The sequence below is a fragment of the Camellia sinensis genome, chromosome 8 (assembly GCF_055761805.1).
Source record: "Camellia sinensis isolate YWXY chromosome 8, ASM5576180v1, whole genome shotgun sequence".
NCBI lineage: Eukaryota > Viridiplantae > Streptophyta > Magnoliopsida > Ericales > Theaceae > Camellia > Camellia sinensis.
In genome coordinates, this window is record NC_138968.1 from 38,281,549 (window position 1) to 38,353,637 (window position 72,089).

The window sequence follows — 72,089 nt, forward strand, 5'->3', positions numbered from 1 at the left end:
CTTTCCAAATCTGTGGTTCTTGTATTTATACTTGCTTTTTGGGCCTCGGGGCCTGAGCCTACTTTTATCCCATTCCCCTTTTATTTATTCGGAGCTACTGATCTTTGGCTATTCGGCCTTCCTAACGTATTCGGCATCCTAGTCACACAATATGGAGCCGAATAATATTTGATTTTTGGGGTACGCACCTTCCGACTCTTCTATTTATTCAGCTCCCACAACACTTTACGTAGAAAGCCGCGCACTCCTTTTCAATCCTTGGTGGTGGCATTTCTAAGATAGCATTGATTTTGGACGAATCCACTTCAATTCCCCTCTTTGTGATTAGGAAACCCAATATCTTCCCTGTCGTCACCCCAAAGGTGCACTTTTGGGAGTTCAACCTCAGTCTATACTCTTTGATTCGTTGAAAGAATTTCTCCAGTGCGGTGTAGTGGCATTCTCGATCTTTGGACTTGACAATCATGTTATCCACATACACCTCAACTTCTTTACGGATCATATTGTGCAAAATGGTGGTTGTAGCTCTCTAATAGGTAGCCCTAGCATTCTTTAACCCAAATGGCATGACTCGGTAGCAGTAAGTGCCCCACGAAGTAGTGAAAGCGGTCTTCTCCCTATCCTCGGGTGCCATCAGAATATGGTTATACCCAGAAAACCCATCTATAAATGATAACAGCGTCTGGCCGGCAGTGAAATCTACCAACTTATATATGTGCGGCAGAGGAAAGTCATCATTCGAGCTCACTTTGTTCAGATCTCGAAAGTCGACACAGACTCTGATTCTACCATCTTTCTTCGGAACTGGAACAACATTTGCCAACCACGTCGGATACTCGGATACAATCAAAAACCCTGCGTCAATTTGTTTAGTAACTTCTTCTTTAATCTTCAAAGCCCAATCTGGGCGGACTCTGCGCAGCTTCTGTTTAACTAGTCGGGCCTTAGGGTCAAGAGGGATCCGGTGCTGTACAATGTCAGGATTAATTCTAGACATGTCTTCGTAGGACCACGCGAAAACATCTTTGAAATCTTTTAATAAAGCGATTAAACGCTCGTGTTCTTTCGAAGACAACGTGGACCGATCTAGACCAAGCGAGGATCCTCCTCAGTACCCACATTAATTGATATATTTTCATCTGTACAGGGCTTAATACGCCTCTCCTCCTCAAAATCAACCAAGTTTTCCAAAGCCCGAGGAATTTCTTCCTCTTAGTTTAAGTTGAAATTTTGAAAGTCCAAATCAGTACAGTAAACCAAAGCACAGAGAAGTAAGCAAAGTCCACAAAATTCTCATTCAAAAAGTCTGGATCTTTGGTTATAGTGGACTCAAAAGAAAAGGTAAAAGACGACCTGGATAGGGCTTTCGTATCCAGGTTACCACTCTTGGAAGTACCAGACTTAGAGGAACTAAAATCTAACTTTGACTCCATAGACTCAGTGGAATCAGATTCGGACTCTCTATCTGATTCAAAGCTGCTGATGACACCTTTCTTAAACTTCCAGACTAGGTGTGAAGCCTCAAATGCATCCACAATGAGACTAGTGAAATCTGCTGCCGGTGTATCCCCGATCATTGAGATAGTAAAACTATCCCCCAAGTTGATGGACTCAGCTCTAGTAGTAGAACTTGCCAGTAGGTCGGCCAGCTCTTTTCCCAACTGCTCTTCTTCTTCAATGTCCAGGCTTGCAGTCCTGCTTTGATTTATATGGGTGCTCAGGTTCGTCTGCTCATCCTTCTCTTCCGATAACTGGTGTTTGAAGAAGATCTCGAACCTCGGGTACCTTGTTTTTGTCTCCCAATCATACTAAGGCTTCTGAAATCCACAGAAGGGGAAGTCTTCCCCTTGGCAGACAAAGCGTCCGTTGAGGGTTCCCTGTATTGGTTTGTGGACTAACTCGTACTGTCTCCCAGACCTCTTTGCTTTCAGCCTTCCTCGCAACTCCTCTCCCTTTCTTTGCCAATCTACATCGGTAAGTTTGTATCCCAGCCTAAAAGCATAGAGGTTATGACTCATCTCCTTGGAAACAATACTTCCCTGCCGACCACTTCTGCCCAGTCTTGATCTAGGAATATGTCCCTATTTCTTCATCATGTAGACGGTCTAAACGCTCAAGTAATTCCCATCATCCTCCGCCATGATGGTTTGGATCAACTGGGCCTCTGCTAGAGAGAAACCAAAAAAGAACAAGTCATCTTCTCCATATATGATTTCCAATAATGGCGCGGTAGTTCCCTGGGGAGGATGGATCGCAGAATTACCGTACACAGTAGCAATTCCATCTTTAAAGGGGTACTTTACCAACTGGTGGACCGTTGATGACACAGCCCTCATCTGATATAGCCAAGGCCTTCCCAATAGTAGATTGAAAGTGGCCGGAACATCCATAACATGGAATTCCACTTCATGCTCAGATGGGCCGATTAAGATGCCATAAGCCCGGATGGCCTGAGTCTTGGGTGTAAAATCAGCCAGCCTCAAATCGATGGTATAGGCAATCCTCATAGGACATACATTGATCGCTGACCCAGTATCTATCAGCACTACTAGAATCCATTTTTTTCAGCTTTTTAGGGTTACATATAAGGGTCGGTAGTGGTTGGCACCCTCAGTTGGTAACTCCTTATCCGTAAAAGATATCATTAGTGTAACTCCCCGGATGTGACCAACGACACCAATTGGTCAGCAATGGTGTTGATAGGTAGTTTGGTCTGGTTCATTACCTCTAGTAGTGCCTGCCTATGCTCCCGAGAAACCATGATTAGCCCCCAGATTGATATGTCAGCCTGAATCTTCTTAAGCTATTTCAAGACTAGGTTTTCTTCAATATTTTTCTCTTTTGTTCTTTCAGCCTCATTCTTAGAGGTCTCTAGCTGATCTAATGTTGCGTGTTTGAAGTACTGACCACTCCAGGTCATGTGGTTATTCTCGTCAGTATACCAGGTGTCATCAGGGGTATCAGCTTTCCACCCTTCGTTTGTATACGCATGACTTAAGTCGCTGTCTTCCCACCACTCTCATATGGCCATGGTCGGGCCATCATGTAGTTCTATCTGAAGCATGTTCACATCACACACCCCCGTCATCAAACCACTCTTCTTCCACCACAGTCTTGGTTTTCGCATTCTGATATTTTCTGAGCTTCTTTAACATCATTTTTCCGTCGTTGGGCTCCCATTCGGTCTTTCTCATATTTTGGACATTTGTCGCTATAGGCTCGATCTTCGCTGTTTCTTTACCTTTTCCCTACTCCAAGGCTATCTTCCTCTGGATCTCTTCTTTTCTTTCTTGTTGGAATTGCTCTAATGCTTGTTGTTTCTTAGTCAAAGGTGCAGCCTTAACCTTGCTGCTAGCACCAATTTTCTCTTCTTTCCCAGTCTCTTCTATATGTTCCTCAACATCTGACTCCTCCTCACTCAACCACCCATTGCTTGTTTCCGGCTGGCTTAGATCCCACCACCCCAGTTATATACTGCTTGTATCCTTTTCTTCAAAGAAATAGAGGTTGTTTAGATCCTCTTCCAACTCAGCCAAGTCTTCTTCTAATTCCGCCAAGTCATTTAGGCCCTCTTCCGGCCAATCATTTTGATTCTACCTTAGCTGGTCCTCCTCAATAGCGTTAATGCTGGAGAAGTCCGGCAATATGACTACTGGCTTTGGCTGATCGATGGCCACGATGTATAAGCTAGGGTTATACTACTCTGTGAGTGAGGTCCCTTTCTCTATGACTTGGGCATCAGGCACGCCCTTCTCTAGTGCACTCTTTTTCTTCTCTGCCTCTGTCGCCACCGATTCGGGTTGGGTTTGCGGTGTTAAGTCCATCATGCACATTTCCGTGCCTTCTGGAATAATCACCTCTGGCTTGGGTAGATAGGATAGGGTAATGTGTGTGCGGGGATTAAAAGAGGGTGGTAATGTATGTATTTGGTTAATGTTTCTGGACGAGGGGACTTTGTTATGTGTAGGAAGTGGGTCGGTAGTTACGTTTGGTTTAGAGGGTGGGGTGATGACTTTGTTGTCAATGAGATCCTGGATCTCATGACGTAGGCGGTAGCACAAGTTTGTGGGATGACCATGTTGTTGGTGGAAGATGCAATACTGAGTAGGTCATGTTTGGATGGTAATGGGTCAGGAAGTGGTGGAGGGGCTAGACATGTCCTTTTTCCATTAACAATTTGAGGGCGTGAGTTGGGCTCATATGGAGGGGAGTAAAATCCATTCGATTTCAGGGTGGGCCGGTATTTTGTGAAGATTGCGAGGTTGTGGCAGCAAAGGGATCGGCCATTTTGGCTGTTGTAACAACAGTACTAACATTTACAGGCCGCGGAATAGTGTTACTACTAGCATTAGTACCCCGAGAGAATGGCCTTCTTGCAGGTTCGCTTGTTCTGTGAATAATGCCCTTCTTGAATGCACTTTCAATCTGAATGCACTTTCAATTTGGACCCCCAACTCATGTAGGGAAGCAAATGTGGATAACAGCGCCACTATCATTCTCTGCAGCATGTCTGGCTCAAGGTTCTAGACCATCAGTTGGACCTGCTCTTTTTCAGAAGGTTTATTTGTCATTCTTTGGGGTACTAGGTGGTAATCTCCAGCTCACTGATAGTTACCTCTATCTGAGTGTTATAAGAGTACTGGTTAACAAACGCCTCAGATAACCCCTTTCAATTCCGCTTTGTGGAGTTCTCCAGTTTAGCGTACCAGATGGCCGCTACATCAGATAATGTTCTCCTGAACAATGATAGTTTTTGTGCCCGAGACAGGCCAATTGGCCTTAGCATATCTAAAAACAAGCAAACGTGTACAATCAGATCCCTACTTCCATCGAATCTGTTGATATGGGATATCTTAAATTTCTCCAGTAATCTAACTGAAGCCTTAGTGTACTTGTTTTCAATATTCGGAATGGAGTTAAAGCCCTGGGACTTTTTTAGTGTTTTCTCTAGGCTAGCAATCTTGATCTGGGCCGGATCAATTTCATTGATATCAAAAGGAAGAATTCCCGCAGGAGGTTGAATAATAAGCCGGAGCCGAGGGAAATATTTCTCGAGGATCTGGGATTTGGAGATTTTCCACTAGTGGAGGTGGATCCAGGTTTGGCTGAGTAGTCAGGATCGGATGCATGGTCAATGCGGATGCCCCAGATGTGCATCATAGATCAGTGATGATTTTATATTGTGCGGCCATCCTTTGGTTTACAATATCCACGATTCTCTGGAATGCTTCCATCATGGCAGCAAATTCTTCCGTGTTCTATGTTGTATTATGTGCCATTGCTAGTCTAGGTGAACTAAATGCTGGTGAATTGCTTGAACGAACAGATGTTTGTTAAGTGCTTTGTACCAGTGCTGCTAACTGTTTATTCCGTCTTCGTCGAACAACTAGCGGAAGCGAGACTAACACTGGTTGACCACCAACAAGGTCTTGAGTTTTGCAAAGCCTGCCAAAGTGAGTCCACACAACTTGGGAAATATCAAGTCTTTCTGAAGCTATGATGGTAAACTATCTAGAAAAAGACAGAAAGAAAAAACCATCGATCAAAATCGGACGGTACTTCAACCCAAATCACAGCTAATAAAAAATCCGCACTGAACTCTACTCTCAAACTAATATTGATATGAACCATCCTGTACAGTCTCCCTGCAAAAGCACATACCAAGTAAAAGAACCAAAACACCCCTATGAGGGGGGTAAGGTTACCCAGTCCTAGATTTTTGACATGAACTAGGATTCACTATTTCAAACAAAGAGTCTCACAACATCCTGAAACGGGTGGCATCCTGACCTAAGTTGGAATGGTCATTATGGCTTATTACATGAAGCTAGGCCAAATGGTCAAAAAGGGTACCTTGGTAAGATTACCTAATATACATCTCACATCTAACACCAAGAAGTGAAAGGAGGATTAAGCGGTATAGCGGTATTTCAGATCCAAGGGTTGTGCTTCTAACATGGCAATGCTCATGACCGGTCAGCCTTTTGGCAAGCTTTTGGGCAAGCCTCCGACAAACCATCTAGGAATAGCAGATGGAAAACACAGTGACTTATAGTAACAATGCAAATGCTATGCGGAGAACATATAGATATAGATAAAATTTCACATCATGAATTTCAAGTCAAGCTCTCTAAATCCCCGGCAGAGTCACCAGAAACTGTAGCTTGCTTTTCATGCTCTTTTCGGATACAACTAGCCCTACAGTTCAGACTCCCATGGTTCTGAATCTGATTTCACAAGTGCAATGTGAAATAGATAAACACAAATGAGTCCAAATCCAACAATTCTTTTAGAAAATCGATGTTTGAATTAAATGCCAAAAATGGACTACTTTGCCAGATTTTAGAGTCGTCACCTACATATTTTGAAAAATTTGGGAAACCTGAGACTCATGCTAAAGGCCACTTATCCGTCATCACCAAAGTGTCTCGGCTCAGGAACTTAGGTACGAGAGGGGAAGGTCATGAATTGAGCACCCCACTCGCCCGATCAAAGATTGGCCTTTACTAATCATAATGTGATTTTTATTTACATTATATGCTCTTGTTCCGATTGTTAGACTAACATTACTATGTATTGCACACAAGTATAGACTAATTTGTAAAAATTTGAAAATTTTGATTTCATGTTTGAAAATTGCTTTGAATATATACCACCTAAAAAAGTGATCTCATATGTATGTTCATCAAATATCCCAATTTAAGCAATTAGCCTTCATCCACGGGCATTCAAAACATGTATATCACTTAAGCACTTAGCCTTATGGAAAGCATGCTCGATATGGCAACAATGACACACAATGCAATATGCTAAAACACAAAATGCTCACCTAGTACTCTGAGGTAAGCCAAACAAAGCAAAATAATTAGAAAATATGCATGTTCCTAAACAATACAATGTGACTAATGCAACGCACACATTTATGCAATTTTATAGGCTCGTCTATGAGCATGGTATGTAATCCAATCCAAGACATGTGATAAATCACGTATTCAAGAAATGAAATTGAATTTTGACATTGGTTAGTATGATGAACCCAAATACATGTGAGACGAGTGTATGCAAACATGAGAATGCTAAATAAACATAATGCTCTATACTACCATCATAAGCGGAGAAATAAAAGGGAGAAGGAAATGAGGGTTGGAAGACACACACACTTATTACATAGTGGCCCTCGTGCAAGAGGGTCCGAATTGATGTCCGAATGTCCGAAATAAACTAACCACTACAAATTCGACTGAATGAATTACATAACTAACTAACTAAGTTGTTACAACAAGGATCTCTAGAATGAGCGACAAGCTAGTAATCTAAGTTAACTAGCTATGTAACTACAACAATAATGAGAGCATTAATTTACAATTTACAAAGGAAGCACAAGGATGACATGCACACGACGGTTTCAGAAGTAGCTATGCCTGCCTTTCTTGGAATCTGCCCTATTTCACCTTCAGCCATTGCCCTCTGTTTCTGTAAAAACACACAGTGTACCAAACATTGAAGGCTGGTCGGCTCCCAATGAGGCCCGGTTGGGTTCAAATAAGGCCGGACGTGTCCTAATTTTGTGCAAAACCCTGTTTTTGTGCTCTGAGGTGAAAACAGTGTAAGCAGAATTATTTTTGAGCTCTGTTTGTCCCTCTTACACTTCTCTGTCATGGAAAGCCTCAAGAGAAGGACGAAGTCGTTTCCAAAACCATAAAGCGAGAGGTACTCCTAATATGAAAGAGAGACCATGCCTTTGACGATGAACCTTCATAGAGATTAAGCCATTGAGCATAGGTCTCTAGCTCATATTTTGAATAACCATCAATCAGTTGAAATAACTCTCAAACAAGAGAAGAAAAGAAGAAAGGGGAGAGGTTGCAGACATGAATTTGAGATTGATTATTAAAATGAAACTCTTGACATGAAAACCAAGCAAAGAAGAGCCATGGACAATACAACACAACAAGTAAGATATGAAGACTTACAATATAACAAGCAAATATTCAAAGCATAAACTAATTTACCAAATTAGGAAGGCCCTAAACAGCCCCAAATCATTAGAAAAAATAAAAAAATAAAAAACAGTGGCTAAAGTGTGTTAAAAGTACACAAAAAGATAGACAAAAGCAAGGAGACACAAACTAGTAAACAAAGACAAGGAGAGGTGGCCAACCCCTCCACTTTTTGAAAGCTTAAAACATGTTTTCTAGTCCTTTTTAACCTCTGAAAATCAGTTTGAGAACTAAAGAAAAGAGTGTAAAAGCAAGGGCTTGAGCTATGAAATAAGGTGCAAGAGAAGGTGTTAACCTCCTCTACCCTTTGGTAGCTATCCAAACCCAAGTTTAAACACTTGAAATAGACTCAAGACAACACAAAGATACAGGAAATAAATAGCAAGAGATAGAAAAAGAAGTAAGAGAGAAGGTGGTAAGCTTATACCTCTAAAAAAAAGCAAGCTCTTGTTTGGTAACACAAACTTAGTTCAAGCACACTCTCAAGCTTGAATTGTGACGTACAAGCCTCAACCAAGGCTCTAAGGTTATGGTCTAAGGTGGTATATGGTGTATGGATATTAGTTAAGGGAGATAGATTTGCTCAAAGGTGACTTGTATAGGAAGAAAGAGCTCTCTCTTGTGTGTATAGTCTCTTTAGAAATTGTTCAGCCCTCAAAACAGAGATGTAACCTTATTTTTATAAAATTTGAGCAAAATAGGTTAAAAATATCTTCAAAAATGGACAGCCAACCCATTCTCGCCCAGAACAGTGTTTATCGTCAACAAGGCACGGCCGGGCCGGGCCCATATAGCCACAGTCGGCTCTCATTGGGGTACGGTCGGGCCCTAATGTGTTGCCCTATTTCCCTGTTTCAAACTCAGTGTAAGGTGGCACAATGTTCAAAAATGAACCTCTGAGGTAAGAATAAGGCAATTAGGAAGGTTTTGGGATTATTTCGAGACTCGACCTTGGATTCTTTCACCGAGAACTCGGATCACACAATGCAGGTTTCATCATCGAGTGTGCTGGACCAAGCGCCTAAGTCTTACAAGTGGTCAAAAATGGGGTGTCTACAACATCCCAAACGAAAGCTTAATAGTTATACTATCAAATCATATGCTATTAATATTTGTGACAAATCAATCTTAACTAATTAACTTCATAATACTATTTAGTATAGTGTCAAAAATTTTCACCAAGATAGTTTTTAAATAAGAAAAAGGATAAAATAGATTTTTTTGGTAAGAGGATATGAATACCATGTAAATGGCGAATTCACCCATCATTCAACCAAGAATATCGTTATTGCCATCGCCCTCTTGTCTCTCTCTAATCACGCCACATCTCTATCATGCTCATCAACAAACCCTAATTCCTTTCAAGTAGGGATAGACATTCGTCGGGCCGGATCAGCACTACATAATAAGAGATTTTGTGTCTATCCGAGTTCAGTCCGACTCAGCCCTAATATCGAGCCTCTACATTTATCCAAGCCCAACCCAAAAAATAATCAAAGGCCACCCATCAAGCTATATATTAATTTTTTTTTAATAATTTCATAATTAAATTCAATCACATATTATATTTCTTAAATAAATATATTGACATCATCGTAAATTGAAGAATTTTGTGTATAAATTGAAAATTTTCTTAAATAAATTCAATCACACATCACCACAAATGTGAGTTTCAATAAAATCAATATAGATAAAGTCTATATCCTAACAAAAAATATATTTTTTAATATATTATAATTAATTAATTTAATAGTGGGCTGGCCAAGCATAGCTAGGTTGAAAGTATAAATTCCAAACCCAACCCATTAATATATAAAGCTGAAAATATTTGCCTAGTTCGACCCTAAAAACTAAAACAACATTCCCAAACCCAAAAAAAATAAGGTCAGGTCAGTTGGGTTAGGCGGGCTAACGGGCCGATGCCCACTCCTACTCCTAACAATCCCAATGGACACTCTTGAATCCCCTACTCACTATCTCTTATGTTTGTTTGGACAAAATGTATAATTTAATGTTTGGCTAAGAAAATTTTGATCTGGATTAATAGTTCACGAAAACATAATATCTCATATGTAGAGGGACTATTGAATCTCAAAAGAATATTAAGGTACCGTTTGGTAACACTTACGTTTTCAGTTTTTTGTTTATATTTATAAAAATTTTAAAAACTCAAATAAAAACTTGTTTGGTAAATTTTTTATTTATAAATCAGTGGTCTCAGTTTATAAATTTAGCTAAAAAATGTAAACTCAAAAAATGTGTTTCCATTTTGAGTTTTCAGTTTTTTTTTTTTACCACCCAACACTAGCCATCACCCGTCACCATTTTCCACCACCGTCTTCCGCCACCACCACCCATCCCCCACCACCACCACTCACCACCCACCCACCACCACCACCCACCTGTCACCCACTCGCCACCACCATCCACCCCTTGCCACCACCACCACCACCCACCTGCCATCCACCCGCCACCACCCGCCACTACCATCCACCGCCCGCCACCACCACCCACCACCTACTTGCCACCATCACCACCCACCTGCCACCCACCCACCCGCCACCACCACCCACCACCCGTCACCACCCACCCATCACCCACCTACCGCCACCACCACCCACCCGCCACCCACCTGTCACCACTACCCACCACCCGCCATCGTCACCCACCCATCCACCCACTACCACCCGCCACTTACCCGCCACCACCCACCTGCCACCACCACCCGCCACTATCACCCACCCATCCACCCACCATCACCACCTGCCACATACCCGCCACCACCACCCACCCACAACCACCCGCCATCCGCCATCCGCCACCCACCATCCGCCACCACCCACCACCCACCACCGCCACCACCCACTCGCTACCACCCACCACCCGCCACCTACCCGCCATCCACCACCCACCTGCCACCAACACCCACCACCCGCCACCACCACTACCACCACCACCCGCCACCGTTACCCACCACCACCACCACCACCCACCCGCCACCACCCGCTACCCACCACCCACCGTCACCACTTTCCACCACTGTCTTCCGCCACCACTTGCCACCACTTGTCATTTCTCACTCTTTTTTATATTTTTAAAAATTTTTAAACATTTTGTCAATTATCAAACGCGTTTGTAGTTTATGTTTTTCTAAAAATAAACAAAAATCAGTTTATAAAATTTTTATAAATATAAATTGAAAATGTAAACGTTACCAAACGGACCCTTACCAAACAAGTTTTTATTTGAGTTTTTAAAATTTTTGTAAATATAAATAGAAAACTGAAAACGTAAGCGATGTTTTTATGTTTTTTTTTTTTTTTTTGAACAATTGGTGCTCGTCAAACTTCTATTATTATGAAAATTCTATAAATTTGTGGAACGCTGCATATGCCATTGACTATTGTAATCACACATGAAAATAATTTGGTCTTTGTGCAATTGTGATTATTGCTTAGCTTTTAGGTTAGAACATGTTGGACTTCTATTTTTCTTTCTTTCTTTGCTGTCTTTGTTGCTAAGTGTTGATGATTTGAAATTTGCAAGTAAGATATAAAGATTTTGCATTTGATTGGTCATACCTAGTAAGGGTGGAAAAGTAGGATTATCTAATGCTTACATCAAGTTTTGGTTAGGAGTTTTGGTTAGGTGACATCTTTCACAGGGCACAAACTCCTAATTGTGATAATCCTACTTTTCAAAACTCCTAGTAGGATTATCTTGACATCTTTCACAGGACACTTGACATCTTTCACAGGGCACAAACTCCTAATTTGATATTACTTGTCCACAAGATGTAATTGTATTATGTATACATATAAGAAAAACTTTTATTTAATGAATACAATTTCCATTTGTTCTGCTTGTAGGACAAGCTTGAAATTTGAGACGATTTCTGTTGGAACAATCTTCTGTGTAAATAAAATAAATTGAAACTAATTCAAACAAAATAAATAAATAACATACTAAATTTACTTATCAAATCGAATTAAAAATAAAAGACCAAGTCGAGTGTGTGACACTCTGTCCTCAAGACAGATTCGCCCCGCTACGGTGCTTACGGTTGAGTGGCGTCTATCTCCCAAGATACAATGATCTTAACCAATTTGTAGTAGCATTCCAAAACAAATTGTTCGGCGAACCAAACCTGCATTCTAACTCTCTGATTATTTCTAAAACTAATATATGAAGAATAAATGCACTAGAGCAAAAGCTGGACAGCAAAGGCATAAAAGCAGACTAATTTTCGGATGATCCTGACTGCTGGAACCTTGGCTGTATATATAGCCAAATATTTGACCCGAACAGGTGCTGAGGAATCCGAATAGGTACTGTTTGAAATCTGACCGTTGCTTGGAACAGTTTTTCAAACTTTTTTTAAAAATGTATCCGTTGCACTTTGAACACACTTATTCAAACAATTGGAAATATTCTTATTAAACTATTTGAATAGTTTAATCATTTTTAGGAAACCACTTTAGGAAACCAAAAAAATAAATTTATATTTAAATAAAATTCCCACGACAATTTTTATTGAAAAAATTCAAATGAACTTTGTCTAAAAAATTAATGTTAAACTCGAAAACAACGTCAACTTCTCATTCACTCATAAATGGTTTTGACGTTCTGTTTTCACCATGTGACTTGCCACGCGGCAAGGAACACGTCACCTCTTCGGACCTACCCCAAAAGACGTTTGGAGCCCACTTAATTTTGGCCTTAAAGTTGGCCCAAAATAAGCCATATAAAACACCATTTTTTTCCAACAATCCCCCACATGAATGGAATTTGACGGAGAGAAAATGCAACAACATGATCTAATTACGGAGAGTACAGAAATTGAAAATATTCTGCAAAGGATAGGTAGCTTTTTGCTTTGAACCTTCCCTTGTGAGACTATCGGATTTATTAGCTATCTAGTGAACATGATGTCTTGAACTGTTCAGCCATTTGTGTAAACCAAGACAATAGAACTCAGACAGTATATTCCCAGACACAGTTTAGTTCTCACTATTGTGTTCATTTTGGCCCTGAACAACCTGGTCTTTCGTGAGTGCTCTAAAGATTTGTAGCCCATCACAAAAATTATAGAACCGGCTCAGTTCACACTCACATAGGTGATTCTTATGAAGAGTATCCTGCCATACTCCACTAGGTTTACCTAGATATAAGAATCATTAAAATCTTACTTAACCTAAAACACTGCAGACATCACTACATCATCATAGAAATGGGTAGGAGTTGGACTCCCCAGTGATCCTTCTGAGTCATACACAACTCGGTTGTCCCTTTGAACCTAGATCTTGGGATCTCCAGTCAACTAGGTTGGGTTGCCATTGTGGTAACTCTTATTTAATAGGCTTTATTCCCATTCCCCTCGATGAATTCTCAACTAGCTCTCTTGCTAACCCTTTGGTTAGTGGACCCCCTATGTTGTCTTTAGACTTAACATATTCTATGGAAATAATTCCATTAGAAAGTAGTTGTCTCACGGTGTTATGTCGACGACGAATGTGTCGTGACTTACCGTTTTACATATGACTCTGTGCACTACTAATTGTTGATTGACTATCACAATGTATACATATAGCAGGCACCGGTTTTGGTCAAATTTGAATATCTTCAAGGAAGTGGCGAAGCCATTCTGCTTCATCCCCAGCTTTGTCTAAGGCTATAAATTCTGATTCCATAGTAGACCTAGCAATGCAAGTCTGTTTGGAAGATTTCCAAGATACAGCCGCCCCACCAAGAGTAAAGACATACCCACTAGTGGACTTCAAGTCTCTAGTATCCGATATCCAATTTGCATCACAATATCCTTAAAGTACTGCTGGATATCTAGTATAATTAAGCCTAATGTTACGAGTAAATTGGAGATGTCTCAGACCCTTATAATTGTTTTCTAGTGTTCTACTCCTGGATTACTCGTATATCTACTTAATTTACTTACTGCATAAGCTATATTTGGGCGAGTGCAGTTCATCAAGTACATTAAGCTTCCAATAATTTGGGCATACTCTAATTGAGAAATACTTTCCTGTACATTCTTAGATAGAAACAAATTAACATCTACAGGTGTTCTAGCAAGATGATCATCATCTTTGCTGAATTTATCAAGTATTTTCTCAATGTAATGAGATTGTGACAAAGCATATCCTTCTGTTGTTTTGGTAATTTTCATACCAAGAATTACATCAACAATGCCCATGTCCTTCATGTCAAATTGTTTATTCAACATCTTCTTGGTAGTTTTAATCATATCATTATTACTACCTATGATGAGCATATCATCTACATAAAGACATACAATGACATAACTTTTGTTTATGTTTTTAATATAAACACATTTGTCACACTCATTAATTTTAAATCCTTTTGACATCATTGTTTTGTCAAATTTCTCATGCCATTGCTTTGGCGCTTGTTTTAAACCATATAATGATTTAACCAATTTACACACTTTCTTTTCTTTTCCTAGAACAGAAAAACCTTCTGGTTGTTCCATATAAATTTCTTCATTTAACTCACCATTTAAGAAAGCGGTTTTCACATCCATTTAATGAATTTCTAGATTGTATAGAGATGCAATGGCAATTAGCATTCTAATGGATGTTATTCTAGTAACCGGTGAGTATGTGTCAAAGTAATCACGACCTTCTTTTTGTCTAAATCCTTTGACCACAAGTCTTGCCTTGTATTTGTCAATTGATTCATTCGCTTTCAATTTTCTTTTGAAAATCCACTTGTACCCAAGAGGTTCACAACCTGGTGGAAAATCCACCAATTTCCAAGTGTGATTTTGCAAGATGGATTCAACTTCACTATTGATAGCTTCTTTCCATAAAGGAGCTTCAGGATTGGACATAGCTTCTTTAAAAGTTAAAGGCTCATTTTCTAACAAAAAAGTTAGGAAATCTGGACCAAAAGATTTTGAGGTTCTAGCACGTTTACTACGCCTAGGTTCCACTTCCTCATTTTGATCTAACTCTTGTTCTTGATCATGTTCTTGATCTTGACTAGTAATAGCATCATGTGATCTTTTATTGTTACTAGTCTCTTGTCCAGTCTTATTTGGAAATACATGTTCAAAGAAAGATGCATTCCGAGATTCAATAATAGTATTTACATGCATTTCGGTATGTTCTGATTTATGAATCAAAAACCGATATGCACTACTATTCTTAGCATAACCAATGAAAATGAAATCAATGGTCTTAGGACCTATCTTAGTCTTTTTAGGACTAAGAATAACCACTTTAACCAAACACCCCCACACTTTTAAGTATTTATAGGATGGTACTCTTCCATGCCACAATTCATAAGGTGTTTGATTCACTTTCTTTCGGGGTACTTTATTAAGTGTATAATTAGCAGAAAGTATTACTTCCCCCCACAAGTTCTGAGGTAATCCAAAACTTATTAACATGGCATTCATCATTTCTTTTAAAGTCCTATTTTTCCTTTCAGCAATTCCATTTTGCTAAGGTAAGTACGGAGCGGTGGTTTGCTGAATTATTCCATGTTCTTTACAAAACTCACCAAAAGGTGATTCATATTCACCACCTGTATCACTTCTTAGTATTTTGATTTTCTTACCAACTTGATTTTCAAATTCATTCTTATATTGAATGAAAGTTTCCAAAGCTTCATCCTTGGTTTGAATTAAATAAACATAACTATATCTAGTATAGTCATCTATAAAAGTGATAAAATACTTTTTCCCACCTCTAGTTTGAATTGATTTAAAATCACAAATGTCACTATGAATTAATTCAAGTGGTTCCGTACTTCTTTCAATTGAATGAAAAGGAGTTTTAGATAATTTTGCCTCAACACAAATTTCACATTTATGATTTGAATCAATGTCAAATTTATGTAAACATTCCATATTAATTAATCTACGCAAAGATCCATAATTAACATGTCCTAGTCTACTATGTCATAAATTTGAAGACTCAAGCAAGTAAGAAGAAGATGTATTATTATTAATAACTGAGGGTACAACGGTCATTACATTTAACTTGAAAAAGCCATCAGACATGTAACATTTTCCTACATACATCTCATTCTTAGTGAGTACAAATTTATCACTCTCAAATACTATCCTAAGCCCATTCTTTCTCAACAAAGATCCGGAAACAAGATTCTTGCGAATGTCTGGTACATGCAGCACATTGTTGAGAGTGAGTTCCTTTCCATATGTCATTTTAAGTACAATCTTTCCTTGTCCTTCAACTTTGGAAGTTGAGGAGTTGCCCATAAAAAGTTGTTCACCATTGTCCACTGTAGAATAAGATGTGAACATCTTTTTGTCGGCACAGATATGGCGAGTAGCACCAGTGTCCACCCACCATTCTTTAGGATTTCCGACAAGATTTGCTTCGGAAACAACTACAAAAAGATTGATGTCATCTACACCATTGAAAATCTTGTCCACTTCGGTCATATGGGCTTGAGCAGGCTTCTTGCTTGTTCTTATTTTGCTTTTGATTTTGCCTTTGCTACGGCAATCTTTGGCCCGATATCCCTCTTTGTCACAGATGTAACATTTGCCATTAAACTTGTACTTTTTATTTTCCCCTCCCCCCCTTTAGAGCCTTGTGATGAACTTTCTCCAGAAGACTTTCGTTTCTTGGTTTTTGAAGCATGTTCCACCACATTTGCCTTAGACACCATAGGATGCTTACCAGCCCATTTTTCAGAATTGCGGTTGTCCTCCTCAATCCTCAAACGCACAATTAATTCTTCCATAGAAATTTCTTTGCGCTTATGTTTGAGGTAGTTCTTGAATTCCTTCCAGCCTTTTGGTAATTTTTCAATTAAGGCTGCAACTTGGAAGGATTCACTGAGAGACATACCTTCTGCGTAAATGTCATGCAGAATGAGTTGGAAATCTTGAACTTGGCTGATCACATTTTTTTAATCAATCATTACAAAATCCAGGAATCTGCCAACCACAAATTTTTTTGAGCCAGCATCTTCTGTTTTGTATTTTTTCTCCAAAGACTCCCAAAGTTCATTTGTTGTCTTGATAGGACTGTAGACGTTATATAATGTGTTGTCAAGTCCGTTCAAGATGTAGTTCCGGCGAAGGAAATCGGCATGTTTCCAGGCATCAACCGCAGCAACCACTTGTCGGTCAGTTTCATCCTTTTTCAGGATTGGAGCATCTTCACGGAGGAAACGAGCCAGGTTCAGAGTTGTAAGATAGAACAACATTTTCTGTTGCCATCTTTTAAAGTCAGTTCCTGAGAACTTCTTCTCTCCATGATTTATTGGTACTGTCACCACATGAGAGGGGGTTGGTGCAATTGCAGCCACCACAGTAGTACTTGTTTGGGCATTAGTTTCAGTAGCCATCAATTCTAATTTATAAAAAAAAATTATAATTAGAATTTACACTACACAGAAAATTAAACCAAATTCACAAAATTAAATTCTGTAAAAAATAAAAGAAACAAGAATGTAACTTTTATTTTCCAATTAATTTGGAAATAAAATAAAATTTTATTCAACCAAATTAATTCCACACAGGAAATTAAATTCCGTAAAATAAAAAAAATAAGAATATAACTTTTATTTTTCAATTAATTTGGAAATAAAATAAAATTTTATTCAACCAAATTAATTTCACACAGGAAATTAAATTCTGTAAAATTAAAGAAATAAGAAAATAACTTTTATTTTTCAATTAATTTGGAAATAAAAAAAAAATTATTCAACCAAATTAATTCCACACAGAAAATTAATTTCTGTAACACTTCAATAATTAAAATACTAAAACAGAATTTTAAGTAATGAAAACTCAGAAAATATTTTCTAAAACCCAAAATTAATTTCTGAAAAAATTTCACAAAAATATATTCTGAATTGTTAATGACACTAGTATTGTACTATTAGTTGTCAAAGAAAATAGACAGTATATTACTACTATCTGTCAAATAGCATATAATTACTATTTGTTTTTCCAACCAGAATATTATTTTGTAAATCTACAGAAAATAATTTTCTTAAAAGAAGAAAGAGAAAAGGAAACAAACAAAAAATTCTGTAAATAGAATAATTCGAATCTGTCTTAAGATTGTTGAAACAATCTTCTGTGCAAATAAAATAAATTGAAACTAATTCAAACAAAATAAATAAATAACATACCGAATTTATTTATCGAACCGAATTAAAAATAAAAGACCAAGTCGAGTGTGTGACACTCTGTCCTTAAGACAGATTCGCCTCGCTACAGTGCTTACGGTTGAGTGGCGTCTATGTCCCAGGATACAATGATCTTAACCAATTTGTAGTAGCATTCCAAAACAAATTGTTCGGCGAACCAAACCTGTGTTCTAACTCTCTGATTATTTAATCTAAAACTAATATATGAAGAATAAATGCACTAGAGCAAAATCTGGACAGCAAAGGCATAAAAGCAGACTAATTTTCGGATGATCTTGACTGTTGGAAACTTGGCTGTATATATAGCCAAATATTTGACCCGAACAGGTGCTGAGGAATCCGAACAGGTACTGTTTGAAATTTGACCGTTGCTTGGAACAGTTTTTCAAACTTTTTTTAAAAATGTATCCGTTGCACTTTGAACACACTTATTCAAACAGTTTTTCAAACTTTTTGAAAAATGTATCCGTTGCACTTTGAACACACTTATTCAAACAATTGGAAATATTCTTATTAAACTATTTGAATAGTTTAATCATTTTTAGGAAACCACTTTAGGAAACCAAAAAAATAAATTTATATTTAAATAAAATTCCCACGATAATTTTTATTGAAAAAATTCAAATGAACTTTGTCTAAAAAATTAATGTTAAACTCGAAAACGACGTCAACTTCTCATTCACTCATAAATGGTTTTGACGTTCTGTTTTCACCGTGTGACTTGCCACGCGGCAAGGAACACGTCACCTCTTCGGACCCACCCCAAAAGACGTTTGGGGGCCACTTAATTTTGGCCTTAAAGTTGGCCCAAAATAAGCCATATAAAACACCATTTTTTTCCAACAATTTCCACAATGACTTACAAGCACAATAGATTGTGAATAAGAAGGCCCATGGGTTGTACAAAAATTGGAGGTACACCTTGAAACAAGAATTCGAATTGTTAGAAGGACTTCCAAGTGATGAGATCTATGCTCATCCGCCCCTAGGGGTGAGTTTAGATGATTGGAAGCATTTGATCGATGTGGCATGGTAAGATGCATCTCGCCAGGTAAAATAATAGACTAGAAAGAGTACATACATCTATGCGAAAATGTGATATGCCTTAATATTTACCAAAAAATTGTTTATCTGCTTGTCTTATTTTTAGATACGGTCAAAAGCTGGCTTGAGTAATATGAGTCAATTACCGTACAATCATACCAATGGGTCTCGCTCATTTCCTATCGCAATGGCTGCTATGGTGAGATTGATTTTTTTAAAACTTAAATCCATTATATGTTGTTTGGATATGAAAATGTTATGTTGTGATTTTTAGGGGGCAATTTGGAGTCTATTAGTACTGTTATTAAAGTATAAAGCAAAAGAAGAAGAGCTATGTTTCCATTTCATGTTTTTTTTTCTCTTTGTAGGTAAGTAGTTGTATTATCACAACAAAAATAGGAATTTTGTGCGCATTAAAATTACTTGCTAAAGACAACATAACCGCTACGTGAAATGTATAAATATATAACATTCTCAGACATTTAAGTAAAATAATTATGTTTTCAACACCACAGGTTGTTGCTGTCTGCAAAAACTCTGTCCGCAAAAACCCTGTCTACAAATCTGGCTGCAAAAACTCTGTTATTAAACATCTACTGTCTACAAAAATCTGTTAATGATACCCTTGCATTCGAAATCTGTTAATGATACTTTGCATTCGAAATCTGTCTAAACTACAAATCTGTTAATGATACTCTGTTTGAATTCAAAAACTGTCTGCAAAAATCTGTTTGAATTATGTGTGAAAAAATCTGCAAAAATCTGTTTGCAAAAATCTGATTGAATTCTGTTTCAATTGCGTTTGAAAAAATCTATTAATGATACTATGTTTGAAAAAATCTGCAAAAAATCTATCTAAAAAAATCTGTTAATGATACTCTGTTTGAATTTGAAATCTGTCTAAACTACAAATCTATCTGCAAAAACTCTTTCAGTATACATAGTGTCTGCAAAAAATTTGTCGGCTAAAATCTGCTTAAAATCTGCATAAAGTGTCATTGTGTTATACGTTGATGTGTTAACAGGTCGCAAAAACTGGAGAGTTAGATTTTTCTAAGTTCTATGAGGACAGCCACACTTCCAAGAAAACAAATGACTGGATCCATCCGAAATGTGGTGAGCTGCATATAAGTATGTAACAATGAAATAATTGTATTCAATATGACTTTACTTAGTATCCAATAATACATATATGTTAGTTACCTTTCTTTGTCTTATTTATTTGCAATGACAGCAAGAGATGGTCAATGTACAAGCGGTTGCCATCGAGTCGAGGACGCCATTGACACACGAGGAGCTTTCAAGGCAAGTGCTTGGACAGAAGAAAAGGTACTTGTTTGGATTTGGGAGTGGCCCACAACCCTCTACCATAGCTGCATCACGAGTACACGATAAGGACATGGAGGCAATGCGCGCTGAGGTGGATGCACTTCGTGAGAAGCGACAAAAAGATCATGACAAGTTAATGAAAAAGTGAGAGGAGCGCGAGAGATGTTACAATGAGATGTTGAAAGAGCGAGAGGAGCGCATTCAATTAGCCAATGAGATGTTGAATGAGCGGAAGGAGGGACAAAAAGCAAGGGAGGAGACAAATACCAAGGTCGAGCATCTTAATAACGTAGTCGCCAAACTGTCACAACTCTTGGGAATCTAAGTTGGGCATCCGACATTTGCTTTTTGGTAAGAACAATGTCATTAATGTCACACTTACTTTGTTTAAATATGTTCGCTTTAAGAGTTGAAAATGTCATCAATTTGGGAGTTAGTCTGCCTCACAAATTCAATGGGAGTTGTTTAATATGTTTACTTTAACTTTTGTTTTTAAGTTTATGACCTGATTCTTTATACTCTTTCCTAGATTTCTATTGGTTAACAACATTCCTAGTTTGTAGAATGTTGCCACCTTAATTGGTGCAAAGTTTAGTCTTGTTAGAGGCCACTGTAAATGAATACGAAACAGACACTATGAGAACTACTTTTAGTTAAGGTAGATTATGACGGAAAAAAATAAGACCTACCATTAGGGCTCACTGAAATATGCACTAAAATGCGAATAGTTCACAGTATATGAAGTTAGCACATATATAAGGCTTTGTACTCATCAACTGTCCCTTAAATCTCTACTTATATTGGGAGCACCCAAATGAATGCCTATTAGCCAAGTCAATGAAATATTATTTTGATACTGTATACATATCTTGGCATCTCATCTTGATTAATCAATACAATAGACTACTGCAAATGAAGATAAGCTAAAGCCTTTATACACCTACTTTACATATAACTCTTCTATGCTTCTCTCTCTCAAATTCTCCACCATATGCTTGTATATGACATAAACCCACCCTTGTGCAACCCACCAACCATCAACAAAAACCTTTGTAATTTCAACTCTGATTTACATTGTATCATTACTACCCAAGACCCTCATTCATTGAACTCTTAACTAGCAAAAAGAATACTTCAAATGAGAAGTTGTAAAGGAAAAGCACTGCTAAGTGACAATTAGGAGACATTTAAGATGCCTTGACAATTCATTGAACACTCTACTAACCAAGTTTAAAGTTTCATTCAACTTTCTATTACCTAGAAGTTTAAACCTTATTTATGAGTTTTTATAAATTAATAAAAACTCAAATCTCCTAAACTACGAAAATGTTATTTCTGCAATTGATTTCTTGTGTAGTTACTAGAGTTTGGTATTGAGTTTTCTTAACAGTGAACTTCTATTTAACACATTTACTTGATTAATATTAACCATAGTAGCAAAATGTTAAAAAACATAGTGAATTTCATGTTTCGTTTAAAGTAGCATGTTGTTTTGAACAGTGGTATTTTGAATATTAACTCAATCATTACATAATGTCAAAATCTGATAATATTACATAGTTCTTTGAAATATATAGATTTTGTGCCTTCAATCATACATAATGTCGAAATCTGATAATATTACATAGTTCTTTGAAATATATAGATTTTGTGCCTTCAATCATACATAATGTCGAAATGTGATAATATTACACAGTGATTTGACATATATAGCTTTTGTGCCTTCAATCATACATAATGTACAAATGTAATAATATTATGCAGTAATTTGAAATATATAGATTTTGTGCCTTCATGTAACATCCAGTAGTGCACTGATCTGATTGCTCACTTATATCTGTCATTATTAGCGAATATGCTATAACATTTGGTAGTTTATGAGATTTGCGTTTTTATTAATTTATACATTTATCAATTGATATCTAATCATGTTCAAAATTTTTACTCAAATGCTCAAAGCTATCCGAAATTAATACATGATGCTTTCAAAATCGTGATTGGCTTTGTCTTATGGTTGGCATGTTTTTTTCATTCCTTCGAGTGTTGGGAAATAGTAGGTGTCTTTGTCTTGGTGTTCTTGGGCTACCAAGGGGCTACAAGCAGTGGCAGGGGTGGATTTTATCTAATTGCTTCATTTGTTCTATTTGTTTAACATTGTCCATTGAATTTGTGAGGTAGACTAACTCCCAAGGATAGGGATCACATCAAAGATTTCTAAAATTAAGTTGAAAAAGTCATAAATTTAGTCGAGAAAAGGGGTTCGGAAGGCAAAAATGGAAAACAGCCCCCAAACCTATGTTTTAACATAACGGGAAGCTTCCTGGTGACAAATGTGACATGTAGGGACAAACGATACGTAAATAGGACACATACGTTGAGAGGTAGAGTTGAAAATGTCATAAATTTAGTCAAGAAAAGGGGTTCGGGGGGCGAAAATGGAAAACAGCCACCAAACCTCTATTTTAATGTAACGGAAAAATTCCCGGTGCCAAATATGACATGTAGGGATAGACGGTACGTAAATAGGACACCTACGTTGGGAGTTAGAGTTGAAAATGTCATTAATTTAGTCAACAAAAAGGGGTTTGAGGGGCGAAAATGTAAAACAGCCCCCGAACCACTGTTTTAACGTACCAGGAAGCTTCTCGGTGAAAAATGTGACATGTAGGCACAGACGGTACGTAAATAAGACACATACGTTGGGAGTTAGAGTTGAAAATGTCATAAATTTAGTCGAGAAAAGTGGTTCGGGGTGCGAAAAATGGAAAATAGCCCCCGAACCTCTGTTTTAACGTAACGAGAAGCTTCCCCGTACCAAATGTGACATGTAGGGACAGACGGTATGTAAATAGGACACCTACGTTGGGAGTTAAAGTTGAAAATGTCATTAATTTAGTTGACAAAAAGGGGTCCGGGGGATGAAAATGAAAAACAGCCCCCGAACCACTATTTTAACGTAACGGGAAGCTTCCCGGTGACAAATGTGACATATAGGGACAGACGGTACGTAAATAGGACACATACGTTGGGAGTTAGAATTGAAAATGTCATAAATTTAGTCGAGAAAAGGGGTTCAGGGGGCGAAAATGGAAAACAGTCCTCAAACCTCTGTTTTAACGTGACGGGAAGCTTCCTGGTGCCAAATGTGACATGTAGGGATAGATGGTACGTAAATAGGACACCTACGTTTGGAGTTAGAGTTGAAAATGTCATTAATTTAGTCGACAAAAAGGGGTTCGAGGGGCGAAAATGCAAAACAGCCCCCGAACCACTATTTTAACGTAACGGGAAGCTTTCCGGTGACAAATGTGACATGTAGGGACAGACGGTACATAAATAGGACACATACGTTGGGATGTAGAGTTGAAAATGTCATAAATTTAGTCGAGAAAAGGGGTTGGGGGTGAAAATAGAAAACAGCCCCCGAACCTCTGTTTTAGCGTAATGGGAAGCTTCCTGGTGCCAAATGTGGCATGTAGGGATAGACGGTACGTAAATAGGACACCTATGTTGGGAGTTAGAGTTGAAAATGTCATTATTTTAGTCGACAAAAAGGGGTTCGGGGGACAAAAATGCAAAACAGCCCCCGAACCACTGTTTTAACGTAATGGGAAGCTTCCCGGTGACAAATGTGACATGTAGGGAAAGACGGTACGTAAATAGGACACATACGTTGGGAGTTAGAGCTGAAAATGTCATAAATTTAGTCGAGAAAAGGGGTTCGGGAGGCGAAAATGCAAAAGAGCCCCCAAACCACTGTTTTTACGTAACGGGAAGCTTCCCGGGTCCAAATGTGACATGTAGGGATAGGCGGTACGTAAATAGGACACCTATGTTGGGAGTTAGAGTTGAAAATGTCATAACAATAGTCGAAAAAAGTGTCGAAAATGTTGACGATGTTGTTTATGTGGTAGAACATGAAATGCCCATGTCGTGGGTAACTATTTTGGTAATACCATCTTAAACTATAGTTTGTTTAACTCTTTCCTTATTAGTTTATGTACGGTTATATTTTTGGTAAATTGTTTACTGCTTTTGTTGACTATGGCCCCTTTAATTGCCATAAACATAACTTTTGGCATTCATTAATAGAATCGATGCTCGTCTACCAGTCCATGTTTGGGTCTCTTTCATTAGTTAATAGCTATTACTCTCCTTGTCTTTTCATGTTTGAAATTAATACAGTTGCTGTAAGTCGTCCAGAAGTGCCTCTATAGGCACCAAACTAATGACAATTTTTTTATTTGCAGATGGTTTTGGACATACAAATGTGGATATGATTTTTTTTGACAAATACGGGAGGGCATTGTTTTTATATCTCTATCCGTATATATAGTGGTTTGTACAAATTACTTTTTTGGTGTGGTAAATATCAGCTAATTTGGCATGGTAGAAATTAGCATAGCACGTGGTACAAAATAGTTTTGGGACAGTACAGATTAAATTTTTGTTGTGGTACATAGTCCTTTTTGTTAAAGCATTTGGTTAGCCTTGTATTATGTATGAAATGAACTTATTGACATTGGATTAGACTTGGTTCGTATGGAATTTGTATTATATATAGAATTGGATGTTCAATATTAATGTTTTGGATGGTTGGAACTGAAATGTGTGCACGTTGTTGAATGCTTGAAAATATATTTAGCGTTGATGGATTATATTGGTTATACAGGGTACAGGTTGTACTAATAATGGATACAAGTCGTTTATAATTATATTTTTATTTTTAAAAAAAAAACAAAAAAGTATTTGGCCACCAAATATTTTGGTAACCAAATACGCAATCAAATGTTTTGGCGACTAATAATTTAGTAGCAAAAACGCATCCAAAAAATTTTTGCTACCAAATAGTTAGTAGCTAAAACAATTGAGAATGAGAGAAAAAAACTATTGGCCACTATATTTTTTAGTCATGGAAAAAAAATGGTATCATTTGGCGACTAAAACATTTGGTGGCAAAAAGTAATGAAGTGAAACTTAAGAGGTTTTTGGCTACGACCAATTGTAGTCGGCAAAAGTCACCACGACAAAATGACATGGTCGCTAAAAATATGTATTCTATTGGTGACCAAAATATTTAGTCTCTAATAGTTGGTCAAAATTTTACAGTAGAATTTTTAGTGACTAAAAATTTAGTCGCCGAAATGTCACATTTGTCGACTAACTAAGGATTCATAGCCAAATGTTCACTTTCGGTGACCAATTCTTTCGTAGCAAAAAGGAACACCTTCCCCGACCACACGAACGTCAATAGTCAAAAGTCACATTCGGCGACTAACGGTTTTAGTGGCGAAAAGCTAACATTTGCGGACTAAAATAAATTTAGTAGGCAAATGTTTCACTTTCAGCCACCAAATAAAGTTTAGTCGCCAATACTATTGCCGACAGGATATAGGCGACGAACTTGGCGACAGAACTTTTTAGTCGCTAAATGGTTTCAGCGATCAAATTTCGAACTTTTGGCGACCAATATCACACCACATGCGTGAAGCAAAGAAGCTACTCACGAGCTCTCCCCTGTATGTTGTCTTCCTTTTGTTCCTTATATATTGTTCCTTTTGTTCTCTCATACTCACAAACATATACACTCACTCACTAATTCAACAAAACACATCCACACACTTACTAATTCATAAAAACAAATTCACAATAATTTAGCAGTGATAAATTTATCATTGAGAAAATGTTATCAGCGATAAATTTCATACTCACATACGTGCACTCACTTACTAATTCACAAAAAAAAAAATTTACAAAAATTCAACAGTGATAAATTTATCACTCGTTTAAACAAATTTATCACTGGTTTATCAATGGTTTAAACAAAATTATCACTGATTTAAATAAATTTATTACTAGTTTAAACAGATTTATCACTGGGATCTTCCCCAATATACAGAAAGAGAGAGAGAAAGAGAAGACTCGGCGGCAAAAAGCCTAGAGCCTAGATCCTAGATCTAGAGGTAGAGGCGACGACGACTATGGAGGTAAAGGCAGTAGTGGTGGGCAACAACGGTGGGAGTGGAGGCGAAGACGTTGGTGGAGGTAAAAGCAATGGTGAAAGTGGAAGAAGATGTCGATAGTGGAGGCGGCAATGGTCGACAGGTTCTCTTTCATATATGTAAGCTTTCTTTCTTCCTCCACTGAAAGAGAGAGACACGTCCAATTTGTTAAAACATTTTATTGATTGTCTGCATTTAAACAAATTTAGAGAGAGAGAGAGAGATGAAGCATTGGAGTCAGGTGGTGTTCTTGGTTTTGTTATTAATCCAAGTAGAAGCACAAGATGGGTTCATCAAAACCAGTGGATTTTTTTTTTTTTTTTTTCATTTTTCATCTTCAGACCTGAGTATAAAATCATAAGGGCAAAAACAAAATAAATAAAAATGTTCAGGACCTATAGGTAAAAGAGTCTCCATTAAGGACCCGGTTAGGTAATAACCCTTGAAAATAGAACTGGCCCGTAAAAAAAAAAAAAAAAATTGTTTTTTTTTTTGTTTTGGGGAGATTAAGGACCTGTTAGGTAATAACTCTTAAAAATAGGACTGACCCGTAAAAATTTCCCTTTTTTTTTGGGGGGTGGGGGGGTTCTATGTATTATATAATTTCCATTCCGTCTTGACTTAATCTTTGATAGCTAAAACTTGAGGAAAAAATAATTTGGAGGAAATGGAAAATGGAATTTAGGTAAATTCTCATTGAAGGCAAGTTTATAAATAAAGTTTTTATCATTTTTCAGTGCACAAAAATAATTATTGTTCAATTGCCAAAAGTTAAAATAATTAGCATTTTTGGCGATAATATTTTCTTTTTTCCTCATAATTATTTGAATTTTTTTCTTATTGTTAACAATCTCTTGCCCAAACACAAAAATCAAAAGTACAACAGTAGATATGATCAACATATAAATTCTTTTTGATTTATCACAGACTGACTTTTTTTATAAATAATTGAATATTGAATCGAGATATACCTCTTGTGCTTTGATTCTTTGGTAGATCTTTGATTTCCGATTTGGTTTTGAAGTTGGTGTGGATGAGATTGAATAAGCTCAGGCTGATTAGGCTGAGTAGATTATGCATAGGCATAAAAAGGATACTGAAAGGCGATAGAGTCAAGGTGTGATCGAATTTGCGTCTAACAAGTTAAAATGTCAAACTTGTAGTCAAGAGGTGGAAAGCTTGATGAATTTACAGCCACACATTTGCATTGAAGTTAGATTGTCAATGTGTCAAACTAGATTTCGAAATTTATAACCGTACATTTGCATTGAAGTTACACTATCAACATGTCAAACTAGATTTAACACCAGGAGTTCGACTAGATTAAGAGCCTATTATGAAGCCGAATCTCTCTCTTGCATATAAGAACTACATCAAAAGGCAACCTACTCAAACTCAACTACAAAATGAACAAAAGTAAGCTCAATCGAGATCATTTGTCAAATAAATGAAAAGGTCATAATTTTATTTAGAAGTTTGTTTAATCTCTCTCAACTCTCCTATTTAGGAAGATTATGTGAAAGTAGGTGTGGCTTTTTTTTGCTGAGGCTATAAAATGAAAAGTTATTAAAGTTAAGCTCTTACTCTATTGACTACAAATTTATTCAAAATTGTCTCATGACAATCTAGGATTACACACATATTTTAAATTAATAATTTTCTTATTGGGCTTAAACTTGGCTTCGTATCTAATAAGCACTATAAGTGGTTGTTTGAAATGTGCTATATAAGTGTACTTTTTATTTTTTTGCTAAAAAAGTATTGAAAAAAATATGTATGTTTGGGATAATTTATGGCGTTTTATGAAATGTGTGTTATAAAATATTACAAAAAGAAATGAAATTACCGTTCTACCCTTGCTTTTTCACCAATGACACATGTTGCAGTAGCTGAAAAAACCGTGTAGATCAATTTATTTATTTTTTTCTTTTTAAATTTCCACATATGCTTCTATGGTTCACATTGTAACACAGAGCTCAGCCAAGGAGATGGGATGTCATATGTCCGAACAATGTTGAATTCAAAGGACAATTGCATGTGATAGCAAAAGTAAGGGCAAAACTATCTTTTCGCAGTGCAAGGCTTCGCCCACACACTTCCTGCCCAAAATCCCAAATAGTATATATTTTTTGACTTTTTTAGTAATTTTTTGACTCTTTGTACTACGGTAGATGATGCCAAACAACCCCTAAAACTTCAAAAAATCAACTACTCAAGCTAATTTAGTTAATATATCTTCTTGAAAAATATAAACAAATTTACCTTAAAGGCATTTTGGTTATAAAATTGTTTTGCATGATTGTTTGGAATGATTTAAATAAATATACTTTTTGACTTTTTACGAAAAAATGTGCAGAAAAGTAGAGAACTGATGTGACTTCAAAAAGATAAAAAGTGTACTTATATAATACACCCCAAACAAGCTGGTGAAAATTTACCCTTTATCTACTTAGGCCTATATTTGAATTTTAAATTTGTATAGGATATTTCATTCACTTTTTTCTAATTTTTATAAATTTAAGATCCAATTAAATCACCCAAAATAAGTTGCTAGAATGTAACTAGGAATGATAATACTACTACATCATGCCACATGACATGACAGACAGGAGATAGTTTGTTAAGCAATCCCATAACTGTTGAGAGTGTTTTGAGTTGGGTGGGTTACAAATAAATTTATGCGGGTTGATTTGTGTGCGGGGTTCAAAATATTCAACCTACCAAAACAAACAACCCAACCCACTAGTTCTTATATGTATAAATCAAATACCCTAGCCATAAACAAATCTCATTTTTTTTTTATGGACACTTACTAATAAGTTTCATATATAAAATTTAAAATTCATCTAATTTTAAAATAAAATATTTGTACTAATTAATCCTACATATTTTTAATTGTTACCAAAAATTCTTTTTTATTTTTTATTTTTATAACTTTAAAAATACTGTTACATCCAATGACTTCCGTCAGACTCACCGAAAACTCACCGGAATATTCAACATCACCGGAAATTCGCCAGAGCATCGCCAGAAGTTCGTCGGAGTGTTCTGAACGTCACTGAAAAATGTCAAGAACATGATCGGAGACTCACCGGAATATTCAAAATATTACCGGGAAAAAAAAATAGAGAAATTATAGTTAAAAAACATAACAACAAACAATAATGAGAAAAAGTATATATTATTTTTCAATTTTTGTAGGAATTAAACAAATAATCTGTAATATTGATCAAACTAAAAAGTAAACTTTGAAACTGTAAACATTACAGTTTTAAAGCATTATTCTATTAAGCTGAAAAACATATTATGAAATTGTAAAATTTTACAATTCTAAATAATGTTATGAAACTGTAAAATTTTACAGTTTTAAAGTATTATTTACTTCAGCACCAAAAAAGTTGAAACTGTAAAATTTTACAATTTTTACTGCCTTTAACTAAAACTTAAAAACAACTTATTCAGAACTTCAAATTTTTCTCCATTAAAATAGAAAATTAGACGTGTAACAGAGAAAAAGTAAAAAAATTGAGAAATCGAAGAAAATAATAGATATAAAAAGAATATTGTGCTCCGATAACTATTTTTGATTTAGATCTAGTTGAATCTTATGTAGATCTACTCAAATCTTATGTAGATCTCATCTTCTTCGCCGTCGGTGCGGATGAAGTCACAAGTTGATGTCGGTGGTTGGTAATTACCGGTAAACCCCAATCAATGGTGATCGTCAGTCACCGATGACTATATATTAGAAAAAGAAAGAAAATAAAAAATATATGATCACCGGTCACCGAACAAAGAGAAAGAAAAGAAAACGCTAAAAAAAAACAAAAAAAAATAAAAAAAATAAAAAAAAAAACCGTAAGGTATGAAACAAAAAAAAGAGAGGAAAACATATAGGACTTTTGAATCTATCCAAAAAATTATTGAATTAAATAATGTACACATTTCAAACAGAACATACGAGTAATTTCCTTTTTTTTTTTTTATTTTGTAGCTTCGCAATTACCTCATAAGGCTTATGATTTTAAAATATGTTTATACAACGTGTAAGAATTTACAACACGCTAACCGCCTAACCAATTGGTTCAAAACCAACAAAATATTAAAACTAACCCACTAGGTTGTGTGGGCTAATAAATTGTCAACCCAACAAGGGCAGTTTGGTTGACATTATTTCTTGATACTTGCGCTTCAAATTTTTGGTTCCTTCTGTTGAGCAGTTCATTTATAACCACCACCAAATGCATGGGAAAAAAGGTATGAAAGTACTTGCAGTTAATCTCCTAAAAAGAAAACACAGACAGAAGCCTTTTTGTTTCCTCTTCTCTATAGGACCAAAGGTTGTTACAAATGAATCTTATACATGATTTTTTTTAAAAAAAATTAACTAAGCACGGTTAGGGTAGCAATATTACAATAAACAAGGGTGAACTTTACTAGCCGGATCAGCAAAAGTTGAACCTCCTGACTAGGGTGACAACAAATTATGCTTACAAATGTAACAATACCCAGATCAGTAAATCAGTGAGGGAGCTCATCTTCTCAAAATCAACGGCCCTTTCTGGCAACAAACAAATATATATATCCAGGCACATTTAGCTTCTCATAGGATCAGCAAGGTTTTGGCATTGTTCAAGTATCATATTACAATTGTTCATTGTCCGTGCATCAAGGAGACCGTGATTCCACAGTTTGATCATAAATAATTTCCAACACCTGCCAAGCGCAAAAGCATAGTGATAATTCAGAAGCACATTCACATCAGCATAAGAATGAACATTTTTTTTTCTTCAAAAAATGCACTAATAGAGGATTTGCAATGGATCTAAACTAGTGAGAAATAACTTGAATGTAAATGCATCAAATGGGACATAATTGCAATGTGTTGACAGTAACATGCAGAAGTGGCACTTAACTCCCCACCCCAAAACACAACAATATGGTTCACTTGAGGGATTGCCCTAGTTTGGCTAAAGACAACCAATATGTTTCATAGAGAATTTAGAAACCTTAAAAACAACAGTCCATAAAGTAATTATAGAACCAAAAAATATATACTAGAAGAGCAATGCTAGGGTGACCACATTTGGGAAAATGTGGTCACCTCACCCTAGTAGCATTATACAAAAATATTATGTCTTAACTGTCTGCATATGAAGAGAGGCAACATTGTTACTTTAAAACAACCATAAGTCAGAAACAAGTATACGACAGAGGGTCAAATTCAAGTGTGTACTGCCACAACATAACAAATGAGGAGGAGAGAAGCTACCAAAGCAGTGGTGGTGCACGAACAAGGTCCTGACCATGAAACTTCGAAAATGCCTCGCATGCCCAAGAAACATGACCATCAGCCAGCACCCTGCCATTATGACCAACAATATACATCTACAATGAAACCCTAAAAATTCACAATCACAAATTCTACATTGGAGACATTTTGCAAATTCTAAAAAATGAAGCTACAAGAATAGAGCCTATCCATATTTTTATTGAGATTCAAGAAGATACAAGTTGGTTGGATGGCTTCTGACAGCAAACACCAACACATGCCATGTACATGTTTTATCTTGTGTAAGACATGGGCAATGATGTCAAGCATAATGGAGAGTGAAGATTACCGTTGCTTCCTCACAAATGAGTTCCAGAGATGCATCATTTGCTTCTCATCTTTGGTGACATCAACAAAATCATCAAGCATCTGCAACATATCAGAGTGCACCAATGTTAACATAAAAATGCTGAGACTAGAAATAAGAAAACATCTGGTTATAGGAGCAATATAAAGCACTGTTGGATCCAAGACGCTTAATCCATTATGTTAAATCATCAGTTTATAAGGTGCCCTCAGCTTATGCCACAATGTAAGGCACAAGGAGAACACTACGATTCTTACGTAACGTGAACCGGGGTGCTTTTAATGGACACTCATTTTCAACCTGAGGTTCTCTACTGTCTAGATTATAAGCCTCAAAGGCTGATATAATATTAATCATCGAAAAACAACAGTTTATCATGGGTTACATAGTGCTGAACCAAAAACCAGTTAAATTTTTGATTTGAGGATTCTTAGACAGGGATGTCATTTCTCCCCTTTTTTTTGTCATAACAATGGAGACTTTTTAGTAAGATCTTATCAAGAGCAGTGGAGGAAGGTAAGTTGAGTGGATTTGAGGTCAATACTAACGGTAGAGAAGATACATCAATTTCCACCTTTTATTTGCTGACAGGGTTATTGAAAAGCAAAACATATTGTGTATTGTTGTATCACTTGTACATGAATTGCCAATCGCACATATAGTACTAAGTTACATTAACCTATATGAACAATAGGTTGGGAAAAAATAAAGAGTGACTTAAGAATAAATTAAGGACATATTGCAAGGTTGAAGTACTAATCCATCTCCAACAAATGACATGACAAGTATATGACTAAAAGAAACTTAATGGGTATGAAATTATTGCTCCAAGAGGTAAACACATGCATTCATTATTAGCCCAAGTATCCAACATCTAAGAAATTAAGAGAGTTAAGTACAAGAAATAGAAGAAAAGAAACCTATACGGATGAAGCTCTCAATTTTCTACAAAATTGAAGATCCTAATTAGAATTTTCTAAGCCTCATAATAACCATCTATGAGAACCCAAGACATGACCCACTGTCAACACCTACAGCAAATGTCCAACAATTTCCAAAATACCAAAATGCCTCAAACGACTGAAGCCTAATTAAAAACTAATAAATCTGTACAATAACACTCCAAGTTATAAAATACATAAAAATAATAATACCCAAATAAAAAAAATCATAACTATATAAATCCCAAAGGGTGATACATGTGAAATTCCAAATTTGTCCTTTTCTACTTTCCATAGCCTGCATCAATAGTACTTAGACTTCATCATGACTTCCAACTTGCAAATCATATTGCAGAAAAATGATTCATCAATTACACATTACTGTCATCCTTTATGATTAACTTCTCAAAAAGTAAACCACAATGGCTAAACAAAAAAAAAAAAGAACACCTACAAGCCTAGCAAAAAATTCTTCTCCAAGGCAACCTTGAAATCATTCATTTTTTGCCTCAGCCACCATCAACCATGAACAAGAAGTTCATAATTCCAATAGAAGTCCCAAAGGACACAAATGAGTGCGAGGCATGAGAATAGATACTCAAGTGCACAATGAAAAGTTCATGAATGCATACAAACAAATACACAAAAAATGAAGATAATAATAATAATAATAAATTGCGAATAAAGGTCATATAATGATCCAACATACCCTTCTATCTTCAAAATCTGCAACATCATCATCAACTTCGTCCTCACTGTCCCGATCTGACAAGGCTTGCTCTAATTCCATTGGCTTGAATCACAAAAGTAGTTCAGATACATTGATGCATAGTTTCCAAGAATCATATAAACCTTAGGTTATTGATTCGCCAAATAAAAAATGAAAAAGTTAAATGATGTTGCATTTTTAGATACGAAAAAAATTAAAAAATTAAAAAAAAACTCAAGGTTTGCCCTCGTAACAAAATAAACTCCAAGTTTTTAATTTTGTCAATTCAAACCCTAATCTTTTGATTTCTTTTCAATCTAAACCATCTACACATTTTCATTAAGTAAAGCGGACGAAAAAAATGGTATTTTAGTCATTAAACTCAACGAAACAAGGTATTTTAGGCATTTTATGTACACTGTCATTAAGTTTAATGACTAAAATACTCTTTTCCCGTTAGTTTTACTTAACGGAAATAGGTTTATGGTCTAGATTGAAAACAAATCATAAGATTAGAGTTTAAATTGACAAAATTAAAAACTCAAGGTTTATTTCATAACAAGGATTTTTTTTTTTTTTTAAATTTTTTTTGTAGTTTCCCCTAAAATAAATGCAACATTAACCACATTATCAGTAGGAGCACAGCAATATCAGGAGTTTGACATCTACATTTTTGCCTGTCAATCCATTCTGCTTGACAGGCAAAATTCTTTCCCACTCAGTATCAGAAACATACTCCACTAAATAAATGATGGCAGCAAGGGGGAAAAAGATGGTCTAAACATTTTGCAGGATACTCAATGCCCATTGAAAAGGCCCTCCATTGTAGTCCACAAACAATTCAACAACAATAACAAAATTTTGTTTAAATCAGAAAAATATTTTCATTGCTTGTTTACATGTAAAGATGAGCCCAGGCTGAACAACTCAAAAAAAAAGAAAAGGAAACACTCTGTTTGTTTTCAGTTTTCAGAATTCACTTTTTAGAAAATTCTACTTTTTTGTTTCCGTATTTTTTTGTTTTCACTGAATTTTTTTAACATTTTAAGCAATATTTTTAATTTTTAAACACAGCTAACATACATAGACTTAGAAAATATAATATTTGCGAAAAAATCTTTAAAAAATTCACTAAATACCAAAAATACAAAATAATACGAAAATTCATTACATTTTTTGAATTTTTATGTATTTATTAATTTTTTAAAATATTTTTTCACAAATAATTTACTATTTAGACACATCTAAGTAAGGTACATCTAAAAAAGTAAAAAAAATTGCTTAAAATTTAAAAAAATTTCACTAAAAACAAAAAAACACGAAAAATAAAAAACTCAATTTTCAGAAAACTGAAACGAAACACACTGTTTTAAGCTGGATGACGAAGCATGAGAATATATCCTTCAATCTCTTAATAAAATTGCACCTCCAAAACCTTATCACAAAATGCTGATTCCGAATTCTGAGTTCACCCAACATAAACTCTTTTAAGTGAAAGAAAATAGGCACTTTACAATGAAAACATGCAGAGATCACGAAGCATACAAGGAAACGAAGTCATAAATCAGAAAGAGCACCCAGTCACCTGTGCTCTATGTGAGTGAAAGAACTGCCGCTTCTGCAGAAGGGCGCGACTGAAAGGAAAAAACAAATACACCTGATCAAATCTAAACTCACAAAATCAAATACATAACCCAATCTAGACATCATATTTCTAATGAAAGAAGGAAGCAGCATAAATGGAAAGATGTAATATCTGACCTCTCGGACAGATTATGAACTGATAATAAAACCAACATTCAGAATGAAATATGTCAAATCAACAACATACATCATATAAAGGCCCCGTTTGGGAAGTTGGGCATTTTAGTAGGTTATTTTTGTTTTTGGCTATTTTAGTAGGCTAAAATATTTGTGTTTTGGAAGAGGGTTGGATTTTTGTAGTTGAATGTGATGTTTGTAAGGAAAAAAAAAAAAAAAAAAAGTGAAATGATTATGGATTTGATGTAACATTTTGTCTTATTGGCTATTTTAGTCTATTTTGTCTTTTAGTGCTATTTTAGCCCAAAAAACTAAAAAAGCTACTTCCCAAACACCCAAATTGTAATCACTTAACCAACCAACTCAACTCAATAATGTGATACCCTCAATGACTCTGGATTTTTCAATACTGCGCACTCTTAAACCTGACTCAACGCACCACATTTAATTAAGTTGATTAAAGAACCGCAGCCTTAAGCCTTAGTCCTTTTCAAAAACAACTAGACGTTTGTGCTGCACATTATCACCTAGGCTTCGCAATCACATAAGCTGCAGAAATTGGACAACAGTATAGTTCTGTAACACTTCTGTTTATTAACAAGGCTTTAGTCCCAAGGTAAGCAATGTAATGCAACACCCATTTAGGTTCCATGTATGACAGCAATTTAAATTAAAGGTGGCACAACATATAAACGCTTTTGCTTCCATGCATGACAGCAACTTAAATTCAAGGCACCACTTGTTGGAAGAATTTTCCAGAATAATGTTGAACAAGCTTTTGAAGTAAGATGACTGAAGTCATCTAATCTAGCTGATTCCAGATTTGGAAAATATGGCTAGTGCTGAACTTGAGCACTGCAGAGGCCCAACACCACTGCCCTAGCACCTATGGCCAAAAAATGACTTCCAATTTCTTGCACAATCGTTTGCGTATCCTTTGGCATGCATGCCAACCATTCAGGAAAAGCTCCTAGAGTCAGATGGCAATATCATCTAATCTAGCAGGGAACAGGTGTGAACAATATGCCTGTTGGTCCACAGGACTCCAACACTGCTTTTGGGGCCTTGCTGATGCATCTACTTTCATGTCCTCCAGATAGCCTGCATGCCTGCCACCTACCATTTAGGTGCTAATGCAGTTGGCCGGCAGTCCATCAATGATTGACTAATTTAACTGTTACAGTATGAATCCTTTCATTGCAAGAAGAGTCAAACTTCTTCAGAATTATGTGCAACAATGCTAAAAAAATAAGACTGGTAAACGTACTTTCTTGGGTCAGAACGTTCAATGGATAACTTTCTTGTCTTTGCAAATTGTAGCATGGTAGGAGGTGCAAGGTGGCTTCCAGATACAGATTGGACACATTCAGGATCTGCAAATGACTGAGCTGAAGCAGTTGAAACCCCAGTGGCATTAGGGCTAGATGTATCACGTTCCGCACACTCCGCAATACCTAAAATGAAAGCATACCAATCATTCCCTCTAGAAATATTAGTCTATAACCCTTGAGGGCACACAATCTGAGACAACAGTTTGGATTTTCAATGATCTAAAAATGAAGCATGAGAAAATATGCTTATATACATCACATTGATTTTTTTTTTTTTTTTCTTCTCCTCTTTGACCAGGCCAAAAGGAAGAGATTAGTTAGTTTCCAGCAGATGTCAGTATAAGGAGATCATTAGCCTCCAGCTTATGATAGCAGTCACATTTGTCAGTCTTTTGAGGATAAGAATAAGGTATCAGGCATATTTCTTCGAGCTCAGTTGCATGTACCTAACAAGAGTATTATAAGCAGACAATCTTGGGCAAGATGAAAGAAAAAAATTAACAAAAGCTGTTCAATGATGCCACACTTACAGCAAACAAACAACTTATGCATCATTTCAGCTACAAAGGCAAGACCATGAAATATAATTACTGAGTAACAACAAATTATATCAACCATACATAAGAATCCATTACCCAATCTCCTAAAGAAAAGCCAGGAGAGGCTTTCCAGTCAACCAAAACTGAAGATATGGCACAAGAAAAGCACACGTACCGTCGAACTGAAGATATGGCACAAGAAAAGCACACGTACCGTCAGCCTTTCCCCGAAGCTCATTGACTGCCACAGGAAAGTCAGAATCCAAGAGAAGTGGATGCACATGCTTTGCAATTTGAAGTAGGCTTCGTAGTTTTTTGCGTCTCAGTGGCTTTGAACTGTACACAAATTGTGTCCACCCATTTTAGGTAATTGGCATTCATACTAATAATGGTAGCAACAGAAGAAACTTTTTAATTCCAAAAGGAAGCAAAATAATATAAATGAGTACACAAATACATATGTTTAACTTACCAAAAGAAAATTGTTTGTTGCTTAGGATCAACACCATCCGCAACAATCTGAGCAGAAAAATATAGGAAAAAAATTCAATAACACGTAGAAAATGCCTTTCTAGCTCATACCAAAACAAGACATTTGTCTAATTTTGGTAGCAATGTACATGTGTCAACAAATCAAGCCATAGCAGTATCCAGTTGGATGAGGTATTAGTTGTGTGATAAAAAGAATTGAAAAAATTTTACATCACCAAACTCAGTCTAAAATCATTTGATCCTATATCTGGAGGATAATGTACAGAAAATTTAACATATACTACACAAACAGAGACTTCACCAGGAAGTGTGTCATGACTGTACGTACTGGTTTTTCTCATCAAGAAAATATGCAACTTTGGCAGGAATGGCAGGAATGTGCATTCAAATAGTATAAATATAAGCAGTGTATATATAGGCATATCTGTATATGTACGCATTTAAAAACATGTATTAGATGCCACCAATTGAAGTACTATTACCAATCCCCATAATGACTTTTCAGAAGGAATAGTTTTCTGACCTCAGGTCTCCATATATCAGTTTTCACAGATACATTTACAGCTTGATACTCATCAGTGACCTACAGAATATGAATGTGGTTAGTAGCTATTGTTTGAAAGAGATAAGTGAACCAATGCCCTTTGCTGATTCTTGAAGTTTACCAACCCAAAACTCAAAATTGAACAGGTCATGTGATGAGGATAAATGATATCTGAGGCCCTATAAAAAAAAGTTGAAGACTTTGTTAGAATGAAGTCTAAATCTAGATTTTGTCCATTCACTATGCATTTTCAAGAGAGAGAGAACCTTAAAGCTTGCACACTTTAACAAGCAGAATGGACAGGAGAAGTCTTCTGTCACTGCACGTGCAGAGTGTATATCAGATCCATAACTCAAACTTCAATCAATGAGTACCAAATTTTGTGAGGAAAGCTGATGTATTCATCATAATAAGGATTCAGGGAAAAAAATCAAAAGAAATTGTACAAGAAATCAGGAAAGGAAAAAAAATGGATCCAGATAACCACAGAACAATTGCCAAAACATCAGGCAGAAAGATCAGAAGTTAACAGATGCGTAAGGGTTGTGGGGGTAATCAGGTGAGAAGTGTTTACAATTGGGCAGACACAGACTGTCTTAGTCTCAAACTTATTCACCTGAAACATATTCAACTCAACACCATGAAGTAACCACAGTGCAATATTAAAAAACTATTTTCCTACTGAAAAACTTCAGCAGAAGACATGACAACATGCAGAGTTGAAAGAAATATGCATGTCACTAAGTGCGAAGTACCAGGAGAAACTTGAGCTTGCTGCTCAACTGGCAACAAACAGTAACACATGTTCCAAAGCAATATAGCAATTTCAACTACCAAGAGGTAATCATGTAAACAACTCTATAGCCATGGCACTGCCCTCCGCGTTTGTTTGTTCTTTCTTATTATACAGATTTAGCTTGATTTTACAAATCTTTCATCTCCAACTTTCCAGGATTGCACCACATCATGTTTGATGTCAGACAAACTCTGTCAGTCAATTAAATTTTGAAACTTACTAGTCCTAATTTATGGAAAACCCAATTCTGCACACTAAGTTTATATTGGATATGTTTTCAGTTAATATCTGCACCAAGAGCATGGACTGAAAGAAATGGACAAACATGAAATTTCACTTGCAGCATGCTTGGACATCATATGATCATACTTATGATTAAGTTGAGTCTTATTTTATGTTTATATAGGTTAATTGGCAGCTAGTATAATTTTATTTCATGTTTTGGCAGATTTTCTAAGTTAGGGCTTGGTAATTTTGTAATTTGCTAGACATGGACTGTAGGGGTAGCCACGGGTATTATTGAAATTTATGTGCAGTCTTTCAATTATAACTGATCAAAATCTATTAGTTTCCTCATTACGAGTCCTAATCCTAGCAGAATAAGGAGCACCATGCAGCCTATAAATACTTATGTAACCTTTCTATCCATTAAAGTTGGGTTTTGAGAATAGTATGAACCTTTTAAATCTTGCGTTTTGAGAACATTATGAATCTTTTAAATCTATGTAATTCATTATGCAGCCTTTCCTCAAGAAGTAATTCTAAGGAATTCAAAACAGAATTCCTACCGAGAGTCTTCTTCTCCTCTTTCACAAATGCTATTCTCACATTATTATCCACATCTCAAGGACAACCATGATTTCAGCCACACATACACACACACAAATAAAAAAATAAATAAAACTTATACAATCAATCCCCACTCCCCCCCCCCCCCAAAAAAAAAAAATAAATAAATAAAAAAATTCCTTTTTCATAGCCTTAGGCCAATAATTTCACACCTAAAATCAGTAAAACCTTTGCTGTCTAGAGACTTCCAGCATCTATCTCTGAAGCTCCTCCAACCAAACACTATGGAAAACAAACCATCACACTTTTCTAGTTAGAAACCCTGGAAGCTTTCCTTTACCTAATAAAACCCTAACCCTAGATGCTTTCTTCTCAAGATTCATGCTCATATGGATTTGACAAATGAGTCACCCTAGTTGTCAGCTACCTAATGCAACCCCCTTGGAGCTTCTTTTTAATATAACCATTACTTGTCCACACACACACAAAAATAGCAAATATGTTTGAAGCTTTCTACGTTTTTTTTTTTTTGGGTGATGTTTTATGCAACCTTGCCTAAGGAGGATAGTTCCTAAAGGGTTCTAGGCAGGATTTCTTGACTTTTTCTTTGATGTTTCTTTTCTTTTTACAAAACATTATTCTTGACAACTATTCACCACTACCATTTTCCGCCCCAAAACCCTAGTCAATTAAGTTCAAATCACCCCAACCTTTTCCACTACCTTTTGGCCATTAAATCCACATCATAATACCAGAAATGTTTTTCAAAGAATTTCTGCTGCCAATTACAAAAATTGTACTGCCTACAACTTCTGAAAATCAAACCACAACCCATCTTTTTCCATCTAGAAACTTCTTTTACATTTTAGAACCATAACCCCAGAAGTCATTCCTACACCAAACCAACCACAAATCCAATCATAGGCAGCATTACAGCAAGTTTCCTAAAGTTGTCCTACAATAGTAAAAGGCTTCACCCACCATATTAGATCATAGGGCAGCATTTATTAGGCATTATCCTGCATCACATAGTGGGGCAGACCCGAGGCTCCAAACACTTAAGCTGCCGGATCAGTATAGCTTTCCACCAAACTAACCAATTACACAAGGTTGAAGGAAAGGGCACACAGGAAATGCACTCTTTCACAATGTAATGAATTGTTCAAAGTCAATAGTAGTCCAACAGGACTCAATGTTCTTTGTCATGCCAATTTCCAAGGTTTTTCATTCAACTAAACAAGACAGGTCCCAGTAGTATGTTCCAAATGTACTCCTAAACAAAACTATACAAGACAGTCCCAGTAGTATGTTCCAAATATACTCCTAAACAAAACTATACAAGACAGTCCCAGTAGTATGTTCCAAATATACTCCTAAACAAAACTATACAAGCACTAAACAAGTGTCAATAAAGAATTGGCTCTACATTTTAGGTAGGGTGATATAAGCATTTCTCTCAAGGGGAGTAATTGGGTGCATACCTAAGGCTCACAACTCGTCCAATGGGTGTGGTTGTCCACCAAATGACCCAATTACACAAGGCAAAAAAAAGGGAACAAAGAACATGCACTCCTTCAAAATATAATATCTTACAAGTTTTAAGTTAAGATACTAAGGTCAAAAACTTTCAAAAATAGGGCGACCCAGCGCACGAGGCTCCCATTGAAGTCTAGGGAGGGGAAGATGTATGCAATCTTACCCCATTTCTGGAGGTCAAAAACTTCTAGGTGCATACCTAAGGTCAAAAACTACACTAGAAATTAAGTTTTGCAATTAACTTATCCTTGACAGTGATATTATTACTTCTATTCTATGGTTTTAATAAATATTTAAATGTAGTATAGAACCTATAACTTCACTTGCAAGCAAGAAAGTGATGAGACTCGTATCTTAAAAATTGCCAAATTCACAACTTAAGTTCAATAAAAGTAACTACCCACCAAGTAAAAAATATGAGCACACTTTGTCATCTAGGCACTGTCTAGACAAAAATTCTCTCATGGAGAACCAACCACATTAGCTGTTAGACAAACAGTAAAAATATATTGATGGATATTATTGATTGATGTATTACAAGATAGATAAATTACAATTCCTATACAATCTATATATAGAAGAAAATGTGGTAGTAGGTGTAGTGGAGGTGATAGTTAGGTGAAGTGGAGTGTGTGGTGAAGTGGAGGTAGGTGAAGTGGAGTGTGTAGTGGAGTAGGTGAAGGTAAAGATGGAAAATTCTAACAGCCCCCCGCAAACTCAAGGAGGAGAGAAACTAACCAACTTGAGTTTGGAGAGAGTAACAAAACAAGAAAATACATAAAAATAAAAAAGGATAGGAGACACTGTATGGTCGTGTCAGACCGTTGGTGAAGACACTGAATGGTGGTGTCATAACGTTGTAGAGGACACTGTATGGGGGTGTCATAACGTTGTAGAGGACACGGTATGGTGGTGTCATAATGGTGTAGAGGACACTGGATGGCGGTGTCAGACCGCTGTAGAAGACAGTTTATGGGGTCATGTCGGACCGTTGTAGAAGACAGTGTATGGGGTCATGTCGGACCGTTGTAGAAAAACAGTTTATGGGGTCATGTCGGACCGTTTGTAGAAGACAGTTTATGGGGTCATGTCGGACCGTTGTAGAAGACAGTTTATGGGGTCATGTCGGACCGTTGTAGAAGACAATGTTGTGACAGTTTACGGAGTCTTGCTGGACCCTTGTAGAAACTAACCGGAATCAATGTCGGGACAGTTTACAGAGTCTTGTCGGACCCTTGTAGAAACTAACCGGAATCAATGTCGGGACAGTTTACAGAGTCTTGTCGGACCCATAAAGGAGCTAACCGGAATCAATGTCGGGACAATTTACAGAGTCTTGTCGGACCCCTGAAAAAGTTGCACCCTCAAAAGGTGTGCCCAAAGTTGTCAAAAAGTGTGCCATCAAAAGGCGTGTCCATTTTATCAAAAGATGTGCCATGAAAAGGCGTGCCAGTGTGTCGGGCGGCAAGAGGCGCGCGATGCGCGTGGCTGCCTCGGCTATTTAACCATGACAGAGCCTGAGGCCGAGGCAGAAGCAAAAAAACTGCGAAATCCTCTGTAAAACTCTTCGTTGTGCTGAGAGAGAGAGGCTGTAACACTGTTGTGCTGAAAGAGAAACTCTGTAATACGCTGTAACACTCTGTTGCCCAGAAAAATGGCCTCGTCCTCGTCTTCCCGTGGACTGCTCACCCTCTTTCCCGACCTCAACGAGTCAACGAGAGAGAGAACTGGTGCGGTGGCACTGGAACCTCAACCAAACACCGCTGGGTATACTCCGTTGAACTTTCCGATGCGGTCTGTGGAGCAAAAAATGGCAGTGCAGTCGGATGTGGAAGCCAATCAGTATACATTGAAGTCATGTGTGGAAACCATGACTGCGGTTACAAACCTATCGAACCGGCTACAGAGTAGGGCAAATGAGGTGCAACATTTAAACGCCCAACTGGCTCTGCTCCAACGCATGTATAAGGATGCGCGAGCAGAGATAAGTGTGCTGAAGGCGGAAAATAAGGAGCTGAAGCGGAAGGCCACCGTGATGTGGCGATTTGGAGGTCCGCCATATGCTGCAGTGGATGAGCAGGGGGGAGGCAACTTGCTTGGTAGTCTAGGAAGCACGGAGGCAACACTGTCAAGGGCCGCCCAGGATGGAGGCAAAAAGAAGAGACCGGCGGCAGAGTAGAGAAGGGATACGGAAAAAAATCCTTTGGTTGTTGAGATGGTGGTCTTGGCGTTTTTTTTTTTTTTTTTTGTAAGTGTGATCGGGGTTGAGCCCGGAGATGAATAAAATAAGGTAAAGTTTGGCATGCCATTTTTTTTTTTTTTTTTTTTTTTTTTTTTTTTTTTTTTTTTTTTTTTTTAATACCCATGTTCTGCGGATGGAAGACTAAAAAAAAAAATAATAATAATAATAAATAAATAAATAAAGTATAAAAGAAAAGAAAATTGAAGAGAAGTGTGTGAATGTGAAAGTAATAAAAAAAAATAAAAAAAGAAATGAGAGATTTAAAGTTGTGGGCGGGTGTTGTGGTTGCTTTTCAAAAGATGGAGTAAAAAAAAATTGAGTGGGAAACATGAGTGTGTGAAAAGAATGAAAAAGAAAAAGGATGGGTTGAATTTGTATAAAATAATAATAAAATAAATGAGTGGAGGTGGTGTGTGTAAAACATGAATATATTGGAACCAACCCACGTGGGTGGAGGTGGTGTGTAAAACACTTTATGAAAAGGAAGAGAGAGAATAAATTGTATGTATTATTGATTGATTTATATTGATATCTATTACAATGATTCATGATTCCTATATATAGAAGAGGGTGAGTGTGTAGTAGGTAAGGAGTAGGTGAAGTGGAGGTGGTAGTGGTGTAGTGGGTTAGGTTTAGTGGAGTAGGTGAGGTGGTAGTGGTGTAGTGGGTTAGGTTTAGTGGAGTAGGTTTAAGTGGGTGAAGTAGGTGGAGAGTGGATGAAGTAGTGGGTTAGGTTTAGTGGAGTAGGTTTAAGTGGGTGAAGTAGGTGGAGAGTAGGTGGATTTCAAGTAAAAATATATTGATGGATATTATTGATTGATGTATTACAAGATAGATAAATTACAATTCCTATACAATCTATATATAGAAGAAAATGTGGTAGTAGGTGTAGTGGAGGTGATAGTTAGGTGAAGTGGAGTGTGTGGTGAAGTGGAGGTAGGTGAAGTGGAGTGTGTAGTGGAGTAGGTGAGGGTAAAGATGGAAAATTCTAACACAAACAAACTTGGTTGCGCAGTTTGTTTTACTGATGGCATTCACCAGAACTTGAATAGATACTTAGAAACACAATTCCATTATACAAAAACCATCCAGAAGCTATAAAAAAATGCATTTACCACCAAAATAAATGGAAATACCTTCAGTCCTCTGCAACTTATTATTATAGTACCTGTAGTTGAAAATGACATTGCCAGTTCTCAACCTGGAAATATACAAGCAGCAATAATTACTAATTCATATGAAATGCTTAAAAGGACAAAGTTCATGAACAAACAAAGAACAAACAACAACAACAGCAGCAGCACATCAAATGCAAAGAAGATAATTCAACTGCCTTGATTTCAAATTAAGGAAAAAGAAAATTAAAAAATAAAAACCCTACTTTATTTTGTTCTTGCAAAAAAGCTTACATATGGTGAACCCACCCTAACACCTTGATTACTGATTAGAAGAGCACAATAACTACTACAAGAGTCAATGCAGCTTTAACGTGTACCTATTTCCAAATAGTTCGCATAGCTAAAGTGCCCACCAAAATATTATATTCAATGTCATAAATAATTAAATTTCATTTTACCCTGCTGTTTTAGTCAGCCCATAAACAGAAATGTTTAGAAAACATAATGAAAAGGTCCAAGTTAATTTAAACAAGCTCCGAGATTGTTGCCAGTTCGGATTCAAAGATTTGAACTAGTCACCCAATCCGAGCAACAAATGCTTGCCACGTTGGCACTTTTTGTAAATTAATGGTTCAGATTTTGTCCACCTACATACAAACCCAATATAGATCCAAACAAAAAAAATCAGACAAAATTTAATGGGTTAATGGGAATACAAAACCTAAACCTTTGATTTACAAAAATTGCCGAGGTTACACAATCTGGGAGCTCAAATTATTCCCTCCTATCAATACCCAGACTGGAGAGAAGCCATGCTTTTTAAACAATGAAAATGCTCCCAAAAAAATAACAGTAATGACGACCACCAAGGCCTTTCCCACATAGAAGGAAAAAACTTGTGAACACTCCAACATCTGTTTTATTTTTACCATAGAAGTCAGCGTTACATTACATGAGCCATTCCCAATCCTTGTGCCATTCCAAGTAATTCCTTTCTATATATTTAACAGTTCAAATTAATTATTAAAAAAAAAAAAAAAAAAAAAAAATCAATTGATTCTCATGAAAGCAGAACATAGTAGGAAAGTCTCTTGCTGTGGTACTAAAGACCTGGTATTGAGTCCCACCTTCACCTAGGCTTAGCAGAGGTTTACGGGTTGGAGGAGCGCTATGTTCTAGTCAGTGATGCATGGTCAAGTATCAGAAACTATGTTCAAGGGACAGTTACATTAACTAACCCAATTGACCAAAAAATAGCTAGTTTGCAATTTCAGCAATCAAAATAACCTTTTGTCAGGAAAAAAATAATTTTTTTTTAGAAAATCAACCTTTTGACTGCTGGAAAAAGATTTACAAATGTATACAAATAGAAAACAGAAACACACAAATGCACATTACCACACAAAGCACAAAATATCATATAGACTACTTTGATACGTTGTCTACTTTGCAGAACTCAATAGATTAACATTTGGATACCATAACAAGTAATTAATATTAATTCATAATGACTCAATGAGAACGAGAGTTGGATAACTTATTGGTTGATAGTATTGACAATAATAACAACAGGAACAGTTTCCAAGCAATGAGCAAAAAGGTAAACCAAATGCTGAAAACCAAAATAAAGAATATATAAATTCAGAAAGAAATGACATATACCGCATAATATGAGACAGTGAAGTAGGAATGTCATTATTTGAGTATGAATTATACAGAGATTTTTCCTTTGCCCCGACCTCTTCTGCAGAAATGAGGACTTCCACATGCTGTGGCGTATTCTATTGTGACCCAAACAATAGAAAGAAAACATTAACCAACAATATAACAATGATTATCCAGAAGAAAAAAATCAGAGAAATAAAACAAAATTCCCCAGAAGAATGAAGCAAATATTAGGAACAGAACCAACCACAGCTCCAGAAGGCATCTGAAATGCAACAGATTTGTCTTCATCCATACAACTCAACTGCAAAAGGAAAATCAAAAAATTATGTTATGAGAAGTGTGGAGATAAGAAAAAGAAACAGAATGGATCATGCACAACCAACCATTATAGGCTAGGCCAAAAGAAATCTTAGGTCATTCATTCTGGTATAATGTTGATATAGACAACAGAAATCACAATTCAACAAATTATTTTCCCAAGATCATAAACCATGTTAATAAAACCTTTGCAAGGACAGTGACTAGTCACATACAAAGAAGGAACAAGATTACATGCAATCTCAATGATGTCTGATATTTTAAATTTGGCTCCAATGGAGTTACTCATTGGTATTGTTTTCATTTTACTCGACTTCCTTTTCAATTTCCGTATTTTGAGTCTTCAAAAATAAAAATAAAAAGCTAGCAGTTCAATAACACAATCATTTTCATCCTTCTATGAAAATCGTTAAATCCACATCCATTATTGCTAGATCCATGGTTTTGAGCCAATGTATACAACACATCTTCTACGTTAATGTGCATTAAAAAAAATACAAAACATAATCACATATAAACCATGGAATGACTAATTATAATTACTTTTGGCAGGCTGGGTGATCAGCTGATCATCTAGGGTCGCCTGAGTATTCTCGCAACTTTTCCAATAGAATGGATCTCAAAAATTGAGTTATGGCAAGATGAACAACTAGCCTAGCCAACAGTAGGGCAAGCAGCATGTGTCATACATTCTCGTACGTATAATTATTACTCTCTTTAGTAATTGACCAGTTTGTGTCTTCCAGAATTGTTGTCAGTATTAATATTACCACCAACAAGATGAACATTGTACTTCACTAAATCATTGGATTGGAAAATAATACAAACTGTAAAAGCGAAAGGGGGGGGGGGGGGGGGGGGGGTTGGTGGCAATAATCCAAGATTTTAAATTGCATAGCCCCTTGTTTCATTTGCTTAACAGGAGAAAAGATAAGTCTCCTTATAAAATTCAAATCTCCTAGTGTACCTACTAATGAGATGTGTGCAAATTACAAGAGGGTATACCTTCATGAAACAAGAGTGCATGTCAACAGTCGACATCATCTCCGCTCTCTCCCCTAAACTCAAGTTTGGAGACTTCTCCCATGACAAATAGAGTAATTCCATTGGTATCTTGCCCAGTAAGCAGTATCCTTCAACATTTGCTGTCATGCACATAAAAAACCAAATGAGGGGAAAAAATGTTTGTCATTAAGATATGTGTATTTGTAATGCCATTGGTATCTTGCCCAATAAACAGTATCCTTCAACATTTTCTGTCATGCACATAAAAAACGAAATGAGGGGGGAAAATGCTTGTCATTAAGATATGTGAAAACACAAGATAACCAATGATGTAGCACATTCATTAATATCTTTCCTTGTTACTTTAGGTTATGCTCACTAAATATCCCAATCAACCACAAATGTTAATGATCAAGTCAACTAAGCCATAAACACCTACAAGTAAAAAATTATTCCAAGGAAAATGGCACATATACAATAATATTTTTCTTTCTGTTTTCCCTCCTGATATTGGCAAGTAAAGAATCTCATTCCATGTTTTACTCTACAATGAGGCTTTAAAACCCTCAACATGTGATGTGGTCGTAAAAAGGACAGGAATACCACCTCAGCTCTAGGGCCCAGAATGTACAAAATGGAAATTTGGCTGGTTCATGTAACATCACTAGCTACAACTTCTGACCATTAATTAAAAAACAGTATCATATGAGTAATGAGTTATTCTATATCATGCAAAGACACATCAAAATTCATACAGTACCTGCACTGGTCAACACAGCATGGTACATGGACATGTGTGACACATGTTGATTAAAAGAATTAACTTGTTAAGGGAGATTGTTTAGATCTTGTTAAGTGTATAAGTTGTCCAAATCCTTGGCAATATGATCACCGCAAGAGAAATTTTGGTGCCTTGTATTGGACTCCAGGAGCAGCCATATGGGAAACTGAGATTTGTTACACTAAACATTTTTGGGGCGTTACTACATCTTGAATTGTGACATCTGAATTTCCCCTCTCTTACTGTTTTCCTATTTAGTCTATTTTTCCGTCTTTTTATACAATCAGTTGAAGCCTTGGAGGCATTTTTATCTTTCCTTTTTTTGTATTTTTTGTTCTCTTCATTAGTAGTTGCTTAATACTTTTCAATAAAAATGACAAGAAAGTGCCAGACATGGCTGTCTTAGGACGGATAGCACCTAAAAAGCTTGTGCAACCAGAGGTAAATAACAAATTACTTGCTCACTAGAGGTTCCTTGATAAGTGTAAACATGATACTATGTCACAATATCAATGAAGCAAAGCTTCAAATGTTGCGTATTGTTGGTGAGCTATAATTTTTGTCTTGTATACATCCTATATACAGAGATTGTGCCCCTTTTGGACCTTTATGGAGCCTTTTTTACTTGTTAAAAAATCAAAGTGGCAAAGCTTGCAACATCTCATGTTACATAGTCAACTCATTTCACCCAACATATAGAGAAAAGAAAAAGGGAAATAAAAAACAGATTTGAAAACTTGAATAATTGACCCATGTTCCCTCCACTTGGGGTTAATAATATGGTCTGCAACTAGGGAAACAAATCCACCTTTCACAATCACCCAAGTTCATGCAACATAAAGTACTCACAGAAGTGGCCAAGAGGCAGGTGACTCAAACTTTCACCAAATTGTTTTGTTGCGGGAGAGAGTCTCATGTACTTTATACCATATATAGAATTCTTCATGGTTTCTCAGGGCACAAAGAAAACATGGTCTTAACAGAGGTAGTCAATGCAGTTCTCTAACAATGAAAGATCTATGGAAAAACCTCGTATACAAACATGGATAGTACAGATCTCATAGCAAATGTTAGAGATGTGGACCAAATGCTTGGTTCGAAAATTTGGGTTATCTCCACAGAATGTGAATCTAACTTCATTTATACTACACTATTGTGTCTAACTTCACTCTTATCATGTTAAAAGTCTTCACGGAAATGCTCTTAAATATCCACCACAAATGGAACTCTAATACATAAGTCTTACCCAAATCATTAATATTTCCATAAGGAGCCACTATGAAAATTTGTGAAAAGTCGTGCAAGTCCAAATGAAAATTACTACGTTTCAAAGGATTGACATTGGTTAAAGAAATAAAAATGATATTACAAAATGTTTAAAAGAGTTTATGGAAGTACAAAACATGTTCAAGAAGACCTCATTCTTCTTGATGTTCAATTTAACATAGGATATTCCATAACTAAACAGGGTTAAATAGTCATTCACGAGGAACACTGAGCAGCTATTCACCAAATTAGTGCATTAAAATAAAACAAACTAGCATGCATAATGTTGTTATTGTCTATTAAAAGTATTACAACATAATGATATTACAAGCATCCAATCCTATAACTATCTATAAATCCGGTAAGCCCCGTGATTTTCAACCATTTGATTAATGCCAAGCTTTAATCCACCATCAACCTAATTGGATAAATAATCTACACAACAGAAAAAAATAAAAATAAAAAGGAAGACAAGAAAACAATGGATTATTTTAGGGCAAATTTCACTTTACCCCCTTGTGTTTTTGCCTATGTGCAGATTATCTTTCCCCCCCCCCCCCCCCCTTCTTTCTTTCTTTCTTTCTTTTTTTTTTTTTTGGATAAATACCCCCCTCTCCCCCTAATTCTCATTTGAAAATAACAACATAACCCTCTTATAGTTTGTGGACTGAAATGCAGCGTTAAATCTTTTATCCAAACTTAACAGCAAGTGTGAAACATGTATCAAACATAAGGGGGTTATATGCTCATTTTTAATTTCAATGGGGTCGCACATGGAATAAAGTACAGGAGGTTAAAGTGCTTTTTCCCTCGCAAACAAATGGCAAACATATCCTTAGTTCACATAGTTAGGTTACTTGCATATAGGTATATTTTAGTCTTTTTCATTAAATTGTTAACAAGCAGGCCTAATGGTGCACTTCAGTTCACAAATCACTGGGGGGGGTGGTTGTAAAGTGAAATTTGCCCATTATTTTATAACCCCCATAACTGTGGATAAAGATGTCCAAAACCACTTTTGGCTATCCAAACACCATATAAGCGGGCCACAGTGATCAACAAATGTTACTGTAAAGTATAGCTAAGAAGCAAGGGGTTTTTTAATGTCCGGGGTATTTATCATGACTAATTAGTAAAAATAGATAACAAAGAGGTTCTCCAACTAAAGCACATCTTACATGGAAAAGATGTCATGTCCTTATGGTTCTGTGTTGGATCAATAGCGCACACAGAATTTGTGACTTCAGCTGCAAAAAAGATAGAAAGTTACTAACTATTGCGACAAAAAGCATATTTATGATCTCAAATTAATGAAATTATACATATCATGGCATACCACAGCTGACAAACAAAAGAGCAAGAGAGCCAGATTTGACCTCCGCTGCTAGCTTGTTAATCTCGGGAAGAATAAAATTTGCCTGAGCTCGATTCATCCCCTCAACACCAGTAAAAGTGGTCAAGATACATGCCCGACTAAAGCGAAAAACTGCAGAGTACTGTCAACCACCAACGATATCAGGAAAGCAGAATAGATGCTCAACGAGTAATTAGAAACATTTCTACCTCTCCAACTGCAAAGTTAGAATCTGGTCTTGCCAACAATATGTACAGAGGAAAAAGCCTGTGAGTTTGCAATCCATCATGTGGCATCCCTGACAAGGAAATTGTCATTTGAATCCTACAGATTTAAACAGAAGTGATTAATTAGTGCCCATTATATAATTAACAATTACATGCTAAATCTTCAAACAAACAGAAATCGTATTTTCAAAACTAAAAGTGTTACAAAAAGCATGTTTCTAAAGAGTCAGTCTTCAGACTAAGCTGCTAAACAGACCTAGAGTCTGTAACCAGTAACTCAAAGATCATTGAAGATATAATTTCCCTTCTGAGTCTAAACAGATATCACAGAATATTCCCTTTTTGGCAACATGGAACAAGACAAATGAAAATTTCCAGCCAAGGGAACCTAAAGATGGCATACAGACACACTTTTTATGTCTCTTTATATCTAGGATCCCAAACTAAGAAGCACAAACACGGACACACAATACAACACAAACAAGACACGAACACTCTAACATGATAATTTCCCCCAAAAATTGAGACAAAACACATAAGGGACGCACAAAAAAAATATATAATTTTCTAAATTAATTATGTCATATATATCAATATTTCACTTCTAGATAATAAAAAAATGAAACACAACACTAATTCTTAAAGTCAAGTAAGGATTAATATGTATAAATCTATTTATAATTTAATATGTATAATTCTTTATTGTTTTTCTTTTATCATTAGATCTCAAGTTATTTTATTCAAACTTGTAATGTACTAATGTGTGTCTAAGCGATGAACAAGTGTGCCCCCCCTAGTGTCTGAAGTGTGTCCGAGTTTTTTAAAAAATAAAATAAAAATAATAAGACGATACATTTAGACTTGTGTCCAATGCATGCCGGAAAGTGTGACACGGACATGACACCTTCTTTCCAAAGTCTTTTAGCCACAAGCTAACCTTCTATCCAAGGTTCTTACAATCCTACTTTTATTTCCTGCAACATGATAGTATCCAAGTTCACACTCCCTAATAACCTCTAGAATAGCTCTTTTTTCACTTTTTTCAGCAATAAAAGAAAATTTTATTAATTTGAGGACAAGTACAACAAGAGGACAAGAAGTCCTCTACGAAAGAAGAAAAGACATCAACACACAAAATAAAAAGACAATTTACACATCGCAAACTGCCCTCCAATGTCAATTTTGATCTAACACAAAATCTTCATAATTCACTACCTCAAACTCCTTATAGTCTAGAAGAGCCTTTGCCTCTTTACCTAAATCTTCAAAACTATTCATTGCTTTCAAGCCCCAATATCATATTTTCTAAATGAACAAGAGGTACTAGATCAAAGGAAGTGAACAAAGAGATCATAGTGTCATCTTCATCAAATTTCTTTGACGTGCTTTCATCGTGCTATCCTACAGGAGAGAATGAAATATTGCAATGTCCTCCCAAGCCATCATGTGAATAGCTTCCTACAAGTATTGGTAAGAGAAAGGATTGTCATGCCCCTTGTCTGCTCAAGCTGAGAAATAATAGTGAGACAGAGTTTGAGTGGTCCAATCAACACAAACGTAGTGAATTGAGTGTAAACTCTTTATAAAACCCCTCATGGGTTTCGTATCAGTGTTACGGTCACATATCGGCCGATATCACAGAGTAACAGATAGTATCAGCTGATATATCAATGAATATATAAAATCTTGTTACGTAAAGGTTGATATTTAAAACGCTGAAACCCTCCATTCTTCACCCCATCACTTAAAGGCTTCCCTTACCCTTCGTAGGAATGAAAATAAAAAGAAGCTTGAAGAAAAAATTTAAAACCTAAAAGTTCTCCAAGAGAGAGAGATGGTGAAAGTTTCAATGAATTCTAAGATCCATCAAAAGCCTTCTAGCAAACATATATATATTCTAAAATTCAGGAACAATGAGGCGGTTAGAGTGTTATGTACTTTGCCATTTGGGTTATATCTTGTGTTGTTGCTTTGAGCTTTATTAGTTTTGACCTAGCCTCTCAGGTTATGAGAGAATTCTTTTTGGTTGGCTATGTTTTTTTGAGTTGTCAAGTGTTGTTTTCTCGAAGGATAGCTTCATGCCTTTTGGCAGATCTTCATGTAACCCTTTGGGTCGTGTATTGAGCATCATTGTATATCCTTATTTTTTGTTAATAAAATCACTCACTCACCAAAAAAGGGGGGGGGGGGGGGGGGAGGAACAAGAAGTTATCATTTATTTATCCAAAAAAAAAAAAAAAAGAACAAGAAGTAATAATTTTAAGTATAATTCTCAAAGTAGCATCAGCCAACAATTCAGCTTCAACGTTCAAAGTACTAATTTACGATTCTAACTTACAAAACTTGCCTTCAATGAGAAAATTTGTGAGTTTGTCTATAAATGAATTCTAACTTACAAAATTTTATTTATATCAAACATAAATATGTATGCATCTATGTAAGATAATAACTGCTAGCGAGGCTGAAAATGAACTAAGCTGCCCTTTATGTGAGCATATATAGAATAATAATGGCTAAAAGGGTTACAGATGAACCTAGATGTTCACAAACAACTGGGGCTCACCTCAGCTAAGGTTCTCCCAAACAATTCTGTTAAAGAAAATGGCCAAAGAATTTTAAGATTGGCTATTGAACAAGCTGATCCTGAACATGAACGAGCTCAAGCATAAATGGTCACCTCATAAGCATGTCTCTATTCATCTTGGTGAAATAAGAACTTTGATATTCTAGCAACAGATGTCATGTACTCATCACAGTAGTATCTTTAGGCTCTAATTTTTATATTGTTACAATAGTAATATTATTAGCCTAACGATCAACTTTCACTATGTTGTAAAAAATATTGAATTTTTGAAAAGCTAATGTACTAAGAGATTTCTAAAGTGGCTTACAATATAACAAAAGAAGAGAGGGGAGAGGATGAAAGAATAGACCATTGTCAACCAAGAAAAAATGGAGCGAGTAGAACAAGTTTAAACCAAGCCCACCTAACATTAAGCCAAGCCCAATTTATAACATAGGTGTTATAACAATCGGCCAACTACTTCCTTGGTTCAGTTTGCAACCCTAATAACTAATATTAACTCAAGCATAAAGGAGGGCCCAAGAAAATGGCACATGCTATGTAAGAGTCAACATATTACTTATTTATTTATACCAGAGGCATTGATAAAACACTCATAATGGGAGGATGGATTATCCACATATATCCTAGGTTTCAACATGCATCATTTGTATTGCTGTGTGTTTGTAATTTGAAAGATACAGCCATGATCTCAGACCTATCGCATTCACATGCCAATAGTCAGAATATGACTATTCATACAAAAAGTGCAATATCACATACTTTGAGATAATGCTCTCTGACTAGCAAATAAAAATAAACGAAAATTGTCAAAAAAAATCAGAGTCATATTAGGTCTAAGAAATTTAACCTCTTTTTGTGTTTTGCTTGTATTTTGTACCGCAAGCATCTTTGAAGAAATGATGGCTGCACAAAAATGTGCCTCTAGTCAGAAACATAAAATCAAAAAGTATACAAAATAACAATAGAAATAGATAAAGAATCGAAAAATTAAGCCCATCATCATGAATGGCATAATTAAAAAGACACTGCAGCCAAATATCTAAAGAGGAATATTGATGAAGTTTGTGTGGCCAAAGAAACAATGCACTAGCTAAACATTGAAGACATTCATCACCACCACTACACCAAGCCATGGGACTAGAGCAATGATGTAGATAGGCAAACTGCCTAGCATCAATCATGATGACCATATCCTGTAAAAAAAATACCAAACTCCAATTATATCAAATCAAACAACAAAAAGAGGAAAATTTTCATTACATTTCTAACAGCACGACGTTGAAGAATATTGTAAAGTTCAACAGGCTTGCAGTATATTGAAAGGCTCTCCTCAGCTGCAATTTCCTCTTCTGGAGATAAATGCAAACGAGAATCTGGGCGGCACATCTGATCTGCACCTCTAGAGTAGCTGCAATTGCAAAGAGAATTCCTGTTCCATGAACTGGAATAAATTAAGAGTTCTATTCACACTCCAATGATTATATCGCAAGCACCAAATAACTCCCTCATTTCTCACACAAAGACCAAATAAGAGTGCATGTATTCAATTTTGTTTTACTTTTTAGCTGGTGCATATATAAAATAAAAATAAAAAATTGTCAATTCAAATAGGGGGAAAAAGATGAAGAACCACTCCAAGTGTGAATCCTTAGTCATTTATTTAGGACAGGTTACTTAATTATTTGGACAGTACTAAAAACATAAATAACATGAACTTAAAGAGAATATACGTGGTTTCACGAGCCACTAAAGGTATGCCTGGCATTCTGGTCAGTCAATGTTGAAATATAAATTCATAGCTATCTCCTCTGTTCCAAGGTTAGTAATCACTAGCCACCCAAACCTGAAAGAAATGATCATCATTGAATGCCTTCACTTAAAAAAAAAAAAAAAAAAAAAAAAAAAAAAAAAAAAAGAGCAGCATTCCAATGTTTCAGCTTTATAGCATCAACAGTCCAATCATTGATTCATGCCAGCAATATGAGTTGGTTTTCTTTTAGTTATTAGTTTACAACATTAGTCCACAGCCAACACAGAAGATCACGCAATGCATCAAAAAAGAAAGCAAAACAAATGCAATCATATAAATGGTGGAAAGACGGAAGAAAAAAAGTACGTAAAAAGTTAATGCATTACATATTTTATGGTCTTATATCTAAATGGGTAATGCTATACAAACCAACTTTTTATACAAAAAATTCATACAGAATGATGTGTATCAGGGAAATTCTATTTCCACACACCAATCTCAGGTCACACACTTAATTTCCGAATTTTTAGTTCGGAAGTTAACTTCCAAACCAAAGATAGAGCCGAATCAAATAGTTTTCCTCATAAGTTGATTTCCAAACCAAAAAAAAAAATGAGTGCACTAAGAGGAAACCATGTGTGGAAATAGAAGCTGAGTGCTGCTAATACCAGAATTATCCTTATAAAAATTTCACCCACTCAAATGCACACCCCTACACTCCTAAAAACCATTATCTCCCAAAACCCTAAAAAAAAAAAAAAAATCCCCAGAACCCATTTTCTCCCTCACGATGGTAGAAGAAAAATGGTTCTGAAATTAATCGATTGGTGTAAGGAACGTGTTCTTTACATATTCACTTTTTTCTTCGCATTAGTTGCGGTTGTCTTCCTTCAATTCCATAAATTTCTTTGCTCAACGCTAAACCCTAAAAACAACAAATAAATATATATATAGTTCGAAGAGAGAAAATCCGCATTTTGCTCAACCTTAGTTCTCGCTCCTCCCCATCCCCCGAAGTCTCTCTCCTCTCTCTTTCACTAAGAATGTTCGGACCTGTGTTCCCGAACAAATAAGCTATGTTCGAGCTTGTGTTCCCGAACAAATAACCAATATTCGGACCTGTGTTCCCGAATTTTAGTCATATGTTCAAGAGTTCAATACCCAAAAAAATACGAACAATTTTCACCATTTTTGCCATATTTTCCAAGAAACTTACCCTTATAAGACCAACTTTCTCCAAGTTGAGAACACAATCAAAGCTATGAACCTCCTCTAAACTTACATTGTTATACTCCTCTCTCGTCTCATTAAATTGTGGTAGTTAAAAAAACTTCCACTCATTGCCATTACCGAAGAAGTGTGTGTAATCGAATGGTTGCCACCATTGCCGCCAGAAGGTTCTCAAGTTTTGAGAGTGGGATTTGGGGAAGATGAATGGGTGATGATGGAGGTAGGTACTTTCATAAACCCTATTTCATGATTTAGCGGGTGTGTAGGTTTAATTGTGAGGTAGGGTGTCCCAAAATGATTAATATCCTTTTTAGTAATTTTATTTAAGGTTATTATTGTAATAAAAAGAAAGTCAAAAAATGGGAATCCAAAATAATAAATAGGGTGATAATTGCAGCACTCATAGAAGCTTTTCCATTTATATCCATTAATTGAAAACAAAAAAAGCATATTAATATCTTTCATAATTGCAACAACGCCATTCCCGCATCATTCTATGAAAATTTTGTATGCCTAGCATTTTCATATCTAAACATTCAACTTGGCATATAAAGAATCAAGAACTATATTGCAAATATTACTTACTAGGTAAGCAATTAAGAGTACATAGTGCATAGCTTCCCTCATTCTACTCCCCATTAATTTGTAAATTCTCATGCACTCACAATGAGAGTATTAAATTAAGAGTTAAATCTTGTGGACAATTCCACTATCAATCTAAATTTTGCAAAAACTCAAAAACAGACTTTCCCCAATGAAAGACAAAATGTCTCTTTACATCAAAAGTACAACTGATTAAAATGTAAAAAAAAAAAAAACCCAAAAAAATATATATAAATTGAACAATTCAACCAATCCAAAAGAGAGTTTCGTTTCCTCAGGTGAAAAAATAAACAATGGGAAAATCTATCATCCTTTCCGATTATTTTCGCAGCAGCCAAACAAGCCAAAAAATAAAAATAAAATCAAAATAAATAGATGTGCTCGTTGATCGCAATCGAAGAGCTATGATGGAGGTGAAATCAGAGAATGTACGCATAACAAACTGAAATAACAACCGTAGCTAGGTGGATCAACAAGAGATTTAATTGGGAACAAAAAATACAAACCTCATATAGCTAAAACCCTAATCTTTTTATCTGAAAATCGTAGGTCTGTAATCGTATTCGAACACATATATGGATGTAGAAGATAAACACGGAGAGACTAAAAAGAGGGGTCGGATCGGAGTTGAAATTCAAGACCTAGAGAGAGGAGAGGGAGTTTTATGTAGTTGAAGCTTATCGAGTCGAGTTGACGGCTTACCTGACTGGCTGACTAACCTGGACCTGCTGCTGTTGATGTCAGGGGATATAAAGGGAACGACCTTTTCCCATACCTAGTATAACAAAATGCCCCGATCCGCCGACTGCCCAACTGTCTCCGACTCTAATAGGATGAGCTTTGAGTAGTTGAAGAGCGTCGGATTTAAAAGCGTCGGATTTAAAAAATATATATATTATGGGAAATCCTTGTGCCTCGAATTGAACTTCCTCCGATAGTTCCAATTTGTATTTCGACAATGCTACGTAGCTCAAATTTTGTGACTCAAAAGTGGCTCAAATGGCTAAAACGACGTCATTTTGAGTACAGAACAACATAAAAATAGCCAAAACGACGTCGTTTTGGCCATTTGAGCCACTTTTAAGCCACAAAATTTGAGCTACGAAACATTTTCCTTTGTATTTACCAGTCGGTCGGTCGGTCGGTTGGACGATCACCCGAATAATCAGATAAAATATTTATTTATTGTGATTGTCACCTTGTTAATTGTGATTGTTAACTTTTTTTTATCAGATGACCGACTGAACGATCGGCAAAATAAAATTCAAGTTATTTGAAACAAAATCAAATTCGAGATACATACATTGCTCTATGTATATAATATATTATTAATTTTTTATAAAATATATATAATATTTATGATATAATATTGGTTTCTATTATATATATAACATAATTTTAATATATATAGTGTATATAATATATTTTTTAATTATACATATCATTTTTTAATTTTAATTATTGAGTTTTAGTATTATTATTGTACGGGGAGCAAATATTCCGGCGTGCCCGTATTCCTTTCTTCCGAGCTCCGTCGATATCCGATCACCTGCGAGCAAATAACGGTGAGCTACCCGGCGGTGTGTGGCCGGAAACACCCTCCGACGGTCAAATTAGCACACACCTTAGAGGGAATAGAGAGAAGGGAGAGAGTGTTTTAGTGTAAGGATTTTCTTACAGAGATGTTCGTCTGTTGCGTATGGGGGGCGCAGACATGCTTATATACCTTCTGAGCCCCATATCCACTCCCTGTCATCTCCTGACACGTGGCTCTGCTATCCCATCTGTCAGCATAAACCATGCCATTCATCACCTGCTCTCAACTGCCTGTCAGCACAGCCGGAGCTCGGCAGCCGAGCTGCCCTACCTCGGTCGTACCATGCTTCATACCTTAAGCGCCTAACCGGATAAAGAAATGAAGGACCGGGCTAGGCGGCATCTCGGCAAAGCCTAGCCCGGGCTCCTCCTTTGGTCGGCCTTCTCGCCGGTCAATCAACTACCTCGGCTGACCGCGCCTTTCCGAGCGCCGGTCTCTCGGTCTGTCTGGTTTCGACCATCCTCGGACCGAGCATCCTGGTCTGACCGGTCACTTCCTGGCCGAGCAGCTTCTGCACGGTCCGGGGCAGCACACACTCAGCCCAAACTCTGCCCGGCCCAAGTTCTGGTAGCCCATCTCCGGGTGAACAGTCGATCATCTCGGCCCAATGCTCTGCTGGGCCCTCAACTTGCTCGGTCTATACCTCGGCCCAACATCGGATCATAAATCACCCTCTCAATTGCCCCTTAATCCCGTCCGCGAAAGCGTGACTGGGATTATTCACTTCGACCGAGATAACATTTCTCCGGTCGTCAAGTTGCCAAGCCTTGACCGAGCTAGTTGACGTCATTGTCTGCAGATTTGACCGGTTATATTCCGCGGCCGACCTGTTCTCGTCGAAAGTAGCTCGGTTGGCTCTTCGTCTTTTCAACCCGTCGCTTCAGCCCCGACGTAGCCATAAATGGGGACACGTGGCGGCCTGCCATTGGGCATCGGGCAGCCAACCCGCCGTTTTTGTCAGAATTTGAATTTGGGCGGACTCCCCCTTGCTTATACATACGAGACCTCCCCCAAACTCCAATCCCTACTGCCATTTCGATATTCAACCTCAGAGCCCCAGCACTCTCGTATTCAAATCTTCTGCCATTCTGCCATCCTTCGTGTTTTGGAAGAACACCCTCAGCCATTCACAGGTAAGATGCTCAATCCCTCTTACGTTGCTATTTTCTTTTATTTTACACACATTAGGGCACAAAAACGTAGCTTTTAGGGCATTGATCATTGAAAACGTCACAAACCTCCCACTGTTCTTGGCGTTCTTCGTCTCCCTGAAGAACGCTGAAGAACTGGGGTGAACCGGGCTCTGGGCCTTCTTTTGATCCAAAAAACCAACCAAACCGGGCAAACAACATGTTTGTAATAACCACGGCACAAACCGAGATAACCCAATTACTCGATCGCTTAACCGGGCTAAAATTAGGTCTGCTTGGGCGACCGAGCTCCTTAATTAGTCAACCGAGGTGGTTTGGCACTCTTACCGACCGAGCTGAAGTCTAGCTCCTAATGCGAAACCGCGCTCACTTACACTTGCCATCCTTTTCCTGCAGAGTCCAAGGGGACCACTGCCATTCCTGAACCTCTCAGGACCGAGCTGCAGCCAATTACCACCGTGCCCAACCCATCAACCGGGCTATAGTAAGTCGGCCTCGAATGGGGAAATTCCGCTTCCTAGTGGACACTCCGGCCGCGCTAGCCGCTTTCAGAGAGGATTACGGCATCCCGGCCGACGTCCATCTCGAGCTGGCCGAAGAAGAAACCACGCCTTGGGGTAGGGAGGAATGCCCCTTCACCGTGCTGTCCATTGTCGAAGGGGGCCTTCGTTTCCCTCTTAACCCGCTGATTACCGAGTTCTTACGCCGAACCGGGCTAGCGCCAACCCAAGTGTCCACCAACACATACAGGATAATAAATGGCGTGCATGAGTTAAATAACCGGTTAGGCATAAGCCTGGGTTTAGCCGAGATCCTACGCCAATACACACTTGGCCACACCGGCGACGGTCTCGCCTATTACTTGAAGATTCGACCGGGCCGAGAAAAAATCGTAACCGGCACACCAGACAAGGATCTTCATGACGATGATTTCTTCTGGGTGTCTGGTAACTATGAAACAGCCGAGACACCGGGCTGGATGATTAGCAAAAGTTTTGGGAGCACATGTAAGCTGCGCAAATAATCTCGGTTTACATACTTATGTTTTTCGCAGTTTAATCATTCTCTTGTTTCTTTTGCAGCCATCCAAGCCTTGCAAGCCAACTACAACTTCCCCAACGTAGAGGCGATCAGGACCGCGCTTCGCTACCGGGATCGTGACTGTAACCAACTACTCGGCTACAGTCCTACATATAGATATTCCGCTCCCCGCCGGAGTAAAGTAACCGACTTCCTCAGAGCTCCTTCGCCACCGCCAGATCCAACCCTTCCCGACGTCCCGTTAATCCGGTTAACAGACGAGCAAGAAATGGCCAAGAGAAGTCGAATCAAGAACCTGCTCACCGCCACATCTGCCGAGGTGCCGAGCGTGGTAACCCGGTCGCCAACCGCCGGTCAATCCAGTGGCGCCGTGGTCGCCCTAGCCACTCCATCCGCCAGGCAATCCAGCCGAGAACCTTCTGCGCGGCGGGCCGGGAAAAGAGCTCGGGCAGATCCGTCCGCCGAGCTAGTCACCGAGCTCGCCACCGAGCACCCCACGGACGCCCCCGCCCCAGTGCCAGCCTGGCGCCCACATCTGAAGCACCGGGGTCAGGACATCCCGGCGACGGCTTCGATCAAGGCTGACAAAGAACATCTGCTCGCCTTTGATCTGTCCAAAGCATTCCTACTACCGAGCGACGTGGTTGGCAGCGACCACGTCCCTGACACTCGGTTAGTCAAGTCATCAGTAAAGTCCATGGCCAGGGTAAGCCAATGCAGCTCTGAAAATTTTCCTAAGTGTTTGCCCGGTTCCGTTTCTCATCAACTTTGTTTTTTGCAGGCCATTCAAAAATAGCATCTGGTTTTGGAGCGCATCCACCGGCTTAGGCAAAAGGCAAATGACACAGCCAGCCAGGTTGAGAGCCTTCAAGCCGAGCTGGGCCGGGCTAAGGCTTCCCTCCAGATAGCCAATGCTGACAACAACAGACTGCTCGGTCAGCTGGAGGCGGCCGAGAAAAAACAAAGTGAGCTCCAGATTGAGGTGGACGCTTTTAAGAAGACGAAGAGGAGAGCTTGCCGGGCTGCCAACAATGCCGGGTTTAACGAAGCCGAGAAGAACTACAAGAAGCAAGTCTTTGCAACACAAGACATCTTTTTCAAGGCTGGCTGGAAGTCCGCCTGCGAGCACCTCGGCCAGGGCTCCGACACCGATGTATTTACTAATCCTCCTCCCGCCAAGCTACCGGTCTACCTCGTGCCTTACGCAAATGATGTATTCAGTGCGCTTCAAGCGGAGGCCGAGGAGGGGCTTGAAGAAGGAAGTGATGAGACAGATTCGGAGGCTGAGGACGCCGAAGTGGAAGTGCAGCCCGGTCAAGTTGAGCCCGGTGCCCAAGAAGCGAGCCCAACCGTCAACCTTGAGGCTGCCGAGGATGAATTCACCAATCTATCCCCCTTGGTTTAGTTTTCTTTTCTTTGTATTTTTGCTTTCAATACTTTTGATGTAACCGGGCTCTGTCCCCATCTTTTGTAATGAATTTCTTTATCAATGAAAGATTTTGAATTTTTGCAAGTGTACACACGGTTGTAATCAATTCTGTCTTCAGCAAAACATCTCGGTATAACTCATCGAACCGGAATACATAACACGGTCTAAGTACTTTAGCAGAACGAGACAAATTCATGAACCGAAATAGCCACTTCGGCTGTAACTAAGTTGAACAAACCAACACTTCCAACCGGAGTACGTCATCTCGGTTGGGAATCCAAAGTTGGACAAGACACCAACTCTTCCAACCGGAGTACACCATCTCGGTTGGGAAGCCAAAGTTGGACAAGACACCAACTCTTCCAACCGGAGTACACCATCTCGGTTGGGAAGCCAAAGTTGGCCAAGACACCAACTCTTCCAACCGGAGTACACCATCTCGGTTGGGAATCCAAAGTTGGGCAAGACGCCAACTCTTCCAACCGGAGTACATCATCTCGGTTGGGAATCCAAAGTTGGACAGAACACCAACTCTTCAAATCCGGAGTACACCATCTCGGTTGGGAATCCAAAGTTGGGCAAGACGCCAACTCTTCCAACCGGAGTACATCATCTCGGTTGGGAATCCAAAGTTGGACAGAACACCAACTCTTCCAACCGGAGTACACCATCTCGGTTGGGAATCCAAAGTTGGACAGAACACCAACTCTTCCAACCGGAGTACACCATCTCGGTTGGGAATCCAAAGTTGGACAGAACACCAACTCTTCTAACCGGAGTACACCATCTCGGTTGGGAATCCAAAGTTGGGCAAGACGCCAACTCTTCCAACCGGAGTACATCATCTCGGTTGGGAATCCAAAGTTGGACAGAACACCAACTCTTCCAACCGGAGTACATCATCTCGGTTGGGAATCCAAAGTTGGACAGAACACCAACTCTTCCAACCGGAGTACACCATCTCGGTTCGTAACATTAAAACAATAATCCAAGTGCTAAAGCAAAATGACTTCTATAATTTGACAAAAAGAATTACATTCTGCTTTGCAAGCCAAAAAATTGCTTTACAAAAAGAGGAAAGTAAAAAGCTTAAAAATAATACAATTTCAAGTTGGCCGCATTCCATGGCCGGGGTATGGCTCTTCCCTCTAGATCCTCCAAGTGGTAAGCCCCCTTGCCAGCCAGACCAGTGATCTTGTAGGGTCCTTCCCAATTTGCCCCTAGTTTGCCTTCTCCTGGCACCAGGGTGTTGCCCATAATCTTCCTCAAAACCCAATCCCCAACTTTGAACGGTCTGGGGTGCACTGTCTTGTTATACTTCTTGGAGAGCTCTTGTTGGTAGGCGGCCACATGGATGAGGGCTTTCTCCCGGCGCTCTTCCGCTAGGTCCAACTCCAAGGCAATAGCCTCGGCATTTAGTTCGGGCTCAAAACTCTCAGTTCTGAGGGTGGGCATTTCAACTTCCAAAGGTATGACCGCCTCCATGCCATAAGCCAAAGCAAATGGAGTTTCCCCGGTCGAACGTCGCGGGGTTGTTCGGTATGCCCAAAGGACGCTCGGTAATTCTTCAGCCCACTTGCCCTTAGCCTTTTCCAACCGTTTCTTCAACCCATCCAGTATAGTCTTGTTTGATGCTTCGGCTTGACCATTGGACTGCGGGTAGGCCGGGGTGGAGTTGTAGAATTCTATCTTCAGATCTTCACAAAATCCTCTGAATAGGCGACCGTCAAACTGGGTGCCGTTGTCAGAGATCAAAATCTTGGGGACACCAAACCGTGTGACAACGTTCTGCCAGACAAATCGCTTCACGTCTTTCTCTTTGATGGTTGCCAAGGGCTCAGCTTCAACCCACTTTGTGAAGTAATCTGTGGCCGCGATGAAGAATTTCCGGTTGCCCGGTGCTGTTGGCAATGGTCCCACTATATCTAGCCCCCACATGGCGAAAGGCCAAGGACTGGTGAGGGGAAGAAGTTCCCTGGCAGGCTGATGGATCTGATGGGCGAATTTCTGGCATTTCTCGCACCTGCGGACATATTTTTGTGCGTCGGCCTGCATGCACGGCCACCAGTACCCCTGCGAAATAGCTCGGTAGGCCAAGGACCTGCCCCCGATGTGGCTGCCACAAATGCCTTCATGAATTTCAAACAAGAAGGCCTCCACACTGTTCGGGTGCACGCACTTGAGATACGGACCGGTGAAGGACTTCTTATACAACGCGCCTGATGGAGAGAGCCAAAACCGCTCTGACTTCACCCGGATTTTGTGTGCTTCTTTCTTGTCCGCTGGAAGAGTCCGGTCTCTGAGGAACGAGATCAAGGGGTCCATCCATGAAGGACCTAGCTCGGCGCAGAGTACATCCGTCTGCCCGGCGTTTTCAATGCTTGGCCGCGGAAGAAAGTCAATCAACAGGGGGTTTGGAGATGTGCTATCTACCATGGAAGCGAGGCCGGCGAGTTCATCAGCCCGGCTGTTTTCTTCCCGGCCAATCTGCTGGACTCTGATTGCCTCAAACTGCTTGATATGGTCCCTGACCAGAGCTTGGTACTTCGCCATCCTGTCGTCCTTCGCTTCATAAATCCCTGAAACTTGGTTAACCACAAGCTGGGAATCACTATATACCAGAAGCTCGGCAGCCTTCATTTGGATTGCGCTCTTGAGCCCAGCAAGAAGCGCCTCGTACTCAGCCTCGTTGTTAGACGCCGGGAAGCCGAGTGTGATAGATTGCTCAATGGTTAGGCCGTCCGGGGATATAAGAACGATACCAAGGCCGGCACCATGACGGTTGGACGCTCCATCAACAAAAAGCTTCCACATGTCCCCCACGAAAAGCTTCCAGCAGTCAGATGGGTCCTGAGAGTTGCGAAGGGCAATGGGATCACAACTGCTCGGCTGTGCGGTGTCAAGTTTGGTGTTGACCGGTTCAAAGTCAGTGCCCCTTGGTGATTCGACACCGGACTCAGCAAGTTGGTCCGTAATGCCCAAGTCCGTAGGCGAAACACCAGGTTGCGGTGTGAAGCCGGCCGCAGGTTCTGAGCTGCCTGGAACCATTCATTCCCCCCTTGAGGATTCGACACCGGACTCAGCAAGTTGGTTCAGAATGCCCAAGTCCGTAGGCGAATCATCAAGTTCTGAGCTGTGTGGAACCATTCCTTCCCCCTTGGTGATGCGGTACCGGACAGAGTGGATGGGTTGGTGATACACAACTCCGTCATCGCAGCACCGGGAGGTATTACCGTGCAAACTGAGGGAATTTCGATGGTGCGCGCTAACTCCGCGGCGCGACCTTCTGCAGCTGGTAGTTCCTCGGTTGGCATTGTGAGCGTCTCATCATCTGCCCCGGCAATGTCGACCGGGCATACCGGATGAGTGCCAGGTGAGAACTCGGCAACAAAATCGGCCAAGGTTTGGGCTTTGATTGCGGTGCGCGGCTGGAACTTCACATCGAACTGTCCCAACTCGACCGCCCATTTTAATATTCGGCTGGAAAAGTCTGCGCGCTCAAACAAGGCCTTGAGGGGGAACTCGGTCAGTACGACGATGGTATGGGCGTGAAAATAATGTGCCAATTTCCTCGAAGCCATCATCAGTGCCAACGCAAGCTTTTCCAGCGGCAAGTACCTCGTCTCAGCCGGCAGAAGGGTCTTACTTACGTAAAAAATTGGGAGGTGCTTAATTCCTTCAGCCCGGACTAACACCGCACTTACTGCGTGCTGGGAGACGGCAAGGTAAAGGTAGAGTTCCTCACCGGGCTCTGGTGTAACCAACAGCGGCGGAGAAGACAAATAATCTTTGAGCTCGGCCAAAGCTCGGTCACACTCGTCATCCCATGAGAACTTTGACTTCAATGCTTGAAAGAAAGGGCGGCAGCGATCTAATGACCGGCTTATAAATCGATTAAGCGCGGCGGCCATCCCGGCCAGATGCTGCACGTCCTTAGCCGAGTTGGGTTGTTTCAATTCTTGCACGGCTCTGATCTGAGTAGGGTCTGCTTCGATGCCTCGGTTCGTGACTAAGAATCCCAAAAATTTCCCGGATCCCACGCCAAAGGCACACTTCGAGGCGTTCAAGCGCAGCTTGTGCTTCTTAAGAATGGCGAACATCTCGGCTAAGTCGGATAAATGGTGTACCTCATGTCGGCTCTTTACCACCATATCATCGATGTAAGCCTCCATTGTCCGGCCGAGCAAAGGAGCGAACATTTTGGTCACCATCCTCTGAAAGGTTGCCCCGGCGTTTTTCAAACCAAAGGGCATAACTCGATAGCAGAAGAGTCCCCTTGGAGTCGTAAAAGAGGTGATTTCTTGGTCAGGCCCATGCATGGCAATCTGGTGATAGCCGCGGTACGCATCCAAGAAACTGAGCCGATTGTGTCCAGCCGTCAAATCCACTAGCTGGTCAATGCGCGGCAAAGGGAAGCTGTCTTTTGGACAAGCTCGGTTGACTGTCTTGTAGTCGACACAAACTCGCCACTTTCCATTTTTCTTGGGCACCACTACCGTGTTGGAAATCCACCGAGGGTAGTGCACTTCCTGTATTGCTCGTGCCTCAAGCAAGTTCTTTACCTCCTCTGCTACTACCTCGGCGTGATGCAGCGCCGATCTCCTTGTTCGCTGGATGACTGGCTTTGCTCCAGGGAAGACATTGAGGTGATGGCAGATAAAGCTTGGGTCAAGACCAGGCATGTCATAGGGCGACCATGCAAAGACTTCGATGTTCGCCATTAAAAACTCAATCATCTCGGTTCTCTCCATGGCCGAGAGACTTGAACCGAGCAAGAAGAATCTGTCCGGCTGCTCGGCATCAATCCGCACCTCAACCAATTCTTCAACTGCCTTGTCTTCTGCTTTGGTGCCAACATCATCCAAGACACTCTGGTCCTCCGGTCCCTCGATCATTTGAACGAATCCTTTGGCAGCCCGGCTCCCGTTGACCGCCACGAAGCACTGCTTGGACATGACCTGATCACCCCAAATCTCCTCGATTGCCCCCATAGCCGAGGGGAATCTCATCACCTGGTGGTAGGTCGATGCTACGGCTTGCATGGCGTGAAGCCATCCTCTTCCAAGGATAAGGTTGTATGTTGAAGGCACTTGTAGCACCCAAAACTCCACTTGCTTGACCATGGATCCCGCTTTGACCGGCAGGATAATCTTTCCCAATGGCCACTCCGGCTGCGAGTTAAATCCAACCAGTGGCGAAGTGGCCGGTGCCAAGTCTGTCTCACGAAGTTTGAGCTGTTTGAACGCATCATAATACATGATCTCGACCGAGCTTCCCTGATCGATCAAGATCCGTCTAACATCAAATTCTTTGACGCGTAGTGTTACGACAAGAGCATCGTTGTGCGGCGTCTGGATACGCTCTAAATCCCTTGAGGTGAAACTGATCACGTCTTTCTCCTCTGTCTTCCCCCTTTTGATGGCAGGCTGTACTGACAAAACCTCCCTCATATGCTCTGCCTTCTTAATCATGCCCCGGAGTTCGCAAACACGCTCCGGTTCCACGATTCCGTGGATGACATTAATTACTCCCTGTGGTGGTGCATCTCGGTCGTCCTGTCCCCTGGGATCGACCGGAGCCTGATTCGGTTTCACTCCGCCATCAATGTAAAGGTCCAGATGCCCGGCCGCAACCAGTTCTTCGAAGTGTTATCGCAGAGGCAAACAATCCTCAGTCCGGTGGCCCCTCTCCCGGTGAAACGTACAACGATACCGCGGATTGTAGCCCTTTTGTCCATCGCCCAATTTAGCAGGAAACCGGACATACTCCTCGTCTCGGATTTCACTAAGTATGCGATAGATTGGAATCTTGAAGACCGTGGTTATGCCAGTCCTTGCCTTCATTCTTCTGTTTGCGTCCTCAACGTCATCTCGGGGATAATCATCCCGGTCATTCCGACGTCCTCTACCCCGGTTTTTTCGATTTGAACCTCGGTCTGATTCCTCTGCTCGGTCATTTGAGCGGTTGGACTCTTGCCCAACTGCGTGCACCTTGCCTGCTGTCTTCTTGTCTGTTCCGACCGGAGTGGCCTTCACGGTGGAAGCCGACGCATCATCCTCTACTCGGATGTGCTCATTGATGCGCTGCATGAGCTGGCCCATGGAGGTCGGTTGGTGCATGGTAAGCGAGTCCCGCAGTCTATGTCCGACCGGGAGACCGCGCTTATATTGCGTGATAGCAAGGTTGACCGGGCAGTCTAAGATCTCGTTGAAGGTTTCCCAATACCTTGAATTGTACGCCTTCAGTGTGTCGCACGGTTCCATCTTGACACTTAGCAAGTGATCGACTTCCTTTGGTGTTTTTGTGTTGGTTTTGAAGCGCGTAACAAACGCATCGGCCAACTGATGCCACCTTTGTATGCTCCCTTCCGGCAACCTCTCGAACCACTTTAGGCCCAGCTCGCCTAAACTTGACGGGAAGATTAGGCACATAAGTCCGTCATTGCGCCGATGTCCGGCCATAACCTGTCGGAAGTGGCTCACATGCATGTACGGATCGGTTTTTCCGTCGTAAAGTGTGAACTTAGGCTGGTGGAAGCCTGCCGGAAGCGGCGTTGTTTCTATTTCCAGGGAAAAAGGAGTGGCACTCAGCCTTGCCAAGTCTGTATCTTCGAATATTGGCATTGCTGGGCGGGGTGGAGGCATTCCGACCTCCTCGCTGCCGTGAACCCCGTAGGAGAGCCGCTGGAAAGCAGGTATTCTCTGAGCTTCGCGCCGGCGAGCCCGCTCCCTTAACACTGCCCGTAGATCCTCTGACTGAGCAGAATAAGAGTACCTCGACGTCGTCGCCGGACGTGAGGGTTTGTAAGTGCTGTCTTGCGCGCTAGACTTTTCTGCACGCATGTCGGAATCACCAACCTGGTAACTCCTGGTGATGGAAATGGACTGAGTACGTCGCTGACTCTGATCGCCTGACCGGCGGGATGGGGTGCGCTCACTGTGGTCTCCCACCCCAGCTACACCTTTCCCTTTGACATGCCGCTTAAGATCCTCCATCTCCGCCGCCATCCGCCTGATGACAGCGTCTTGGTCCCTTAACTTGCTTTCCAATCGCCTAGCGTGTGAGTCTCTCCGCCGGTGACCGTCTGGACTCCGTGAATGCCCATGACTCCTTCTGCGCTTATCCCGCGCGTCACCTGACTGTCCTCCAGTGGGCGTCCCCAAGTCAGCCATTATATGGACGGCAGGTGGTCCCTCTCTCCTTCGGGTATACTCCGGGGTGGCTCCATCGATGGCGGACAACAGGAACTCGTCGTTGTTCGCCATGGATGGCGATCAGATGAACCTGGAAGACAAGGTTTTGTCTGTCAAGATTCCCACAGACGGCGCCAATTGTACGGGGAGCAAATATTCTGGCGTGCCCGTATTCCTTTCTTCCGAGCTCCGTCGATATCCGATCACCTGCGAGCAAATAACGGTGAGCTACCCGGCGGTGTGTGGCCGGAAACACCCTCCGACGGTCAAATTAGCACACACCTTAGAGGGAATAGAGAGAAGGGAGAGAGTGTTTTAGTGTAAGGATTTTCTTACAGAGATGTTCGTCTGTTGCGTATGGGGGGCGCAGACATGCTTATATACCTTCTGAGCCCCATATCCACTCTCTGTCATCTCCTGACACGTGGCTCTGCTATCCCATCTGTCAGCATAAACCATGCCATTCATCACCTGCTCTCAAATGCCTGTCAGCACAGCCGGAGCTCGGCAGCCGAGCTGCCCTACCTCGGTCGTACCATGCTTCATACCTTAAGCGCCTAACCGGATAAAGAAATGAAGGACCGGGCTAGGCGGCATCTCGGCAAAGCCTAGCCCGGGCTCCTCCTTTGGTCGGCCTTCTCGCCGGTCAATCAACTACCTCGGCTGACCGCGCCTTTCCGAGCGCCGGTCTCTCGGTCTGTCTGGTTTCGACCATCCTCGGACCGAGCATCCTGGTCTGACCGGTCACTTCCTGGCCGAGCAGCTTCTGCACGGTCCGGGGCAGCACACACTCAGCCCAAACTCTGCCCGGCCCAAGTTCTGGTAGCCCATCTCCGGGTGAACAGTCGATCATCTTGGCCCAATGCTCTGCTGGGCCCTCAACTTGCTCGGTCTATACCTCGACCCAACATCGGATCATAAATCACCCTCTCAATTATCAAATTTTTTGTTATGCTGCGGATCGGATAAGGTTAGGGATAGAGGGGGTGTGTCAAGAGGGTCGGGTTGAGTCGGGACGAGGGTAAACAGCGAAAATGTAGGTGAGGTAGAAGGGCCCCAACCCATACCTTACTCGTTACCATCTCTACCCATACCATTATCCGAGTTAGGGACAGAACGCTATGAGTTTGTGAAGGTGTTTTATGAATCTATTTTTGCTATCCGAATCGTTTATATTGTAAAGTTAGTTGAGTAAATCATTAAAAAATAAATAAAATCAATTTGTCATCTATAATCTATAACAAGACTACATTGTGTTTAAAAAAAAATAAACAGTTAACATAATTTTGACAATTTTTTTAAAAACAATTATGGTTCAATCATAGGGCTATGTATATTTGATTAACCGCATTTTTTATATATAAATAATATATTTGATTAACTTATAATATAAACGGTTTAGATTATCAAAATAAAATCAAAATGAATCTTAATCGAAATGCCACAGCGATTTCGTTCAATTTGTGGGTCTCATTTTGGATATAATCTGAACTGTTCATCTCGTAAATTTTGTAATAAAAATCATTTGTGCAAAAAGTTAGTTTTATCAAATATCGATAAATAAATTAACCAATCACATTTTGTTTTATAAAATGATTTATTTCACTTTCTATCCCTACACTATCGTCCAAGATTTCAAAAAGTGACGGTTGCGATAGTAGACGCTGCTTGGTACGCCCGCTTTTGTAGTGTGACGAGAATTCACACCTGTGAACGATTATTTTAGTGTTACATAACGGTCATAATGGTATTGTAACAACCCATTACACATTATTACACGCATTTACAATATTCTGAATAAACTTCCTTTTCAAAAAAAAATAATAAATAAAAGTTCATAAAAAAAAAAAAGAACAAATACTCAAATAATCCAACCTCAAAGAAAAAATATGGTATGAATTTTTTTT

At 38.8% G+C, this 72,089-nt stretch overlaps 1 protein-coding gene across 32 annotated transcripts; it reads right to left on the reverse strand.

Annotated features, from left to right (window-relative positions):
• Positions 1–30,844: 30,844 nt before the first annotated feature.
• Positions 30,845–58,724, reverse strand: LOC114298286 (polycomb group protein EMBRYONIC FLOWER 2). Of its 32 annotated transcripts, none has more exons than XR_014337569.1 (22): positions 58,474–58,724; positions 55,919–56,031; positions 55,449–55,617; positions 55,036–55,091; positions 51,584–51,698; positions 51,357–51,516; positions 51,199–51,267; positions 47,974–48,113; positions 46,895–46,951; positions 46,645–46,763; positions 45,001–45,065; positions 38,768–38,820; positions 38,627–38,680; positions 38,481–38,540; positions 37,938–37,984; positions 37,680–37,801; positions 36,863–37,049; positions 35,420–35,468; positions 33,835–33,977; positions 32,167–32,246; positions 31,818–31,907; positions 30,845–31,261 (listed from the first exon to the last, which is right to left on the reverse strand). XR_014337569.1 is itself a non-coding variant. In XM_028242827.2 (22 exons), the coding sequence occupies exons 2-22, from the start codon at positions 55,951–55,953 to the stop codon at positions 31,141–31,143; spliced, it is 1,932 nt and encodes a 643-aa protein (XP_028098628.1). In that variant the 5' UTR covers positions 55,954–56,031; positions 58,474–58,724; the 3' UTR covers positions 30,845–31,140. The 32 variants fall into 32 exon arrangements, 16 of the variants coding, with proteins under 16 accessions (XP_028098628.1, XP_028098618.1, XP_082738612.1 ...); XR_014337579.1 differs by having other exon boundaries at positions 33,835–33,918; positions 35,380–35,468; XR_014337567.1 differs by having other exon boundaries at positions 37,641–37,801.
• Positions 58,725–72,089: the final 13,365 nt, after the last annotated feature.

Coding starts and splice junctions, on each gene's coding strand:
- LOC114298286 (XM_028242815.2), bottom strand. CDS start 55,953: ATGCCAGGCATACCTTTAGTGGCTCGTGAAACCAC. Junction 46,764..46,894: donor AGATGCCTTCTGGAGCTGTG/GTTGGTTCTGTT, acceptor GGGTCACAATAG/AATACGCCACAGCATGTGGA. Junction 45,066..46,644: donor TCACTGTCTCATATTATGCG/GTATATGTCATT, acceptor GTATATTTCCAG/GTTGAGAACTGGCAATGTCA.